Consider the following 72,089-nt stretch of genomic DNA (forward strand, 5'->3'; position numbering starts at 1 on the left):
TTTGTTGTGTCCCAATTCTGCCATTTACCACTTCCAAACATGCCATTTTCCGTCGTCCGTTGTGCGTCGTCCGTCGTGCGTCGCCCGTCAATTAGAACAGGTTGTCCAGCATATCAGCATTATTTATGGAGCTAACAAGTAACATTACTGTTTAAAAGACTTCTGTGAGCCTACTTGCAACTAATTTGGAGTATACAGCAGATTTCATCATAGGTATACCCGCCCTCAAAAGAATGTTGAATCAGTTCGTCTCTTATGAAAACTATTAAGGAATCAAACATTGTAAATAATCCATTATTTACATTCCGTTCTGTGGGATATCGTGCAGGGACTGACAGAAATATTACATAGGCTATAGACCTAAAGTCAGGCTGTTAACGAGTAAAGTTACGTCTAGAATAACTAAGTTATCGAGAAAAACAATCTACCCTAACAAAAGTCTAATTTATTTATGTAACCAAAAATGGTATTATTTCATACACAGGTTACTTAACCGATGTCAGGATGTTATTTCTTCTTTCAATTGGAGTTTGGCGCAACTGCAAAAACGAATACATGCACATCTTCTAGTTCTATTGCTAAAATGAGAGTCAGGCTTAGTGGATCGATCAAACAAGGACATGTACAAGTGAAACGATCAAGGGTCAAAGTTAAAAATACCACTGCGCAATCGTGACAAAAAAACCACGGGCGACGCACGACGGGCGACGCGCGACGGACGGAGGGTCGGGGCAAACAAATCTCTTTACATATTCTAAATCTTAATATTTGACCAAGAGACTGGTAAAAGGCCTTTGTCCATCTTTCTTTAAGGATGGATTTGCAGTGGGCAGATGTTAATAAATTTTAGATTTTTGCCCGACGTGTATTATATCACTGTATACTCAGTGTTTACCCCCCAGGCTTGTGAAAAAACAACAAGCATACTTGGGTGGGACTGGAACCCACGACTTCCTGCTTACTACGTCTTAAAAAGGCTTGCTGATGTCGGCTGGCTTGTTCGAGTCAGATGGCGAAAGTCCTAGCCCAGTTCTTCTGGCAGACACATACGGGTCTCTTTCTGGCAACTCACGGCCAGCCCCGATGTTCGCATCTGATCTTGCCGTTCTTCGTTGGCCTGAGCGATCCTTCTTGAGATTCAAGCTTGTCCCCTCCCTTTGGTACTTTGGATGTTTTTCTAAATTGTCGACGGTCGGCACGGTCAGGAAAACGCTGACCCAAATGCATCTGCTACTTTCTGGAGGCTTCCAGTCCTCAACCACTCTCTTACCACAAACACACGCTGCTCAGTTGCAAGCTGCATTTTGCTGGTCTGAGAAAATGAACAATCTTTCCAACTTTTAAGGAGTGTACAATGAAAGAACATGCTGAGGACTGCATAATTTGGAGGCCCTACAAAAGCCCTATAGTGAGCAGACAAGGTTCTTTACCAAAACATCAATCTTGTGACAAGATCAGTTCCGACATGGTTGGCTGAACTGCTTCGTGCTCAGTCATCTGTGACAGTACATTAGATTTGGTGGTGTCATAAGAAAGAGGGCATCAGAACTTAATAAAAAATGGTGGTTTGCAATTTCAAAAATATTTAATCATGTCCAAGATATTAACAAATTATCTCGGTTCCTTATTTTTAATACTGTATATCTTAAATATTCAAAAGGACTGTACACATTCAGTTTAATGATCATTTGCATAATAGTATTAATGACCGACTGTCACATGTACAATCTGGATTTAGACCTGAGCATTCTATTTCACCACCAACATTGATGCCAGTGATTTCATTGTATCTCAATAGACAAGGGTTACTCAGTTGGTGAAGACCTTACTAAGGTCGATAGCCTTCTGTTGATAACCACATTTTAATTACCAAGTTATCTATGTATGGCATTCCGGGGAACGAACTTGCAAGGTTTGAAACTTATCTGACCGTGTTGAACACCTTCTGGTTGTTGACACAGTGTGCAACCTAATGCTAATAAGATAACCAGTGGAGCCCCCCACGGTTCGAGTTTAGGCGCTTTGTTGTTCATTATTTTATTATCAATGATTTTCCAGAGGCTGTATCCCAATGCAACATTGTTTTATATGCTGACGCAAGGTCATTCGTTTTGGTTCTGAACACATTTGGGACAATTTTGAGACTGTACGAACATCTTTAACTTGGGAATCACCCGCAGACGACATGGCAAGGACACACATCCCGATTCTGGGAAACCTAGCATTCCGGGAAAGCCTCATGCAAGTGTGTACAAACCCTACTTCGAGAAGTCAAAACTCACTACTCGGACAAGCTCCGTGTGACTTTCTCATTTGAAGCAAGATATGGGACGAAGAGAACCCCTCCCCCCGCTTTTGTGTTGGTCATTGTTTGATCGGAATCTCAGGAATTCTTTGCAGACTTCTAGGGAGGTTGTGTTAGGTAACAATAGTCTAGCGTGTGTATAGGGATTGGACAGGTAAGGCGGGTACCCCTCCGTCCCGTATCTTGCCTGGTATAGGCTTCCTGCCATTACAGTTTACATGGTGTAGTAACGCTATGGTTTTTGAAATCGAACTTTATAGGTGAATGATTCACAGGTGGAACAAAGCTATTAAATCAAATTTCCCCTGACAGCAAACCTGAATAATCTATAGCTCTTAAAAAGAGGGGGGGCTCAAGCTTTCAGAGCATGAGACGGAATATTTCTTTTTAAATGAGATTTTTGCTCACCAATCTCTCGCTTCCATCCGCTGACAGTCGCTCCATTCATGTCGTTGTGTTTATCAGATTGCGCATGCGTTGAGCCCACCAATGAGCCTGCTTGCTCCGCATAATTGTTATAGCTCCTCCGTAATTTATTATTGGGGAGCTGGTGTAGAGACGATTATGAGAGGAGAAGCGATTTTCTAGAAATTTCCATTCTCGAGGTCGGAGGTTGTTCCATTTATTGCACTCACGTCTGGGCAAAGGGGCAACTCTCCATTCAATTTGTACAGGGATTTGCATGTTTTCCTCTTGTTTGGCAGCAACGTGATAGAAATAACTAAAACCTTTTCAGTATGCAGTGCAGTAAGTATTCATAGCGCATAAATTGTGAAGTTAAGAGCTTAAGTCAATAATTCAGATTTCCCCATAGACCGCCACACTATTTTGTCCCTTTGCTTTTTGAGAGTGAAAGATCGAATAGCCATCAATTGACCAGCCAGAGAGAACCAAGAATCAGTGACGTCATCCCGACCTCAAGAATTGTTAATTGTCACGTTGATTTCGGAGTTTTGCCAAGGAATCTTCTTAAATGATCTACAAGTCTTATCCACTTAATTACCAGTGTTTCAAGAAGCAACCCAAGTGTGCGGAATAACCATCATTTCCCAGCGTAGTAAGTACTGAATAGATGATTTTAGCATCGTTTTTGTAGAGCCATGTTAGGGGATGCAGGCCTAACCAGGCCAACGGTCACTGTTTTTCTCGTCACGGTTGTTTCATGCTCATTCATGGCTTATGTCAAGTAGTTCGCATGTAATCTCAAGTTGGATTACTTCTGAAATTTGTAATTACAGTGTCATATTTTGTTCTTTGATGTACATAGTGTTTGTTCCCATAACTGAGTGTTAGGTGATTCAATTATTCTGTCAATTCCTGTGTCTGATTTTACACCAACATAGCTACATGTATTATTTAGAGGTTTATAGTACTTTACTCCAGCAAAATCTTCCAAAACACAACAAAATCTTGTGTCTTTCGAGACATTGACTTTTGAGTCCTCAAAAAGACATCTTTATTGCAAGCATTCAAGTTCAACTCCCATGTTTTAAGGGAGAGCATTATCTCAAGCAAATGTAATGTCGTTTAAAGGCCTACTTACCAGATCGGCTTGAGCTTTCAATAGTAAGGAAACTTCAAATTAATGCTAAATCCTCCGATTTTAATATGACACTTTTCACACACTGTGGGAATAAGGCTTCAAACATGAAAATAGAGCAGCTTCTAGGTGAGGCTGCATGTGGAAATTGCAACCTGAAGGCGTTGTACGTAATAATAACAGAGAGTGGGGCAGGTGTATATATCTGCTCACATCTTAATTTCCATATCCTCTTTTAAACTTAACATCGCAACAGTCTACAATTACATCAGATGCGATGGAGTGTAATTTGACACAGTTACGTGTTTGTCCAAGATGTGAATTCAAGAGAATGTGACTTTGAGAATTGGGATGGAATTTCGAATGTCTGCTGTTAAAAAAGATCTAAAACATAATGACGTCATGCTTTGTTTGCATGCTGTTTCCCTTGGGGACTCAAAGGATCGCGTCCCATCCCCTTACTGCCAGAGGAAAGCGTCATTATTTTACATGTCTGTTCAAATCTTGATTTCAACTTCCTGTGGGCTTAACAGATCTAATTGCAACAACTGGGTGTTCTAATATCAAGATATTAATTTTTTTCTGAAATAGTATAAGGTTGTTTGTCTACCTCCACAGTATTGTACACGGTAAAATATTTCCGTTAAATGCATTGTGCAGTATTGTACTGTAAACCAATATTGTAGAAAACTAAAATGTTTGTTAAGCGTAAGCCTATTTTGTGAAATACAGTGCAAAACTACATATTTAACGGTAATATTTTACCGTGATCTCGATTTGCATGTTGACCCGAATGGGCGTCGCTTACTTTCGTCAAGTAGTGTTGCCATTTTCATTCTTCACACAAGCGTCTAATGTTACGTGCGTGCGTTTTGTTGACGTAGTTTAATAAATGCCAACCACTGTCTGAAGGGATAAACTTTACAAGAAAACAAAAAGGCCGATTTTTATATGCCAATCATAATTGCATTTAAGTGCACAGTGCTTTCATAGTAAGAACAGAAGTGAAGTGTAACCATGATCAGGATTTTTGGACAAGAGATAAAAGAATTATGACCAGGGTGAATGCATTACACATGTAGAGTCCATCATATTGATTACTGCTTCCTTTGCATATGGGGACCGTCAAAAAATCATGATGCCCGTAATCAATGAAAACAGTCATTTACTACATGTACTATAACGCTTTAGAGTAGGCTTACATTAACATAAATTATTTGCGATGAATTGCTGTCCCTGTCACAGAACATTACTGCCAAATAAACTACAGTTACGTATCGTCAGAAAAGTACAGTAATTTATTTGCAGTATATTAATGGCGGCCGTGCTGCCAATAAGGTGCTGTAAAAAATTTACAGCGATATGTCACTTATTTTTCCGCGGGAATTTAAACAAAAACTTTTGCTTAGTAGTGCTGAGTGGTGCATGCCAGAAAATATAAATTTACGATAGTAGTGGTGGAATGCGGTGGAAAGCATACGTGGGACCTGACCTGTGAAAATGTTTGTCAATGCACTATTTAAAATTTAATATTTAATGTCAACACTCTAATATGCCTGTATTATGCCACTGATAGAACAGCGAGTTGTGGGCAGGCCTGCCAATTTGCCCCCTCTAAAAAAAATGGCGCAGATGTTCCCCGTATTTGCATTACAATCATGTCCAATATATTGTCTCGGTCTTGGGATGTAAAGCCAGTTAAATCTCCCCAACAAAGAGTGTTTCCGGCCCGTTATCGTGACAATGCAAAAGAAGTGAAAAATGTTTTACTTAACAGAGAATTTCAAAGAAACACAGTGATTCAGCACAACTACCATGTTTACTTTGTTCTTGCAAAAGCTTATTAAAACAGATCCCCTTTACGAGTTCGCGTCCTGTCAAATATCCAAACGAGCAAGCAGGTAAAAGCCCGTGTTCTCAATCAGTATCTAATCAGGTGTAACGAGCGCCATGATTCGGCGTTATTCAGGTTCAATCATTAGGGGAAGACAGGCTTACGTCACACGTCATCCACAATTTGTCGTCAGTTCATCAATTAATTAAGGCCGCCATTTAATGGACACTGGTAGAGTGAAACCAAACTCCTGCTAGCTACTTAGTGAGTCCGTGCCGCTAAACAAACACTTTCGCCAGTACCGCCCAAAACCACAACCTGGATTGCGATTCTCCTTGAGAATACCGACATAAAAAATAATGTTTTGCTGGTATTGTGCGTTCACATGATTGAAGATCGTATTTTGATGTCAGAGGAAATTTGTTGATTCGATCATTTAAACGGTCTGGGCTTTGTAAATCAGAACAGCATAGTTCCATGTTTTACCTACATAATTATCTATACAAGAAAACTATAGCTCTGTTGATAACATCCTGGGCCTATTCTTACCAGGTAAAATAAAAGAAAGATGGTACGTATATCAAATCATTTTGTAAAATAGCATACGTAGGCTAATTATATAGCCATAAGTTATTTACTCCAAAAAGGTTACCTTCTCCGGTAAAACAAGTTTTTGTCATCAAACAAACGGAACAGAAACTTAACTGTATTTCTAAGTTGACCATACATTGTTACTTTAGGTTGAACAAGATCTCCTTTGAAATACACTTAAGCAGTAACAACTTTCTGAAATGCCGTGGCCACATTCGCAGCACACGCTATTCGTGATTTTATTAACAAAACACCCTCTATATAACAGAGCAACCAAGTCGGTTCTGTATTTAATTGTCACCAGCTCATCCCACGGGCTAGTTTGAGGAAAACTGAGAATTGGGACTCTGCTTTAGTCGTGCTGCTGATGCACAGATAGAAGCTTCTGCCACATCCTAGACTTCTGTAACTCCGAACGCCCAACTCGCTGAAACATTTTCGTAATCACTGCGTCCAATCCAGCAAAGTGGACGGACGCGGATCGGTGAACGTGAAGACGATGAGGGGCACACGAAAATTCACGGAGCGCTGGATCAGGGTGGCCAACATCAGCAAGGAACGTGAGCAAATCTCCCTGGAGGGCAGGGGCTCCTCGGCGGGCTCCACACGGTCGGCCGTGACACTGAATACGATGGTCGATGGAAGCACTCAAGGTGGACGATGTGAGCATGGCAGTAAATTTGGCTGGTGTAGCCCGGGAGGATCGTCATCCCCTGCAGTAAGTTGGCTCTTTGTAACAACTTCTGGTCATTCTTTTCCTTGAAGATCTATGCAAAATTTCCCTGGAATATACAGGTTCCAACCGTTTAAATATCATTTAGGTGGCCGATAATGGCACGTTGCTCTCTAATACAGACGAGAGACAAAACTTAAGTGTTAAATTGAAGTTAAAGTTGAATGTAGAGTTCTAAAATGTTGATTTTAAGTACCGGTACATTTTAGTGGAATTAGACTTGTAGGCTTGTATGACAGACGTGAGTAAAGTATGGAAGGTTTGCAGTACTACAACGGACGCTAATTTCTTTTACGAGTTGGTCCTGCAAAGAACCAGTTGCTTTAAGTCGACCTTTCGATCAACCTGCCCTATTAGTCATCACGAGTCTTATCAGGTAAGTAGCATCTGATTAAAAAAAAATGCCCCAATTTTTTTTGTTTTGAAAAGGAACAGCGGCGTATCCAGGTTTTGTTGTGGGTGGGGGAAGGGCAAATTCAAAGCGAATGCTGCCTCGGGCTTATTCAACATAACGTTGGAGGAGAAAAATATCAAAAGCCTTATTCGCGGTCACGACGTCCTTGCTTTTATTCATGGTGTTGTTTTCTTAAGGTTTTGGTGCTAAGATTTGATAAACAAATATACCGATTACTTTATTATCCATGAAATTTTCTTGGAAAAATAAATACATAAATAAATGTAAAAATCCGTGTGGGGGACAAGTTGCCCCCTGCCTGCCCCCCCCATACGCCACCGAAAAGGAATAAACTTAGAACTGATTTGCTACACTTTTCAAGATCAACTTGACCTAAAAAGCTGCTCTAAATCATTTCCCCAAAGGGCGTATGTTGAAAGGGATACTTGCGACAGCAAGGACTGAACCTGTAAAAGTTTTACTTTTTTATCGACTCTAATTCTAATTCTAAGTGTTTAAAAAAGCGATGATAATGCATTGAAATGCTACTGAAAAGATTTAAAGAATTCTTCCGGAGGGAATGTTATCAACCTTAGATATATAAAAATGGATTTTTCCAAATGTCATGATAGGCCCTAAATGCAATTGATGACGGATGCTGTATTGGCCAAAAGAAAAGAACACTCTCAGAATTATTTTCGGTATATTTAACCCACTCATTTAATTGTTGAGGCATTTATAAAATATTATACATTTATATTTAAGGACTTAACAATTGCCTTTTTCCTATGGCAGGAAATGGCCAAGCTACCTTTGGAAGATTTCATAGATACTGTACGGGAAAATTCGGCTTTCATCCATGAAACGGACCTAAAAGGTGCCACGGTCTTGCACTACGCGGCTCAGATGGGCCGTAAGGACTTGGTCGAACACATCACTCTCTGCAGTGGAGGTAGGTCTAAGGTCTAATTTCTTGTAATTTTATCTTGTTTCGGGTGTGTGGAGCTTTCAATCTGGGTCCCTGACTCCTTGTCCCTTTATTTGTTTGCACTGTGTACGTTTCTGTCCGTCTTACAGCCACAGATAATGTTCCTATGTTGGAAATATCATTGTCCCAAATTCCAAGCTCGATGAAAATACTTTTTGTTCATGAAGTAAACAAGCATTTTCTTTTGACAAACAACATATTTTTCAGCCCCTTTCGTCGGAAATCGGGCATTCCATAAGAACGGTACGCCCCAATGATGTCACAGCAACATGAATATGTTTTATTTACAGTAATCTTCCTTCCATAACTTTTCTGCACGTGGAAAAAGGCAACACGATTATACAAGTAAAGTAACAATGAAGCATGTCGGGATCCCCGTGGACAGGTGCTTTGCGAGAACGTATTTGGTGGAACAAAAACTTTTACTCGAGTGAAATTTAAATCTATTTTGATTGTTCCTTCACGGGGCCATTGTTGATTCACCTATTTATTGTCGAAGCGATAGCGTCCATCCATTTAAAAATGTGTATCGTAAAAATATTTAGACCACTTTACTTACATCATTTCTTCTCATTTCAAGTCACTACCAGTGCCGGATTAGAGTTTACATGAACTGTGCTAAAGGCCTACGAAAAATGCAAGCTGTATAAATTAAAATATTCACTCACACAAGCAACGGCCGATGAACAAACAAGAAACCTTTTGGGAGTTCCAGTTGTCTTTTTGAATGTTTTATTCTGGGAAATCTTCGAACTATAGCAGACGAAGAACATAACCTCCAGTCTCTAAGTTTCCAGTGCTTACAAGCTCATTGAATAATGCAGTAGGTTTCCCCAAAATGTTTATCTGGAGTTTTCAATTCACGTAAATTTCTTCACTTTCTTCTTCCTAGGGCCTCTTAGGAGAACAATTCTTTGAAACAGAGAGGGCTAAGGCGGATTGAGTAAAACTGATTAACAAAGCAAATTGTGTTATTGTTTTTCCCTTGTTACACGGATTGCTTTGATCCTTCAAACCAGTCGTCTCTTTCTTAAGTCAGACCAAGTCTAAATCTGATGCTTTGTGTCTATGTAGCAATTCCAGTGAGAAGTAACAGGGTGAACAAATGACAAAAGAATGTTTTTGTTACAGGTCATCTGAAGAGCTTGTGAATTGGCGTGAGACCGAATGACTTGTGATGGACTTACAGAGACTTGTGATACACTCGAATACATGCAACGCTGCTATGGAACAATTAGAAGACATGACGTTTTGCAAAGAATAAAGCAGCCCCGCTTCAGATTCTTACAAAACAAATAACAGTAGATCAAAGAAATTCGTGTGTAATGTGCGACTTGGTGCAAACGGTTGACACTCGTGGCCCGCCCGTGACTTTGGTGACTTTGGATTTGCCTCAATGATCGATAAGATGTCAGCGGTTGCTCGAACGCAATTAATGCGGGGTTTTTTGTTTGGATTTTAGGATCCAAACGTGACCATTGAATTAAAAAAGACACAGGAACAAATATTAGCAAGGTTTATACTCCAAAAGCCCTAAATGCCTCTCGATTTTGCGTCTCATTTTATTTAGCAAAAATAGTCTCAACAGCGTTCTTCATGTGGAAGTAATAACAGTTCAAGTTTAATTGATTATTGCGCGCTTTATTGACAAAGCTATCCAAGCGACGGTTTGCAGAATGAACACCCTGAATGTAGGACATCCTTCACTGGCGATGCAATGCTTCCTCGCTGTTAATATTAATCCTTAGATTTGCAATACGGAGGGCTTTTACTCTTGCCGTATTCGTGATTGCCAGGAAGCCACAACAACGATAAACACAGCATTTCATCCCAAATAGATTTTGCCCTTCGCTGGAAGGTATATTTAGTTGTTTTAAAGATGGATGCCCTGGAAATTTAGTACGTATTCAGCATTGACAATACATTGAGTATGTTTACAAGCACCACGAATGTTAGTAATGTATTCTAAAAGAGTGCCGTTAATCATGCTGTGTTGTTATTTAAAAATACTACATAAAAATAGCGGCACCATAATAGCTTACATGAGTTGGCGCTTTAATGCAATCTTTGGGTTCCGGTATGTTATGGCAACATTCCCTCGTAGCAATACTCCGATGTTTGTGTCACCAATTTGATGATAAGGAAATTAGCACTTGTACTCCTGGGCGTTAATAAAATGTTCTGAGTCATTCGATGTTAAATTTTGAGGGATTATTACTTGCAATAATTCTATGCTTGTCTTACACGAAATGGCCGAATCTTATTGGCATATGCACATCAATCCATTGTCTCAAAGCAATGGATTTCAAATGATAATATTTACCAAAAATGACAATATTTACCAAAACACAGCCCAAACCACTAAGAAAGTCGAAATATATGTTGACTATTAAATCGTCATCTTGCTTAACATATATGGCTGATTCATTGAGGACTGCGATAATATGCATCATTTCACTGCAAATTAATTGTGAAGTCTCGGAAGATCTGAAATCGGAGGAAAATGACACTCTCATACAATCAAAACAATGCAGAATCATAACGTTTGATGAATAGAATAAGCAGTTACTTCCAAAGACATCTGAATCAGCATAACTCGTTCTTTGAAAAGTTCTCGATTGGAGTTTGCCCACATACCGCCTTGCTATTACTGGACAAAGTGTCCATTACGTTGAAAACTAGGTGTATTGGCCATGATTACAATTATGCTCGGCATGCAAAATTGGGATTTTCAAACAATAAATCACATAGGACACTTAAACTAAACTGCTTATTCAGATCTACAGCACAATATGCACTGTTATGAATGTGTACATGCATTTCTTGTCACCGTACGCTCCTGCATGTTACATCCCTGCTGAGGGGGTTTCTTATCTGAACCATGCACTGATGCAGATCCACTCTAGAATAAGTTTACCCCGCAAGTACCATTTGCAGCTTTCCAAATGAACCATATTGAATCAGATGCACTGAGTGTTGGGGTTTGTTGGTTTTAAAGTTTGGACAAACAACAAAAACTCTTAACACTAACAACTCGGCTGACAATAGAGTTTTTTCTCAGCGTTGGGTAACTTTAAAAATATGCATGATCTGCACCCGCGTCACTCCTCAAACAGGTAGGATTCAGTTTGTTGTCCCGAAAGAACGCACGAGACTGGCCGCGGGGTACGTACCCGACCCGCAGAAAAGGGGGAAAGATTTGTTGCCTCCAAGCTTGATAGCAACACTTAGCAATCTCCTACCTCCCATTGTGCTAGTAATTTTCTAGCAAGTATAAAGAAAGTCAAAGGGGTCTTTAGGGTCCGTATGTTTTCATCCCTCTAGTTTGGTCCCCTCTTTAGATTTTTTTCCTCTTGGTTCCCCCAGCATATCAGCCTTCTCGGTAATGTAACAGTCGAGTTGGTGATCCGGAAGGTACACAAACTTCCCCCACATCCTTCCCGATCTCCATTGTCCCATCGATACATTTTCTTTTGGTTGATAGTTTGCAGTGGTCACGTCTGAAAGTGTTTTTCCCCCACCTTAATTTTGGCACGAGGTAAACCCTGGGTGTAAACAAAGTATGGGGCCCAAGTGAAACGACTGGAGCTCCCTTGGTATTTTCTTAGACGCATAATATTCTCCCAATCTCTCGGGGTTCAGTTGGAAATTGTGTTACTGGTTCTTAACACTCTGACTACTAATAGCTGGGGTTGGCAAAACGAGTAGAAATTCTGGTACAGAAACGTTGGGTGTGAGTTTGAAATTTCTAGTGGCAGATTAAGTAACCTTGAAAATAATTACTGGTGGGTTCCGTTGCGATCTTCATAATACCATTAAGCGACGAGAGCCTGTAATCAGAATCTTTTCATGAGCTGGAGCATATCGATCGTTCATAAGAAAGAATTTAGCTTTATGGAATAACAATTAACTTGAAGGACTGAACAATGCTGCGTCATTTCGTCTCACAGCAAGACATGAATGGAGCATATCGAAATTTGAGTAAAACATTTGTGTCTGAGCGTAATTACTTACAATCGATCGTGGACAACAGCAATCGCGACAGTGAAAGGTGCAAGTGCTCAGAGGAGGGGTTTTATTTACGACGGTTGTGGCGGTCAGTAAAATAGGGTTTTCGAACCTCCAACAACAAGGGAAAAACATGAAATGAAAGATAAGAATATAGGGTGTAGTGAATTTCAAGAAAGATTGAAGTTTAAGTTCTTAATAGGCTAAAGTGATGTTCCGGCAATATTTAAGACCTACCTATCTTGAAAAAAAAATTTTAACATATGTTTGGCCAACCTAAGAATGGATTGAAGTTTCTCCTAAAAAGTACTGAATCTTGTTGAAACAGCAGTTTCCGGTTATTTAGGTTTTCCAGTCCGGTTTCCTTTCCTGTGAAGTTTTCTCAGTTTTTTGACTTAAAGTGGAAATAGTTGATATTCTAAACTAAATTTTAACATTTTAAAGACCCTGAAGAAAACCACATTTCATCGAAAATCAGCAGAACAGACATTGTTGCACAGTGTGCCCTGCATAAACTCGTACATGTAATCCCCAAAATTGGGTTTGAGAAAAATGTTTTATCCATGATCTTGACGCAAGTGTCTCTATCTACGAAATCTATCCCATTATGCTCCCATTGATCCACCCTATTACACAGTAAAACAGGGACACTGTAAAAAGCCATGTTCCAACGCAAAGAGAACCAAGCTTCTTTTGGGGGCCCCAAATTTGGAACTTTTTAATGTAGATTTGTATGGACTTTCTAAGGGGCGGGGCTATATTTTAAGGCTCTCTACACTTTGATGTTATGTTAAGAGGAATAGAATGTACCTCATGTTTAAATGAGATGTACATTCTGCATCATGAACAGCTCCCCAGTGTCATATGGTGTCAACCCCCCCCCCCCGCTTTTCGAATTTCTACTACTGGGCAATTTTTGATGTAGGTCATCCCCGGTATAGATTACACCACTACCGATGACGATGTCGCTACTATGGAGTGGCGGCAGACTCTTTTTTTGACATAGTCAGCGATTGCCCTCTCCCTGTGATTACCCATCAGGTGACATATGAAACTAGAATCACTTCCTTTTTACCTCGATAGAAAGTGACCTCACTTCTCATTCCCCCCCAACGGCCCCTCTAAAAGGCATTTTTGAAGACTGCCGTAATATCATAGTAGGAGGGTAGGTGGGTGCCATCAATCACAATTATGTTCCCATGAAGATTACTGCAACGGTAAATACATCGCACCTGTGTGTGGAAGCAATAAAATACGGTTCTCAGCACTTTGGCCTTTGTGGTCATGCTATCTATTCAAAGTCATTCAGGACAGGTTTTAATATTAAATTGAAACTACAGTAGCTCCTTTGAGAAGCAGTTAATCTTACGTCAATGTCACCTTCTTTTCGACATGCGTGCCTTCCTGACTTCCCGATGAGGCAGTTTGTGGATCAATAGCTACTGTACAAAGTTCATTAGTCAGCACCGGTGACGTTGAAGATGATCTTGTACTCTCGGTACAATTTTCTGATAGAATTCAGATTGGGGGATGCTTGCTGCTTCCCAACACCGCTTTCATATTTATCAACCGATTTTCGAAGCTTATTGCCCATCAAAATTTGACTCAATTTGTATGTACAGGAAAAAAAAAATCACCGGCAGTGCTATTCCGACAACATCTCACCGACATCGAAAAGCAATCCGAAAGGAAGGCCACCCGGCACAATCGCCTTTTAAAGTGTATGTTTATCTGGCAAACTGACTAGGCCTAATGTCTGCTTTATCCTAACCTGTCATTGAGCAGTAGCCATAAACCATGCCATGGGGATGACTAAGCAAATCGATTTAGAGTCAACAAGTTGCACCGGCACAGGACACATGAAGGTTGTGGGGATCGTCGAATACAATTATAAAGATACATGTGTAAGTGGGAAAAATATAATTTATGTACACGTAGTTAAGAAGAAGCATTAATATGCATGAGCATTAAATTCCACTCAGTCTTCTACGGTCAGAACCATTACCAATCAAGCAATAAACATTATAATGACGAAGGAAGGACTCTTGTAGAGCCAGCCTGTCCATGGCACTCCCAGTCAGTGAAAAAAAGGGGTTGGTCTGTCAGGCGGTGCACAAAGTGTATCAGTGGGATAGATGTATTCGGGAAAAATAAAAGGAAATCCAGAGATTATCCGAAGGAATACACGAGAAAGAAAACTGGAGGTGAAAACCAGTGTAACCAGAAAGTGCCGATTTAGCATGACTCAGCACTTTTTATGGGACTTCAATGGGGAAACAGTCCTGGATAATTCCGAAAGTGAAACTGAAATATTGCCAGAGCGTCACAGTTAAGCCTCTTCAAATTTTAAAATTCTTAAATTTTTGAACTTCAGGTAGAGTATTATGTGACCAAACGAAACTCCATAGAAACCCAGTGGTGATACTCGGTCAGTATCTTTCGTATGTATAAATAAATATCTAACATGCGCACCCAGGGGCAATGCATGTCACCTGAAATCTGAATCCGCGCAGCACGGGCGACTCTTATGTGGAAAATCTTGTTCGCGTTATTGCTCCCTACAGACAAGGATTTTACCTCAAAATGAATCATTATAGAAAATTTATTGTTGATAGTATTTATTATTTATATAATTTGGTATTATAATTTAGCGTTAAGTAACTTAACCTGGAGGAATCTACGCTAATAATTTCACCAGCTTCAATCTGTTATAGTTTAACCATATGCGTGTCGCATTTAAATTTTATGTGTGGACTCAGGAAACTTGATTTCGCTCTGTGATTGGAGTCGCAGTGAGAACTAACCTAAAGGTAAAATATCGAAGGAAAAGCACACAAATTGAACGAAATGGAAAATAATTAAGGTTTCGTTTCAACTTATTGTGTGTGTGTCAGCACCAGTTGGAAATGTCGGCCGAAATTCCTCACGCAAAGACGTTCGTGAGGTAGGCCACCACCCGTTTGAACGGTCTATACGTAGCTGGGGGTGTATCTGCAACTGAAAATCGCAATACGGAGCAACCGCTATACCAAACAATTTGTATCGACCACGTCGTGTTTGTTATGAAATCTTATCGGAATCGTTTTCCCTCAGTCATACAGTATAACCCTTAAATTTGTCTCGCAGTGAACACCCTAAGGTCTCATTCATTACAATTGTCTGTTAAAATTAGGACTGTGATAAAAAATACGTTGACGGAGATTTGTTTTATACCTAATCTTGTCAATAGACGTAAAGGCCCAAGACGCTAAGGGGGAAACACCTTTGCATTGGGCTGTGAGAGGCAACTCCCCGGACACCGTTCACAGTCTCATGTTCGCTGGGGCAGATCCTGCTATACTCAACAACATCAAAATGGCACCACTTCACCTGGCCAGTGACTTGGACATGCCAGACATGATTGAAGTAAGGCAAAAACGAAATGTGATGCTGGAATCTTGTGAGTGTGGCACCCTGATAAATAAAATGATCAAATTCTGCATAGGATCTTTGTTTATGAGATATATGATAAACCGAAATTTTCGACTTGATAATTGATCATTTTACACTGACATCTAAGACGTGAGAGGCGCTGTGTTTGTGGCAAGAAGTCTTCGTTGGATACTACAGAATTAATTTTTTTGAATGTTTCAACCTGAGATGGTTGGATATTAAGATAAGAATAATGTTACGTTGTGTTACTTTATTGTAATTCCACAATAAAGGGATCAAACCCCTTAACCGAGGGGAGGGTTACACTATACCATTTTAAAACAGTATGATTGTATATGGCAGACGGTTTTCCAAGAGCATTGACATGATACTAACTTCTTTAGGGCTGCCTCATTATTTTTTGTCGCTTGATAAATATATTTTGGAACATAAGTCATTCGATGACAATAAGAGACTAAACTAATCATTTTTTGTCAGATTACTCAAAACCTGCTATCTAATCGCAAATACCTGTGAATAAATTCTGTCGCAGTTCATTATATAGTGGAATTTTATAGAAGAAAACGCATTTCAGTTTGAATAGCAAGTAAACAGTGTGAATATAACATCGTGTAAAGCTAAACCGTTATACTAATATTATACCAATAATTCTTCTTGTACACAGGCCCTGTGTTATCACAAAGATATGGACGTCAACATGCCGGGGGAATATGGGCAGACACCATTGCATTACTGCGCCATCAAAAACGCTTTTGAAGCGGCCAAGAAACTCGTACGTAAACAACAACTCTTCAGATTAAAAAATAAAAAATCGATACTTCTTTTTTTCCCTGGCATGAGGGAGTGGGGGGGGGTGAGCAACACAGTTCATGTTGTAATTGGTTTGTTCATGTTCAGATGGTTTACAAGCCACGCTACTGTAAACGAGACGATAACGGCGTCTATGTCATCCACTGTGCCGCTACCCACGCCTCCAGAGACGTGCTGAATATGCTTCTCGAAAAAGGTAAGGTTATTAAGGAAAAGGCATAGACAATCGGGCAGAAAAGGGCTAACTAGCGAAACCCGATTTGTTGCGTACCTTTAATTAAATTTCATGAGAATGTTAGATCTTTGCAATTAAGGAAATCGATGAATCATGTCCATGAAGTGGGAGTTTTCCAAAGTGGGAAATTTTCACTGGGTGTATTGAACTAATCCCGATTTCAAAATTGCCGATTTTTGAAGAAAACGAGGGATGGGCTGCACATTAACACCAAGTGGTGCTGACTATGATAAATTATGTATGCCTCATCGACATGCACGTACATGAACATAATTTCTGCTTTATATTCTTTACAAAATGTGTACTTTTACATTATTTTGCTGCTAACGCATCTGTGTCGGTTTTGTACAGGCCAGACTGTTATAATTGCTAATGATTTGGATACCTTAACCAGAATTTTGTCGAAATATAGTACAAAGTTTGTACTCGCCTTATTTGAAATTTTGCTTGAAGCAATCATTTTGGATGAACTGCCGGTATTTTACGTTGCAGAGTTACTTGTTTGAAGACTACCAACAAAAATATGTCCCAATACAAAATGAAGCGCCAACATGAAAAGTTGGTTGGGGGAATGTCACTGCGTCCGTCTTAATCTTATTAGGGAAAAGTGGACTACAGTTCCCAACTCTTGTAATCCTAAACAGAGTAATTTATCCTGTAACATAGAACTGTATACTCTAATTGAAATCCCGCTAACCTGTCACTTGAAACCTGACCATTTTGTGCAGTCATGAACGTTATGAGTTATCGTCCCACCAAGGTTTCGCGTAGAAGTAAATTGATCGCTTTTTGTTTCTTTTCGGTTACAAATGGCCAATTAAGCCTTTAAGTGAACAGGGATTTGCTCAGGTCAGAGCGTAAAAAGTCGAAGCACCAACCGCTTGCAACCACTATGCTTGAAGCACACTAGACTTCAATTTGGGTTTTTTTTTTAGGGAAACTGGCCATTAATGAGTGAAACGAAACGGTTTTTATGGAATGGTTCATTAATGAACTCTGTTTTTTTTGTTAATATCTTGCCGGCGGAAGAGAAGTTACCTTTACATACGAAATAGTCGATTCCTATTCTTAATTCAAAATTTGAATAATGTCCTCTCAGTTAACTTTTTTGAAGTGTCAGCGTTTGATAGATGAATACATGTTATTACTACACCCCTCTTACATATATTCAAAACCTGTTTGCTTGTATGATTAAGTCAATATCTGAAGTCAGTTACTGTCATAATATCTCACAGCGTAGCGGCAATGAATTTTTCTTTGACAAAATTTTTATCCAATTATACATTCTTCAATGTATAAAAACTATCTTACATCTCTCTTGAGTTAATGATATTGAAAAGTGCACTTTGGGGATGTCATCCAGGAAGACGTTTCCCAGTGCCTAGGTGTTTCTGTCCGAACTGTGAACCTAACATTTCCTCACTGAAATCATTTCTGAGAAAGGATTGCTTGCATGCTTATAGGATCACCAAAGAAGAGAACATTTAGGCCAGCAAAATCAAATGAAAAAATGCAGGAGCTCTTTTGTGCAGAGTTCTGCGTAACAATGAGGTTTTCTTCCTGGTTGACATCACAGATTGGTTTATTAATATGGAAATGACATTTGCATAAAAAATGCAGCAAAACACCCTTTGAAATTATGAAAAAGAATTGCAAATGAGGTTAACTAAGACACAACGGACACTGTTTTGAGGTTTGTATTTTTAAAATGTTCCATTGCAGCTACCCGTTAATTGCCAGACCGATGTCCTCTCTATGTAAAAACACAGAAATTTGATTTATGATAAACAAAACATACATAGGGGTTTCATTGTATGATCAAAATTATTTTGATCACATTTTTCTTCAAGCACTGAGCCAGATTGATCCAGCATTTCATGCATTCAATTCACGGCTCGCAGGTCTTTATAAGCACCATTTTGAGATCGATGACAGTTTCCTTTGTGTTTTTCATATACTTGTACTGTAGCCTTTATTCACCATAATGTGATTATATACAAAGCCCTTTTTCGTCATAATAGACGTAGCATGCTGTTTTAACTGGGTTGCTTAAAAGCATAATCTCTCGAATCAATACCCCGTCCTGAGTGAATAAGGGGTGTAAAGTAAAACGTTGGATTTTGGGGATTCTGAGAACTGTCTCAACGTTAATGACCAAACGTATTGGCTCACGTAATCAAATAAGCGCTGTCTTCGGCGGGTGGTATTATACTTTAGTTACAAAAAAGCAGTTTTCTGATGCTGTAATCATCTCATGCTAGCAAAGTCAGAGCAGGTATCTGATTTTAAAACTTCACAGAAGATTATTTCCACATCAGTATCAAGACCTACAGTGTTCTTATTTCGTACACGCGTGTAGGAAAATGCACAGTGTTAAAGATTTTCCGTCGCTTAACCAGAGCATCTCGTGTTCATTGGAGCTGCGGGGTTGTGCGGGCGCGGTTCCAATGAACAGGGATAGGGCTTCTGCTCCATACGTTGCTCTTCCTAACAGCCTATGTCTAAAGGTTGTAAACTCTCCGAAAATCATAAGCCCTGAAAGCTGTTTGGACTCATAATGTACTTTTGGAGTCGTTAAGGACAAACGAAGAGATTAAATGGTTTTAACAACAGAGCGAACGAATGTCGAAACCCTCAGCAAGATATCCTAAATCTGCCCCTGCTAGGCTCAGAGAGCATCAAAAGACCGTTCTGTTTGTCAACGGCACGAATTTCTTTTAACATGACGTGCAAAGTTAACATTTCCGCGTTTGAAGATGTCTCTATTCCTTATAGAAATATCCCCACACCAGTTACGCCACAGTGCAATGACCTATGCTGCTATGCTACCAGCTTGAAAACCACCACCGAGTGTGAGTTTTAGCGCTGGGAAGAAAACAATCAGTGCTTTTTCAAACGTTAGAAAATAATTTATTCTCCCGTATGGAATGAAATTCAACGAATCATTCTGCATGTCTCTATAAAGAATATGTTAATTACCAGCACGGTTTAAAGGTGATATGAGTCAGTGTACCGACTCGTGTAATGTCGGCTGAATAGCAAAGCGCGCAAACTACGGCTACAAAATTTGTCATGATCTTGGCTCATTTATAGTGCAATCAATCACTGATCTTGAATCAGTTGCGTTTCGGGTGACAACACGAAATGAACATTCTAGTTGGATGATGACACTGAGTGCCAGCTCTTCCGGTAAACGTTAACTGGGAAAAATGAGCGAGAGCTGAACGTTTAGTCTAATGTGACCATGGAAATGTTCGGAGTCAATTATCGTCGTCTCACAACCATCTCTATAAAGTTGGGAAAGATTGATGGTTGATTTCACCCTCATCAGTTTTATTTTAGCGTTATTGGAACTGGAGTCAGACAATGGAAAGACACCAGGCGAAGTTGACAGTAGAGATGTGTGCTAATTAAGGTGAAAACACAGTCAAACTCTGTTTAAAACTCCAACATCTAACCTGTAAATAGTAGAACCTAGGAAGTCTAGGAAAAAGAAAGAAAATAGCGCAAAGCAAAAAAGTAAAGTATACAGGGGGAAGCAAAATTCTTTGCTGTAGTCGTGTAGCTCGTGGGGTGGGTATACCCCCATAAATTTTCAACTAATTTTTTTACGAGTGCCCGTTGCTAACGTTGTCAATTGACCGTGCACTCTAAAAAAAGTGCTTAGAGTTTCCAAACACTTTTGTACCCACTGTTTCGACATGTTTAACCCACGACATGTGTTTAAGAATGTATTTAAATGGAAAGCGGATTTCAAAAAGCTGAACATGTTCCACAGAAAAGCGTTTAGTGCTGAAACGCGTTCCTAAACACATTTCACTAAACAAATCATGGTTTCAACGTGTTAAAAAAGAAAAAACAAAAATGTTTTAAAGCTCCCCTCAGCATTTTCGTTTTCTGATGGTCAGGCCAATAGAAAAAAAAATAAATGAATAAAAATAAAAACAATAAAAGACCCGCCCAAACAAACAGAAAAAAAAGCCCATCGGTATCTCTCAGCTCGGATGCCGAGCATCGAGGATTTTCCCAAAGGGGTTAAGGGGGGGGGGAGGTGTGAACTAAAGCAGCAGTGGGCTCCCCCGACTGTCCTTTCTCATATCTACATCCCCATCAAAATCACCTTGATAAGCCACCACGGCTTTATCACGTGAGTATATTTTCTCTGTATACAAATTTGATGAAATGGAAAAAAGCGCAATGGAATTAACCCTAATTTCTGTAACAATTTCAAATTAACTTTCCCCGCCATAATAACAAGAACAAAGAGTCAACTGATTTTCAGATAAATATGATTCTTTACAACAACGATATTCTTTGATACTTGGAAAAGGGCTGTGGAAATGAAGATTTCATCATTTTCTGAGAAGACTTGATATATCTAAGTTTCTTGCTTTTCAGTACTATTACTGCCCTTATCTGTTTGTAAAAGGGGAGAGTGTGACTTTTCAAAGCCATGAAATACGGCAAAAACTTTTATATTAATTTACTACTGATGTCTATACAGTGGTCAGATGTAAATACACAGGGGTTAAAGTAAACACTCGTTGTTTTTAATAACTCCGTAGTCATCTGCTCTGAGCCATTTGCGTTGTTTTTCTTGCCAATTTCTCCATAACTGTGATGTTTGTTGGCCAATACATCTCGCTAGAGTGATGCAGTAGCAGTATCTCGTAAATCACTCGTCTCGGACATGTCCAATCGCGTACCTGTGTTGAGTACATCATCGGAGAACGGCACTATGTCAACCACTGTTATAAAAAATGTCCGCAAGCGATGTTGCCTAAAAGGAAGTCGTTGTTATGTAACAGAGCTATCCCCAAGTTCACGCATGGCTGTTGTAATTGACAGTAACGCCTCTTTCCATTGCCGAAATCTCTACCTTGATTCTGTAGAATAACACGACACAACGGTGTCGGTCTTTGTGCTGAAAAGCCAATTGATCGATCGTCCCGAGTCAAATGGCAATTACTTCAGATTACTCGGCAGCCTGAGCGCGGGAAAGGTGTAGCTAAACGATTTGCTGTCTCAGTCTGACAGGTTGTTGACCAAATCGAAATAATTAAAGTATTAATGTGTTTGCTTTGTCCAGGCCAAAACTGGCTGGCCGGATGCCCTGTAATGGGAGAAATAATGGATGGAGATAGATGAAGAAGGCCTTACAGGAAAACAAACACGACACGCACGCGATCAAAAAACACTGTTATTCAGTGATACCGAAGCGCGATTTCCAATACGACATAATTGATTCCCCGTGAACATGCCAAGGGAACATAATCAAAGAATTACTAAGAGATTTAACTGTTCATTAAAATTAATATTCGGTTGTTCAACCCTCTACCTCTGGATAATATGGTGCACGGGCCGATACTAAGTGAGCTGACTGGTTGACCCTTAAGGAGCCAGGATTTTTCGGACCATCTCACGGCCGGGGGTGGCTTCCGCATCTCTAAAAACTTGCCTATCCCGTGGCCTATCCTGTATCCTTGCCTTTGTCAAACAAACACCTCTCCTGAGCACAGGTATGAAGTTTTAATTCAACCCAACATTTGCTGTAATTGCTATGGTCATTAGAAGTTCATGGCTTTCCACGTATTGGCTCTCGTGCATTGAGCACGCCAATGACATGAGTCCTGGCACCCTGGAAACAAAATAGCCGTTTCTCAAGAACGATACGTCCAATTGTCAAAAATTCGGTTGGTTTCAAAATGACCGCAGGCTATTACCACGAAATTTTGAAAGCTCGGCATGATAAGAAAATACACTGCGACGGTGTTGGAGAAAATTTCGAGGCGGAATTGGCCTCCCGGCTCTTTAAGGAAAGATGCACGATTATGTACATGATGATGGGTAAAAACAAGAACGCTTTAAAATTTATTTTCTTCATTTTGTGTCTTATTCCAAACAAGAGTCAAGCATTCTCTTGTATAATACTTCATAACAGGTCTAGTTGAACTCCAGAAAAAGAAAAAAAAAGAAAAAACTTCAAGTACCGGTTTGTACACATGTATGCATGTTTCCCGAATCATGCTTCTTACAGCTGTTGAGTGTGTGAGGGGAACCGCTTCTCATTGCCTGCCAGTGAGATCTCTCCATGGAAAAACAGCTCATAGCAAAGCGAATGCGCTCAAGGCCGAAGTTTTTACAAGAGAGAACATGACCTGCAGCCAGTTTTAGAGCGAAACGCGAAGCGATCGGTTGTAATGGCACAGTCATAATAGCTTGCTAGTCTGAGCAGTTTGTTCTGCCTCTTGCTTGGTGGGATTTTAATTACGCTTTTAGTAATGTTTTTACTTGGTCCTGTAGCTGAAGAGGCTGGATACCCAAGAGACTACGTGCTGAGGCAGAAGGACAAGGAGAACAACACGGCGCTCCACTCTGCCGTCAATAGCGGCAGCGAGGAAGCGGTCCGGGTCTGCATTGAATTCGGCTCACCCTTGGACGTGTTGCAGGTACCGTATTGGATTACGGGAAATAAAGCTAGATGGTAATTAGGTCATGACGTTATCATTTAGGAAAGAGGCGGGGAATGGTTCAAATTCTGGGTAGGTTTTTCGGAATGTTGGGAAAGTTGACCCTATGGTCATCATCTTCCCGGAAATAAAAAAGAACGTAACATCACGTCAAATTAACACGTGAAGTTAAAATAACAAACGCCAACATTGTTCATACTGTGACTCCCTCGCCTAGGAGGATGATTCCACGCCCCTTCATCTGGCGGCTTCACAGGGTTCCTTGCCCATCATCAAGCTGCTACTGAGCCCTCCAGGAAGCGAGGCCACGCTGAGCATGTGCGATGTAGAGAAGATGACCCCACTGCATAGGTAGGCTCATCCATTACCAGCGTAGCTCTGAGATGCAGTGATATGACTGTAGACTGTAATTTCTAAGACTGTTCCCAGGATGTGTACTCAGTGTCAAGGGTTGCAATGAAATATACCGTCTTGCAAATACATAGTCTACACCGTGTACATTTCAAAATTTTAAAAGGGGGAGGAAACTGTGGGGCGGAGTATGAACTTCCGATATCGGGGGATGCACGTTAGTAGTCTTAAAGGAATGGCCATTGCCCAAGGGATTTATCGAGCATGCTGGCAATGGTTACGTTACAGTCGCATGCACGTCTCCGTCCGGCAAATAAAAGTAAAGTGTTATTACAACCAGTTGAGCTCTCAGCAATATTCCATAAAACAATCATCAGAAAGCTAAAAACCTTTTCTGACATGCGACGATCTATCAAATACTCTAAGTTTCAGGCTCCAACTCATTTTTTTTTGTGGTTTAGGGCGGCGATGTTTGATCACGTTGATGTAGTGGAGTTCTTGATAGCGCAGGTGGGTACAATATCATATTATTTTGCCGTTCTAAGATCAAAGTAAATTTGTTTTGTATATTTGCCATTATGGTAAGAAGTTTTCAAAATCCTTCCTCTTGATTAAAAACAGAACGTTAATCAGACCAAGCTGGTTCCTCTGCTGAATCAATAATATACACGGCGCCGCGTTTTTTTCGTCACACAACTGTCTGGGGACACACTAATGTTGTGCAAAACCGACCCGAAACCGACCTGACCGACTTCGGGTCGGATCGGTTTTCCACCATTTCAGTCGGATCGGGTCTGTTTCGGTTTTGTGTTTGTGGGGCGCGTTGGTTCAGCTATATTGTGAAAAACCGAAATTATCTGAAAATGACCAACAAACTGAAACGGGAAATTCTGGTGATGAATTTTCTTTCAAGAGCTGCAGATTATATAGCCAAATTTACTGTACGACTACTTTGAGTAGTATCCCATTTTCCAAAATGTTGAAAAAATATAAATACTTCATCATGCAATTCCAGTTCGGCCAACTTCGCATATTTCGCAAGATTGGACGGTTTTTCTTTCAGGAAAAACGAGGAAGATAAAATTGACTAAGTTATGTACGGGAATGTATAGTTAATCGATTTCGCATACTGTGCATAAATTTTGTTTCGGGCAATCGAAAAGACGATCAAAAATCTTGTTTAAACAAAGGATTGAATACAAAAAACATCTGAAAATACTTTACTGTCCAAACTTTTTGAAACAGTTATTTCACAACACGGCGATCTCTTTAAATTTCCTGGTACCCGCGATGCTCTTGCACGCATACGATGTGGAATCGTGAAAAGAAAACAAGACCAAACTATAAGACGATATAGTGGCGCTGGACTCTACAATATAGGGGGAAGTAGGGACGACAATATGTTGAGGGGGGCAATCCAAGTAATATCTGAGTTTCAAAAGCTAACACGACCGTGTGGAGAGTGTTTTGTCCAGCCAAGTTAATGCTATGAGAAACTGTGTGTACAGTGTCAAAATTACACCCTCCATTTCAAATTATAGTTCTGATTCTGAACAGCGGAGGAAATAACTGTAAACAGAAATAATCTCCATGTACAACGAACAATAAAGATGTACTTAGCAAATGAGCATTGCAAGAAACCCTTAGGGAAGACTGGAAAACAGGTCGTACACGATGCATGGTTGATCAACACTTCTCCCCCACCCAGGGTGCCGATATGGACGCTGTCGACAAGAATGGCTACAGTCCAGTACTCCGTGCCGTCTCTCGGGGCAGCTTTCGTTCAGCATTGCTGCTTAACAAGAACGGGGCGGACTGCCGCCTCCGGGACTGCCAAAACAGGAACATTCTTCACCTGGCCGTGTTAAGTGGGAAAGATCTCATGAAGTGCGGGCTGACGGCTTTGAAGGTAGGTTTAAAAGCAAGGGATAGCCAAGTACAATTTGCAGAGTAGACAATCCTATCTGTGTACTTTCTATTTATGATTGATTGATTACTGTTGTACTTATATTTGTGATCAAAAAGTGAAAAGCATTTACCTCGTGTTAACGCAAATCGTGGGAATTTCTGCATTTGGGTTAAATTCGACAAACTTGCTCGTATTTATGAATTCATGTAATGCGCTATAATATTGGAGCGCCTCTTGGAAAGTTAACTCCCTAATTTTGCCTCAGTTTGTATTCGCAACTGAGATATCCCCAGTTGTCATATCAAATTTTGATGATACGAAGTCCCATTTGTTTCGACCTCAACTCTTAATGTGGCATTCACCTGAGCTGTTTAATATTGTAGTGCCCATGATGTTTACGTGCCCATCATTTTGAGCAGTGAGGTCAAAGGGTCCTTTGCAAGTTTAAAATTACAACCAATCTGCCTGCAAAAACTACAGTTCCTTTTTGACAGTGCCTAGAGTGGCCCACATATTTGATCGTTTCAGTCGGATATACCAGTTCTCTTGAATGACGTTGATAACCGGGGTTGTACGCCGATCCACTATGCCACGCGAGACGGTAACATCAAATCTGTGAAGAGCTTGATCGAACTCGGGGCCACGGTCAACCTGAAAGACTTCAAGAAACAGTCACCGCTACACTTTGCCGCCAAGTAAGTTGTGGCACTGCTGTTACTGCCAATGTGTCCTCCAGTAAGGCATTTTGCGATGATGGCTTCTCCCATCCTTAAAATATAGTCACAAAGCAAGGAATGCCATTCTTGAAATCTCTCCACAATTTAGCCTACTGACGTCTTCCGCTCTTTACAGCCCTTAAATTAAACTCATGCACTTTCATGATTCCCTTCTCCTAATAACTGTTCCTTTTCCCGCCAAGGTACGGGCGTTTTAACTCCTGCAAGCGTTTGTTAGACAGCTCCATAGGTCCCAATATCATCAACGACATTGACGGAGAGGGAATGACCGCCTTGCATATCGCCGCACTGAACGGCCATGCCAAAGTTATCCAACTGCTGTTACTTCGCGGGGCGTTGTTACACAGGTAAAAAAGAGTCTCGTGAGCTGAAGGGGCTTAGGGGCTCTAAAGGAATGAACACACGGAAGTTTTCAACAAGTCACGTTTTACTCTATTCCTGCAGAGGACGAGGCATTGTGTTTCATATAATATTCCCATGGCAGTCCCCTGGAGACTTACCACAGACACCACGCAGGACAAGAAATGCCAAATGTGGACTTAAAAGGACGGAAAACTCTGTTATTCAAATTGTCTGTTATCTTGAATGAAACATATACAGTTTTTTGTATTCTGCACAAGTATAGCCTGACATGTTGCATGCCGTTAAAGTTAGATTTCTCATTCTAGCGATGACGGTAGATTTCAGCGTAAAACAGAGTGTTTAAAACTCCAGGGTGGTCTTTTTAGGGGAAGGTGAATGCCATATGCTTTTCTGTCACAGACTTCATATTTTTTTCTCTTTGCTTCCTTTTTTCTTTTCACTTGAACCATTTCACTTTGCGGATGTGCTTCCCCAAATAACCGTAAACTAATATTGACAGGAAAAGTTTTGAACAGTGTGTCGGATGACCTTTTTAAACATATGCTGTAATACGAACTATTTTGTGATGACATTCTGAGAGTATTTCCATTTATCGAATCTGCGATACTCTAGCTCCTTAACATCACTAATTGGTGTGGACAATGTGAAGTGACATACAGCTCAAATGCCTACTCGTCGAGTTATTTTTTTCGGCTTCCGTCTCGGAAAAGCCTTTACGTCGGGGCACCTTTTAAATTATGAGTTTCAATTGAATTCCAGAGATTACAAAGGACGTACGCCTCTTCATCTAGCTGCAATGGCGGGGTATCAGGAATGTATGAAGATACTTCTTACCACGCATAATTATCTCCTTGACCAAGCCGATGATAATGGGGTACGTGTACCTCGGATAAAGAACATTTGAAATTGTACTGCAAGGGTCCTGACTGAGTAAACTATCAAGGTTTAAACAACCTTACGTGGGCCTATACTGATAGGGTAAACCGACGGGACTGATTAGAAAAATGGTAAACCGAAACGGGAGCTTGTACCTGAGTTATTACAATGCCTTCATTGGCTACTCAAGTTTTATGCGTCAATAATTTTCCCACAATCTGCTTAAACGACTACGAGGTTGTTAACGGCATATCCATCGGGGAAGGAGGCACGTTCTCCCCATGGGATATGTTGCCTGTGTAGCAGGTGAAAGCAACAACACTTAGACAAAGTTGGTTTCCTTTTTAGAGAAAAAAAATCGATTATGCCACCGGACCAAAGACCCAGATACTTCACTGAAAGTCTACCACTGTGGCATTCCTAAATGAAATAGCCCTGGAGTGTTTGCTTTGCACTCAGCGTTCTCGTCTACCTTTATTACGGAGACGTTCAGTATTATTTCATATTCTAACATCATTATTTCGCTGTGATTCACAGGATACGGCAGTAATTCTCGCTGCCAAAGAGGACCAGCCAGCCTCGGTGGATTTCCTGCTGACTTACAACGCATCCCTGGCCGTTAAAAAGGACAAAAAAGGCCTAATGGCAGCGGCCGTGGCGGCCAACAACGTGGAAGTGGCCCAGGCTACTGTGGCTCACGAGAGGTATAATTATTTCTCATCGATAAAATTAATGTGTGTGCACGCACAGGAAAAGACAGACTCTCTCCTTTTTTTCACAAATGGCTTTTAATTCCGCCATCAGATGGACGGAGGTTCTTCGCTCGTACCTGATCGAAGAGCCTGAGGCTACTCGAAACCTCATCAGTAAAATGCCGGAAGTGTACAAGGTGAGTGCTTCTTGCGTACCTGCACACTCGGAGGAGTTGTTCTGTAGAGTATTGCTTTTTACAATGACAAGTCTGAACCAATAGTGCGAGCAGTTTATCCCAACTGAACTCTCAGAAATGTAAAATCATTGCTTCTCAATAGGGAAATTCAGACTGCTCGGTATTGTGCTGCTGCTACAAATTTTGGCGTTTTAAAACTGCTCAAACTGAAAATCAAAAGGCAGTACAGAAGTTGTAGCCGCTAAAGATAAGTCATTAATGTGTATCCGTTGCCAATGTCAATCATCCTTCGTCCTGGCTCCCTGCAGCATTTGTCTTTTGTATCCTCTGGATGACAGCATTTTGACAACGACTGTTTCTCTTAATGTCATTTGATTTGACAGAGAATTTTGGATCGATGCCTGACGAGATCAGCACAACCACCAGTCAGCGCCGACTTCTGGGTAAATTGTTTGATTTTTTCCTCTTTTCTTCAGTCTCTGTAATGACCAACTAAAGCTCGAAAACACGGTTCACGCACGTTTTCAGGGCCAAAACTGTCCATGTAGTGTAGTTTTGAAAATGATATCTTTGAAAATGCAACTTTGTTTTGTTTCAGTTTGTTTGGCCACTGAAGAAGTATTTTGGCTGATTTTTTTGTGCTAATACAAATCACATTCTAGTGAGTAAAAGCGTGATATCAAACCGAGAAACCTCATATTTCGTTGTACTAAAATTGCCCGAATTTCTGGATATTTGATCTCGTGTATCGCCTTGTCTTCGACGTTATTTCAATTCATAACAGTACACCTGTCCAGTAAACAAAGTTTTAAATAAGTTTTAAGTTCTCAAAAACATTTTCATCAAGCAACCTTTGGTCTTATAATTTTAACCCGTTTCCATAGAATGGAATGACGTCAGGGCAATGGCGCCTTATTTAGCGCATGGAAAATCTGAAATGGTCAAAAGAATGCAATGTTTTCGATACAATTATCCAAAGCGAGGTGTCAATAATCTCCTTGCATTTCAGACAAATAGAAAGTTACACAAATTGGATCTAACAAAAAAATTAGCCTGTAACTTTTAACTTTTCCCGTTCTTAAGTTAGCTCGGACCCAACCAGTAAGGTCTAAAGACCCACAATTTTCTCAAATGAATATTTTCTTCCGTCAGGCGAAATATGACTTCACTTGCCTGCAACCACCTCTGGAAGAACGCATTCGAAGTAGGAATGAAGGATCGTCCATCCCACCTCTGCACTCACTTAACGTGAGTTCTATAATGTAGTTCCCATATAGAAAAGACCCAACTCCAGATTTTCCTTTCTCTGATAACATTTTATTTCTCTTGCGTTCATGTTTTACATGTCATTTTATCAAATGAGTTAGTAGGCATCAAGCGCAGTGAAATAGGACTGACAATCTTATCAGCGATAAAGGTAAACTGATCATAAACATTAAGGTCATCGTCGGTTTGTCTCCTTGCATAGATTTTAATTACCTGCCATGATTTCTTTGTCATCCTGTGTTTGATGTTATGATCTACAGCTCATGGTAGAGAACAATCATATGGATTTGCTGTCGCATCCGATCTGCGTCGAGTACCTAAATATGAAATGGTAAGCAATTGGCAGCATGTTCTTTGCTTTCATTGCTCTGGATAATCTACTTGAATACTATAATTTCTCGGGAAGATTTCAGAAACAAAAGTACAAGACTCCGGGTTCTGTCTGTCTTGGAGGATGCGGGCGATTAACCAGACACTTAGCGCCACCGTCCCCTCATTAACCGGAGGTTAGCAGACCTGTGAGGATATCGGCAGGGCCCCGGCCCTTAAATTGCTGAAACAGCCGGTCTTTGCGGGGCCTTTTTTAAACTAGGTGGTCTGTGTCTGAGGGATCCCCACATACCCGGCCGCTTTCTTTCTGATATACTGTTTCAGTGAAACAGCTTTGTTAAGCTCTTAGATGGTACAAACTCTACGAACGCATGTTACTATTCATATTGAACATAGTGTATTATTCTTTTTTAATTTTAATGTATCTGTGTCTTCTTGGTATTAACTGTAAATCGCCCTTGGGTTAATTTAACGTACGGTGTTTGCGAAATCCATTTTGTTATTAAGACTAATTATAGTATTCCAATGCACGAAGCAGCGTAAAGCACCTGACGAAATGTTTCACCTAATCCTCATTTACTGTGTGATACAAATGAAGGAGATCTTACGGTGTTTGGATCCACACTGCTGCGATGGCGTTCCACGTTATCTTCGTTGCTTGCATGACGCTTTTCATAGTCGGCTCGTCAAAGTACTACGATAAGAATGCCAACCAAACCCTCGTCAATACCGGTCTTAACGCTACCCCCGTTGCCACTTCTACGGACATGCAGGACTCAGATGAAAACGCTTTATCTGATGTATGTATAGAAAACCAGATTTGTACTTTTTTTATTTGGTTCTTTTGTTTTTTTTGTTTTATGTTCCTGCACCAGACAGGAAATTTAAAAATACAAAATGAAGTTACGTGTTTTTTTTCTGGTACTTTCCCGTATAATCGTTCCGAACCTTGATGAAAGTCAGTAGCAGATTATTATGTGCACTAAGGCAAAATAAATGCATTGCAATATGAGCAGCAAAGCATATATGCATAGTCAGAGTAGAAGCAACTTTAATATAAGTTAATTTTAGACTGATCATGAGATATCTGAGCAGTGCATGGCGGTTTTGCTGTGTCACCGTCAGTGATTTTTAACGATGAGAGCAAGCCTTGGTACAACTATGCCTTAAGTACCGGTAACCTTTTACCTTGATTCAACCGGTTTCTGGCCAATACAGGCGTACACCCACCCCTTAGTGCAAGTTCATGCCCCCCTTGCCCGGTTCCCTATTTGAACTTTTGAAATGTACATAACCTTACTACTGACGTTAACAATAACTTGAAAATGTTTTGACCTTTTGATGCTTATTTTCGTGCAGTGGATGCTTGCCTCCGCATACGTCATGGTCATATTTTCTATAATTAACATCGTGAAGGAATGCGGACAGATATATAAGGAGGTAACTGCTTAGCTTAACGTCGCTTACGAAGATCGTAACAGTATTGACATTTGCCCTTTTTAAACATTTGCATATTCTCTACATTTTCTATATTACGTAGCCTACAGTAACAGAAAATACAACTCCCTTTCCATAGTGAGTCTATGTCCCAGTATTTGCATGGAGAGATCATTTCTGGGGTCGGGGTATTGTCAGTTTTTTCAAAGCGCGTATAACCCACTCTGTTTGGTTTATATACATCTTACCATGGAGCTTACTAAGAAGCAAGTGAATTAGGACAGCTATTTTAATTAGGACACGAATTAATGCATAAGCTTCCTGGCATACTTTTAACCCAAGCCCAGAAAGTATTTCAGAGACTTCATCAACTTGTTGGAGTGGGGTCTGTACGGATGCACGCTGGTATTCGCAGGTCCGTTCGTCCTTGGTTACGAAAAATGCAAATACAACGATATTTGCGATTCCCAGTGGCAGTGTGGAGCAGTGGCCGCCTTCCTTGCTTGGTTCCTCATGCTCTTGTACCAACAGAGGTAGGCCCTGTTTACCGTATCTTTCTGTTAGTTTCTGTAAGGCATGAAGTGTGGAATTTTCTCCCCATACGAAAACATTAAAGCGAACGTACAGTGAGAAAACCTAAATGCAGTACTTGGGAATACAACTTTATGTCGTATGCTTAAGTTCATTTGCATTTTTTGTTTGTTGTTTCAAAAGGAATTCTGTTACCTTGTTGGTGACACGATATTCGTGATCAAATGTATGTTGCCCGTGGCGAAACCTCAATAATAACTCATTTCTGTTCAACACCCACTACGGTTTATTAAACTACTTAGTTGTTGCACATTTGCCGTTGGTAGGTGACCTTTGTTCGGTAATTGATTGCTTGCTTACATTACAGTAAGCCCCTTGTAATATGACTTAGCCATTTAGCGGTCTTATCTTATAAGATATTGATCACACTTTGGATTCACAATTCAAACAGTAAACCCCTCAATTGAGAATTTTGGCAAATCTTTGTAACACGAGCGTTCTTTGTTACGGTTCTGTTTTCGTTACAGGATAAATGCGGTTGGTATCTATGTAGTGATGTTTCAGGTGATTCTGAAGACACTTGTTCGCGTGTTGGTTGTTTTCGTCACCCTTATCGTTGCTTTCAGCATGTCTTTGCACATGCTAATGCAATATGAGGTAAGTGTAGTTATCTTGTACTAAAGGATGTCTGAGTACCCATCACCACCAATAAACGACGTTCTTAAAGCAAATTGCTGCAATGCAAAGGGTCCGGATAGTGCCTTAGATACCAACTTAAACCAAAGAAGGACGAAAATAAAGATCGGTTGAGTTAGCTTCCATTGCATAGCAGTAATGGCTTCGTAATGAGGAGGTCTACTGCGTGATTCCTTTTTATACGCCTTCTTACCCAAAACAATCAAGCTAGTTGTCATCCAAGGTAAACAAGCTCACTTCGTTGCATGTTGCCGACGTATCTAATTCTCGCGTGTACATGTAATAATTCGCGAGATTTCGTTTCGTGGCGTTTTGTTGTAAAAGCCTATAGTTCATTATTGACAGTGGTGAAGAGCCAGAGTTGATGAATTTTCTGGAAGCGGTTGGTCGATCTTTTCTATTGCACCATTCTTTAATTAAAGGGTACTTGTATAACCCTCAGTGGTGAGTTATGAATTCTAGCTTCAATCAGGATGCGTGTTGGGTGCAGTCATGTCCCATCTTTTAGACGCACCGACTTATACTGAATGAATGGATGAATGCATTTTAAAGGAAATATGGAGTTGGATTTTTTGTTGCATGATAACGAGGATCTGAAGAATGATAGTTTGTGTGATGCGATGACTGTTTTCCGGGAAATCCACTGCATCCACGGAATAGAACCATTATTAACATAAAACTTCGCAAGGGGCATGCCGTGAATGATAAGGCACTGGCTTGCTGTGGAACGGTGCCGGATGTATTTATCAGTGCACCTGTTCTTTGTTCGCGCAGGAAAACCATGCTTTCCAGACCATACCGTTGGCAATTTTCCGTGTGTATACCATGATGATGGCAGAGATAGACTTCATCAACTCCTTCGTTGGTCCCACGACGGATAACGACGAGACGACGATGACTTTCGAGCACCTGACGTTCGCATTCCTCACGCTGCTCATTTTATTCTTACCCATCATTCTCATGAATCTGTTGGTGAGTATATACCGCTGCATTGCAGTGTAGTTTATAAGTGGGTACCAATAATTGGACGAAAGTGGACAGATCTAAAAACAGAGAGCGATGTGGCAATAAGTAGCTGTCTGCACTGAATTGAATTAGTCTCATGCGACTGTTGTTGCTTGGTAACCGACTCATTTTGGGGTATTTTCTGCCCGAATGGTACGTAGCAGTATACCGGTACTGTTGAATAGCAGTATACCGGTACTGTTGAATAGCAGTATACCGGTACTGTTGAATAGCAGTATACCGGTACTGTTGAATAGCAGTATACCGGTACTGTTGAATGGCAGTATACCGGTACTGTTGAATAGCAGTATACCGGTACTGTTGAATAGCAGTATACCGGTACTGTTGAATATCCTAGAAATGACTGTATTGTAAATATAATATTAGAGAAATAACCACAGTGCCACACCAACTGGTGTTCGTCTCTTCTAGTTAAGGTCAGACCATCCTGCCTCCATAGCAGAAAAGCGCTCCTCTGAGCCCTGCTTGCGATGTTCTGATCAATCACAGCTGCGATCACTATCGACTGTGCGTGCGCAGAAAGTCCAACATGCGTCGAAGAACGTGATGTGCGCAGTTGGAGTGAGTCGGTAGATGAGAGTGTTATTTGACACGATAGGATCAGTCACTAAATTTAAATTACGAGTGATTATCAGACCCTGCTGCCGACAGAGACAGCTGCCCTACATATAAAACGTGGTAGCTCTGCGGATAGCTTACTAGTTATACAGCATTCTAACCACGAACACTAGCGTGTCATCACAGGATCATTTGTTAAAAGTGTAATACCCATATTGTAAATATATTTTTTAATAATTTCCTCAATCCATTATTATACACATATGGACTGGCAATGAGGTCACTAGTGCACGTCTATGTCCCCCAAGGACTGTGAGCAACCAGCAAAGGGTCTGATTTCCGAAGGCCCCTCTGCTGGTCATTCAGGCGCGAGGGGTATGGGCATGCATTACTGACCGAATTTGGCCAGTCCATATGCGTTTTATAACACACTTCAAAGTCGAAAAATATTCTTCAGGTTTTAACAGTTTTAAGTCAACTTTTAATAGCATTTCGAAAATTGCAATAAAGTTGAAGATTCATTTTAGTGCCCTTTGACGCAATGTAATTTTGAGTTGCTATCCCGTTCGTAAGTGACTTCGTCACAAAGGCGGACGCACCACGATTTGCAGGCTCGCATTGGACGGTCGCTGAAGTTGCCCGTTAACTTTCGGTTCCATGGTTCAATATAAACGGCTATTAATGCATTAACTCTGTGTGATGTGCAGTGCATGTGCAGTGGGCGTGGTTTAAACTGAAGTGACTTGACACGAACCGGATACTCAACAAGGAAAATAATTTTTTCAGGGTTTCAACTGTTTCAATTCAACTTTTCACTCGATACCAACTCAAAAATTGCCCAAACTGAAGGTTCATTTTAGTGTTCATAGAGGCCGTCAAATTTTGAGTCGCTGTATACAACTAGGAAAAGAAATGTTCCTGGGTTTTAACTGTTTGAAAACGGTCGATTCACATTAATACGCCTTCAAGAGTTTGCAACCTGATGACCAATTCCAGTGCGCGAAATCTGTCGACTGTTTCCGAATGCGTATTAGGTCGACAGATTTTACGCACTGTTATAGGTCAACGCGTTGCAAACTCTTGGAGGCTCACTATTGTGAATCGCCCATACTCAACAACTTTTAAAATGAGCCATAGCAACCTCCAGAGGGCGCAATAACCAGTCAAAATTTTTCAAGACTAGTTCCTGACCGGATCCTGACCGGATCCTGACCCGATTCCTGGTTTGGAATTGATACGCGCGCGTGTGGAGTCAAGCTGACGCCTAATTCGTGTACTAACCCATATTAGTGAACCACACGTGACTTTAATTCGGCCAACCAGGATAAAGAACAAGGAAGAGGTGTGTTATAAATATCCACTTTTCTATTAAGTACATTTTTATACGACTCTCCTTAGATTGGTCTCGCCGTGGGTGATATTGCCAAGGTGCAACAGGACGCCAAACTCCAGCGGCTGGCCATGCAGGTTGAGATGTACACCGACATGGAACAGAAGATTCCTGCCAAACTGCTGGACTGGGTGGACATGGACTACGTCTTGATTTTCCCCAACAAGAAAACGGCTTGCCAACGTGAACACTATGTACGTCCTACCGAGGTTGAAAGGGGGGGTATTTTTCCGATCTTTGCGTTCCTTTGCTGATAGTGGCAGTTAATAGGCACATTGCTCAGCGCAAAAACTGTGTTTACAAAGACGCACATAAAATTCACCAAAGAAATGTTAAAATCAGTCAAACTAAGATAAGAATACTTATCTAATAAAAACTAGGAGAGTGGGTGATTTTTCTGTGGAGGTTAGGAAGGGATATTCTCAGACGGCATAATTCGCCAGTTAGTCAGTGTATTGTTCATTCCTTTCATGTTGGGACTGATGTTGATGACCCATTTTTTCGTATTTATTCTCTTCAAATGATGTAACAGTCCGCAGAAAGGGTTGTTTTTCAGCTTCAGGCCGGAAAGAATAGCTCCAGAGAATTTGGAATGGACATTCCAGCCATGAAAAAGAAAAGCCCCATGGCAATCAATGAAACGTCTTTTATACTATTTGCCCACGACTTAACAGTTCGGCCAGCCTAATTGATCCCACTGAATCATCTACAGGGGAACAAGATGTGGAGGAAAATGAAACACGTCTTCTTTGGGAAGGACAGCAACTTGGAGCAGGTGGAGTCGGCAATGAGGAGTGCTGGCCTCTCGAAAGGTTTCCAGGAGAACGGGCAGACCTGTAATTCAGAGATGGACGTCTTGAAAAACAAGTAGGATAAATTGATATCCCTCGTTTTTTTTTAACTCTTATGAGGGTCAGTCTGCTCCGGGAACGTGACAACTGCACGATTAAAAGAAGTTTAACGAAACGAAATATACTATCACACAAACCAAACATAATTAACCTTGCGCAGATCAGAATGGCTACTATCATGATCCCCTCTTTTAAATTCAACAAAACTTATTCCACATATCATGACGAGACGTGCCTCGAGGACAGGTTGACGACCACTGCCCTTGGCGGCCACGCCTGTTTGCCTTTTATAAGCCAGGAACCTTAACCTATGCTAAATCAAATTCCTCACTGGCATAGGCTAAATAGTTTACATAGCAAAACTTTAAGAGAATGATAACTCGTTCAGACTGACTGATGGCCAAGTTGTACACACTGCGTAACCCAAGAACGTTTGATGCGTATATAAAACACATTAACATTTGAACACGCGGTGCGTTTAAACATGAAGGTGTTTAACACATAAAGTGCTTATCACTGGGACATTAAATGCCTTTTGTCAGAAGGGGGTGGCTTGAATTGGAGTATGAAAATAAAATGGAAACGGGTTAACGTTTTGCTGGTACACTACTCCCATAGGGTGCATGAAATACATTGCATGTATGTCATCCAAACCCACAATGCATTGCGAACGTCGAAAAGGTATATGCAAATCTCATGTTGTAAGTGGTAAATTTACTACTGATATAACGTATAGGTCCGAATATATGGAACATAGTGGATTATCACTTGATTATTGCAACCAAAATAAACACCGTGTTTCAGTTGTACCGCCTAGTGCTTAAGACTCGACTAGGCCTATATAGGCACATGCGCTGTATGTACACGCACGTGCATGCGCAGTTCGTTCTCTGTCGGCGTCCATCCCCTGCGCGTCTCCTCGCTGTTGTTAGTTGCAAATGTAGAGAAATCGGACTGTTCAGAGTTGCATTTGTTTCTTACCCAAGTTCGTGCGTTTAATGTGCATGGGTATTTCACCGAGGATCTCGGATGGGTAACAATTTTCTGAAAAAAAAAGGTCTGTCAACAGTATTTCGACCATTTTAGTTCCCGTGTTAAGTCGCAGCAGTTGGCTTGCCACTCTTCACGTCACAGCATATGATTTCTGTGAGTGTATGCCACAGCTACCCAGTAATGTGCAGTGAATAAACACTGCACCCTTCATAAAGGGTCAAAGTGTTTAAAAAGTGCTTCAGCCTGTACACTTGTTTAGGCGTTTAAGTTTCTTAAAGTAATAAACACACTAATGTGTTTATGATTACAAAGTGTTTAAAATCATAATTTTGCTAAACAAATCCACGTATTAATCATAAAATACGTTGCGTTTATTAAACAAACAGTGTGTTCAGCATATAAACATGATGGTGGGTATATTTATAAACTATCAAAATGTTTAAAAAGTGTTACAGATTTCCGTTTAATTTGCGTTAAGAAGTTAAACGCTTGCGTTTTACGGTGCATTTATGTCAAGTTACCGTCCCCACAGACATGTTTTAAATTTGATAGAACTTGAAAGCGCCAACACTTTAGAAGGAGCACTGGCATGCAAAGGGGAAGTTGTCCCAAAAAAGGACAATTATTTCAGAAAACTAATCCCTAATTTACCTCTCCTTCACCTGCAAAATCTGGATGCGCCACTGGTTCGAACACCCTGTGTGTAATACGCCAGTGGGACTAATTACGGTCCTATGACCATCGAGCTGGACCAAGAGGAGCGCAATTTTCCCAGCAATGGAGTCGCCCTTTGTCGGAACTGCACCTCGTTGGTACAAGAACGACTGTGAAGTCCACCTGTTAAAAAATGAAATAAACACTTCGGGCAGAATGGCTCTTTTCAAATGATGAGGGTTCTTCTGCTAAAGGCCGATTCATTTCATAACAGAACTCCAAAGATGCCTAACCTCTTTGCACTCCATTCATTAGTACAGTCCTTTCGTCCTCTTCATCACAGGATAAAGTCACTGTCCTTCCAGATGGATAAGCAGTACGACCTCCTGCGTCTCATTGTTCAGAAGATGGAAATTACCACCGAGGCCGATGACCAAGATGAAGGCACAGCACCCCCTACGGAACATGGTTCGCGACTCAGGTCAGTTTCTATGGTGTAGATAATCTAGCCGTTGCCAAATAAAGTGACATCACAACAGTACTGTTCTGTCTTTAAATTTTGGGATCCAAACAGGGCAATCCTTGATATCAAATTTCCTATCTGGGCTATCCTGAATGTTTGAGAAAATCTCTATTTCAGATATGCAACGAAGCCAAAGTGCTCCGGAGACAACGAGAGTAAAATTCTCCTCGATTGTTGGAAACAGCGCAACGACTTTGATGATATTCCAGCATCTGAGCATTTTTCTTTAGGATACCCTGTAGAAACAGCGCGATCCGGCCAGTTCGCGCTTTTTTTAATAGATATTACGTCACAGGAATGACAGGCACAGGTGAGTGCTTTCGTGTGGCGCCTTATGTTCAAGTATTCCCTCATATTGTTTTTTTTTCAGAATTGATATGGGTCAAGTGGTGACGGCAGCCGCCATGATGCGAGACGGGGACAGGGAGAGGCGTCTCCAGTTGTACCGTTCGCACCGCAAAGAATCATCTGGAATTAAACCTCCAGAACCGTCTGTGTAATAAGCTGGTAAAGTGTGCGCTCCTTTCTCTTTGTGAATTGTTAATCAGAGTGATTGGGAAAGCATGTGAAAGAATCAGGTTTAACAAATTTTTATTATAGAAATGTGCAATATCCATTTTTTTTAATTACGCACGTTGTCGACCTTATGCTTAGATTTATGTAGGCCTACTTGCATACTATTTCAATCATGTGAACTACACACTACGTGTTAATTTACTATTTTTGTGAACTTGTTCTCCAATAGGGCTAGGTTAGGAGCAGTTGTGAGCAGTGTTTAGCACATAATAATCATGAGAAACAAACAAAACGTATTTGTAGGTTATTTTTGAATATTTATTTCAAATAGCCGAAATGTTTTCATTAGTATTGGAAAATTGGGAACTAAAATTTTAAGGCATAACATTTCAAAGGCAAATAAGTGAGCAAGCATTCAAATGCACGTACGTCTGCATCATGAAAAGTTGATCCCCCACCTGCGCACTTTTGGAAGTTTCTCCGCCAAGCAATTGTACAATTTTAGGAGTCCCACACCTACTCGTTGTCATCAATTTACACCACAAGAGAAAGGCAGCTCTACCAAATTTTTGTAGCACTTCCTACTGGTTATACGCCAAACGTTCCGCTTAACTTGACATGGGGAGCAGCTGTCGTTCATGACTTCGGCAAGAGAATGCACGGGTAAGCAGAACACGACGTCATTACGTCCCCATGGCTATATTCCACTAATTGTTATGCGCTGCTGTTTTTATCATGTTGAGACGCTAGGAGTTGTGCGCATTCTGTGGAATATAAGTCATTCGTTGAAGGGAGTGGCACCCACGCGAATAAAATATATTTAAAATTGCCTTCCTTGGCTCCAGTGAGAAGCTCGCGCTGAATAATGTACAATATTTGCGTTGAGTCTTTCGGAATACTCAGTCGAAACAATATCTAAAGAAACCTTTCAATCTTTCAAATAATATCATTATGTCATCTGTAAAGCAAACGTGATATTCTGCGAAACAATTGGTCAAACAGAGTTTCTTAAACCTCGTGTGAAAACTTTGACTGTGTTAAATAAAACATTTTGATGGTTTTAATTATCGCGGCGCAATTTTAAAGTTTTTACCAGATAATATAGCATCCCACCAGCGGTTATTACTTTCCTTTAGTACATGTATAGCTAACTACTATGTAAGCTATCAGACAATAAATGCTACTGGGGGTATAAGTTCATGTTATAGTTTTACAGTTAAAATCGTAGTACGAGAAATTCGCCAACCTTTTTCTTAATTTGCCATTTAATTCTAGTAATTATCTGTAAAATAAATGTCTATTTAAAGAATTTTATTTTCATGACATAGTAGGTTTCTTGAAAACAACAAACAGCAAAACATCAAACCAGTATTGCATTAATAACGTCCATAATAATTGTATACTAACTTTATGACACATGGTGATAATGGGAAAGAGACACAATTGTTGTGGAATTAGCGCATTATAGCTGAGTGTCTTAGGTGTTGCAAGTAAATATTTTGGGTTACATGCAAGTACGTGCATTAAAGAAGACATTCTGCCCTTATACTGTGACACGGTTATCGACAAAGCTTAGACATAAGACCAATTAAATTATGACCATCTAGTTTCTTTGCTTTCCTGTTATCTTCGTAGTGAAGATTAAGGTTAGACTTTTTGTAATCTCTCACTGCTGAAGCGACAATTCTCAGGGCGAGCTTGTTAACAGTGACACGTCAGGGTAACATCCCATGTGATAGTAAGTGCTCGTGTCATTGCTGATTTATATTTTTTTCAGCTGACTACGAGCGAAGTTGTTTCAAGAGAACTCTCTACTTCACCACGCTCTAAAAAGGGTTGCCATTTTTAACTAACGATTTCTGACATCTTGTTTTCATGAATCCAGAGTCCCTAAACTTTGACGGAAATTTGGGAGCATTTTCCTTAATTTGCAATAGCTTAAAATGAAACCCAAGTCTTTGAAACTTAAACATGTCCAACCTGTTAACACCCACTCAGTCTTGGAGCTCTTATGTTAATATTTACTTCTTTTATCACTACACCTTTAGTACATCTTTTGTGTGTCACACAGTGCTTGGAGGTTATAACGTCATTTGATATATACGACATAATCAAGAACCACACTTGTATATAAGTGTTATCTCCGTATTACCAAGTTTCAAAATATGAGTACAGGTCTCCTCACTGAAATTTGCCGGGGTAAAACACTTCACAAAGTGAGGTTGAAAATTGCAACGGCTGTGATTACCCAACCTTGGGATTTTGGGTAAAATGTTTTGTGTTTACTCCAACTTTACTGACTTCAGATAGCGCCTTCAAATTGTTTCCGCCATATTTCAAAACGGGTAATTGGTTTTTGGCAGCGTTGTTCGTTTCCTTTTGAGAATTTTCTTTCTGAGTATAATGCATTTTGTAAATGACAGCCTTAAACATGTACAGTATTATAGTGTGCAGAATCAAATTGTGCTGAAGTTGTTCATTCGCTGTTAATACATTCCGGACCCTTGGGCGTTAAGTGGGTTATATTTTGCTTGACACAGTTTCACACCGTAAATTACTTACAAAATTACAACCAAAGGATACTGGTAAAGTATGATACGTTTGGAGTAGTGTACGGGAATGGATTCACGGTATACGGTAATGGTTCATGGTAGCACCTCCATTGCAGACAGCTCCACGCGCCGTGCAAACTGATAGTTAGACGAGTTGTGCATAGCGTCAGCTTCAAACATCAGAACCAAAGTGGCTGTGCTATCGGGTACTATTAATGTGCACCGATGCACTCATGTCGCAACCCTATACAAACAGCTTTGAAGTCATACTAGTCCTACATAGCGCCCTCATGGGGAAGAAACGGGGAGAAGGGGGTTGGAAGCAGTGGATCACCGCACCCTTCCTGGCATCGACGCGAAAAAAGTCACGTAGGCCTATTAATATGCAGTCATTGCGTTAGGTTTGTGCACCTGATATCCCAGTTGAAATGTTTTGTGTATGTAGCGAATCTCCTCTGATCTGATACGGTACGGAGATTTACCAGCAGAACAAGGAAATCTCAGAGACAGCCTTTGGCTGATTAATTAAACAAAGAAAAAAGACTTCTTTTCGGCACGCATGGATGTCTATTAAATGTGTATTTTAAAAAACGTTTTTTGTTTCATTGTCATGTTGTCGCTGACGCTGCGTTACACCTGTAGTGTGTTATGTATCTTAACTGGGTAGTTCCAGAATAGGTTTCACATAAAATTGACAAGTAAAACTGTCGGAAAGAGGGCTCAAACATGGCTATATGTCCATACGTCATGACCCATGACCAACGCGTAACGCATTAGAAACAGAGCTCCACCTCCATCCAATTTTAGAGTGGGCACACCGCTACGTATGTTCGGTCCCCATGGTCTCCATGAATTTAGTTTGTGCATTCGCGCATGCGCAATAGTGACATAATAGTCGTCGGCCTGAAAAAAATTATTCTAGCAGACGACGTATATCAGTGGTGACCCATGTGGGGGATTGTACTGCCATTTCCCTTTGTCACAGGTTTACCTCAAGTATTGTCTGAGGGCCTATGCCGGTTCGATAAAAAGTCGGAAATTTGCTCACAAGGAAAAAAATCACGCGGATAGCAGGAGTTCAGTTGGTCCTCATTCTGGGCACAAGTATTGTTATTTGCACACCTTATGTGATTCATATGCAAGGATATCAAGCAAAACAGTTACAGAATTCATGTCAACATTCAATGCGTAATACTCCAGTGAAAAGAGATATGAAGAACGGGCAATTTTGGACCAGCACACACAAGAGAAACGGCGCCGAAAAAAGAGTCTCAACTGAGAGGAAAAAATAAGTGAACAAAGGGATCTGCAACAATTGCTGGCAAACTTGGGAAAGAGTCTGAAAGATTTCTGGTGGAAAGACTATACGGCGGAACTCACTGGAGTATGTACACAAGGAACAAAAAAAAATATCAAGTACAGTCATGTGTGATTTACAAGGTATAATAAATTATACAATGTCAAACAAAAGGAAGGGCTTAGCTGGTTCTTCTTTCCAGGACTTGATCTTGCTTGGGTGGCAAATGTCCGCAGTGCCGGGGCGAGTCTCCGCGAGTCCGGGTAGGTGACGTGGCGTTCCCAAGGGCGTTCCCAAACAGGAAAAGGGGGTGAAAAGCGGGCCGGGAGGAGAGGCGAACCGGGTCGGCTCTCCGAAGCGTGACCTGGGGACTTCGTACTCTGTATCGACAGAGCACGCGGCAAAATGAGGCGAGAACGTTAGGAACGTGACAGAAAGTCGCTTTTGGGGAGTCGGCTCTCCTTCCTAACTGGACGGCAAAAGTGCAGGGGGCACTTTCGGATAGAACTCGCACCTAGGTCTTAGTACGCTCTCAAATATTTGTAGGACCAACTGACATATGTATCTTATTAAATCTAAACACAATCAGACATAGCATCTAAACTAACTGGGTTCGCATAAAAAATATCAACAACAATGGCGATAAGACGTTTTGGATGTCCACCCAGAACATTTTACACTTGAAATATCGGAATGGGGAAACTAAACGGTGCAAAGGTCATATACATGCACAAACTCATGTTTATCTGCAGAACACGAAACGTGATCTGGGCCAAACAGTAAAAGTGTACACTTGCTAACTCATTCGAATGGCATGTGGAAGCAGTAGGGCAAGTGGTCATGATTTTCAGTTACATGTAAATGCATGTGGAAACGTCCAGTAACACTTATCCATACAGCCTACATGAACTATACGACTATCTACAGAGCAAGTTAAACATTGGATTAAAAGATTATTATCTACATCGTGTGGCTACTGTGTCGTGCGGACATGCACTGGGTATTTTAGACACGCTGGCAGTGTACATGTGTGTGCAGATTGCTCAAGGTCATCTACGGACAGAATTTTGATCCATGTTCGTGGGGTGTGGGAAGTATAACATTATCATCAGTGGGCAAGACAAATCTCAATGCCGTCACACAATCATATCATATAAAAAGAGAGCTACATGGTTCATACAAAAATAAGAAAGTATCGGCTTACCTGTATCGACAGAGCACGCGGCAAAATGATGCGAGAACGTTAGGAACGTGACAGAAAGTCGCTTTTGGGGAGTCGGCTCTCCTTCCTAACTGGACGGCAAAAGTGCAGGGGGCACTTTCGGATAGAACTCGCACCTAGGTCTTAGTACGCTCTGAAGACACAGCCACGAGAGGGGGGTTAAATAGTCCTACCGAATCACGCGTTCGCACAGGTGCTAGTAGCTCTTGCGATTGGCCCAAAAATTAAGACAAATGAGGTAATTTGGAACTAGCCAATTAAAAAGTGCCATGGTGGACGACATTCCACGGGGAGACGTGGACACCTAGGAGTTGACCAATCTGGTCCCCTCCTTGGGCCACGTTGACCAGCGTGATCGCGGTTTCCGGGAGAGAAACCCGACACCCGGACATCCTACGGCTTGTATCCGGGCAAGACTTTGCCGCCGGAAGGAAGTGTGCTTCAAGCTGCCGTGGGAAAGTCCAAACCTAGCATCCTCTGTCAAACCTAAAAAACAACATTTTTTGTCGGACCTAAAAAGACAGTAATTTTCCCAAATTATACAGGGTCCGACATTCTCCCCTTCTAAAACCATGGCGTCCACGACATAAAAATTAAAGACAGGAAGTTTACCGTTGACACATGACATTGACAAGGTTATTGGTGACTTCCAAAGCTCGCTGCTGCGTCTTGAGATGTTGCTCAAGGAGTCTGGCCTCCATCCCTTCAAAACCGTAGTATTTGGGGGGCCTCCTATTTCGCAGAGGTCGAGAGGCGATGTTTGGTACACCGGCATCCTGGTCAGTGGATGCCTCGCTGGTAATCTCCGGAATGGCGGGACCCGACTCGTCCTCATCTTTGGCTTCAGCTTGTTCATCTGCGGCAATTGAGTCTAAGGTGGAACTAGAGTCAGCGCTATGCAAACTGGCAGGGGTTTGAGCACCGGAGTTCCTTTCCCCTTCACCACTGGGCTCATCCGAAGTGGAAAGGCCTGAAGGAGAACTTCCACCGATGCTGCTGGCGGTCAACATAGTCTCGTCTGAGTTGGGATGATGCGATTTTGGGGTAGGGTCGCTGTCAACCATAACATCATTCTCATGCAATCGAGAGTCGTCATCGTTGGGCGTTGGCACTGGGGGGTTGACTTCAGGATGGAAAACTGGAGCATTCGGGTTGAGACAGGTGGTACGCCTGGGCGCCGGCGTCGGGCGAAGTGCGTAGAATTGGTCGTCCGACAGGTCAGAGTCCAGTGCATCATCCATATCGTCCATGTGCTCAGGTAGCTGTCGCCTAATGGCACGTCTGCGACGAGGCTTGGGCTTAGGCCGCTCGGGTTCATCAGGTACGCTGCCGTTGGGAGGGAGGAAGCCACAGGGGAGGAGCATATTCCGATGTAGTGTCTTATCGGGACCCTCGCCACCAATTGGGCTCACGATGTACACCGGCATGTCGGGGCTAATCTTCCGGTGCACCTTGTAAACAGTCTTGCTCCAGCGGTCGGCAAGTTTGTTTGGCCCCTTTAGACCGACATTTCGGACAAGGACTCTGTCACCCTCCTCCAGCACATTCTCCCGTACTTTCTCGTCGTAACGAGATTTGTTTCTCTGGGCTGTCCGCTCCATCGTGGCGGATGCCAGCTCGTGAGCTCGCTTCAGCCGCTCTTGCAGGTTGGCCGCGTATTGACCCTGTCCTTTAGCACCTGATTGCGATGGTAACCCAAACAAGACATCAATGGGTAGTCGGGGCTCTCGGCCGAACATCAAAAAATAAGGAGACATCCCGGTTGATGCGTGCTTCGTACAGTTGTACGCGTGAACAAGAGGGCCCACATGCATCCTCCATTTCTTCTTCTGCTCTTCGTCCAGTGTGCCAAGCATGTTGAGGAGTGTTTGATTAAACCTCTCACACTGGCCGTTCCCTTGGGGGTGGTAGGGTGTGGTCCGGCTCTTCTTAATCCCTGACATGTCGCATAACTCCTTAATAAGTTGTGCCTCGAAATCTCTACCCTGGTCGGAATGAAGCCGTTCAGGGAACCCATAGTGTATGAAATACGACTCCCACAGTACTTTAGCCACGGTGCGTGCCTTTTGGTCCTTAGTTGGGAAGGCTTGTGCGTACCGGGTGTAGTGGTCGGTGACGACTAAGATGTTCTTGGTTTTACTGTCGTCCGGCTCCAAACAAAGGAAATCGATGCAGACTAACTCCATTGGAGTTGAGGTTTTGATGGAGACCAAGGGCGCTGACTTCTGGGGCCGTTTCTTGCGTCTCACTCATCGTTGGCACATCTGACATTTTCCCTCTACATCAGCCGCCATCTTTGGCCAGTAGAAGCGGGAACGGACAAGATCAAGGGTCCTCTCGTACCCAAGATGGCCGACATCGTCATGCAGGGCTTGTAGGGCCTTGGATCGGTGGCCCTTGGGGAGGACTAATTGCAAAATATTTGACTTGTCATTGGCAGTAGACTTCCGATACAAGATGCCGTCTACAAGGGACAGTTTGTCCCACTGACGAAGAAGTATCCGAGCCTCTTCAGACAGAGACGATCGCTGCTCTGCAGTTGGGCACTGTCCACTCTTCACATGCCGTGTCACCTCGCCGATGGCATCATCATCTTGCTGGAGTCGGCGCCAATCACTGACATCCATGGCTGGGAGGGGCGTCTGACCAGTCGCTCTGTTGAACTCCCCTGGCACAGCGTGCTCAGAATCAGCGATGCTCTCTACCAGAGTCTGCTCATCATCAACGGTCCCGCCGACGTTATGGCGTTGACAAACAGCCCTGAATACCTCCTTTGAGCATACGGCATCCTGGCCATCTTCAATTCGTCGCCGGAGTCGACGCAGTTTCTCTTCATTGGTGAGGGACTCGTCATCTGCCTGTGGGACCGGCTGGGGCCTCCTGGACAAACCGTCAGCATCTGCGTTGCTGCTACCAGGGCGGTATTTTATGACGAAGTTGTAATTCGCCAAGGCGGCGAGCCAGCGGTGTCCTGTAGCGTCTAGTTTTGCCGTGGTTAAGACGTACGTCAGCGGGTTATTGTCGGTGAGGACAGTAAACTGTCCCCCGTACAAGTAGTCATGAAATTTCTCGGTGACTGCCCACTTTAATGACAGAAACTCCCACTTGTAGGCGGGGTAGTTCAATTCGGACTTGGAAAGTCCGCGACTCGCATAGGCAATCACATGTGATCGGCCATTGTCATCTTCCTGATAAAGTGCGGCGCCAAGACCAGTCCCGCTTGCGTCAGTATGGAGTATAAATGGCCGGCTGTAATTAACATAGCCCAATACGGGGGCCGAGGTCAGCCTTTGTATGATTGTGTCAAATGCGCTCTGACACGCTGGGCTCCATTGCTCACCAAAAGGCTCGGACGGGCTGCGAAGTTTTGACGGTCGCCTCTTCTGCTTTTGCTTGCCGAAATGCCGTTTCGTTAGGTCATAACAAGCAGCTAACTCGTTCAGGGGTTTTGCTATCGAAGAGTACCCCTCGACAAAGCGCCTATAGTACCCGGTAAATCCCAGAAATGATTTCAACTCCCGTGCTGTCTTCGGGACGGGCCAGGACTTGACCGCCTCAATCTTGCTGGGGTCGGTGCTCACTCCATCAGCCGAAATGACATGCCCAAGGCATTTAACCGACGACTGAAAGAATCTGCACTTAGCAGGGCTAAGCTTCAGCCCGAACTGATGTAGGCGGTCCAGAACCTGGAGCAACTTGGCCTCGTGCTCTTCGGCCGTCTTGGCATAAACTATGATGTCATCCAGGTAAACAAACACGCCATCATGCAGGAGTTCGCCCATACACTTCTCCATCAAGCGCTGAAAGGTCGCAGGGGCGTTGGTTATGCCCTGAGGCATGCGATTAAATTCGTAGAACCCCAGAGGGCACCAGAAAGCGGTCTTGTGTTTGTCCCTCTCCGCCATCTCAATCTGGTAGTAGCCCGACTTCAAGTCCAGACACGAAAACCACTGGGCACCATTCATGGCGTGTAGAGTATCTTCAATTCTTGGTATGGAATACTGGTCTCGTATGGTACGGCTATTCAGCTTTCTATAGTCGATACAGAGGAGGAGGTCTCCATTCTTTTTTCTAACCAATACTATGGGCGAGGCAAACTGACTTGCGGATTCGCGAATGACACCTTTCTCCTGGAGTTCCTGGATATGCTTGCGAGCATCTGCGTAATCTGCAGGGGGTATGCGCCGACAACCTTCGCGAAATGGCGTTTCGTCGGACAAGTTAATGGTATGTCTCACGGCAGTGGTGCAGCCAATGTCTAAGTCATCTCTGGAAAATACATCAGCACGGCTTCGCAGCATCCCAACAACTCGCGTCACGTCATCTGTAGGAAGAGGAGAACCCTCAAAATCAAAATCACCGTCCTCATCCTTGGAGGGAGATGGAGACATCATACAGGCGTCTTGAGGGTGGTGAGGCAACTTCTCTTCAATTGCAAACGCTGAGGCAAGGAAACATCGTGCAGGGACCACCACACTTCTACAGGATTTGTTGGCGATGACAACTTTCGTCTTTGCCACTCTGTGGGCGGGTAATTCCACCAGGCAATTCTTTAGCTCAACGCCTTCGGGGAGCTGGGATGTGTTCTCCTTTTCAACAAGAACTTCAATCTTGGCACGGGAGGGATTGTTAATCCGCGTTGTCACTTCCACCTGTTGCCCGGGTCTAAGTGTTGTGGCCTTCAAGGACTTCACTGGCCCAAGCCGGCTGGTAGGCCGTACGTCATGTGACAGTTGGTAAGCTTGTGCCCATGCACTATCAACTTGAAGTTTTCGGAGGAAATCCTTGCCACCTTTCTGCTCACAGGCTCGCACCATTTCACGGACTACACTAGTGTTAGTTCCGACGAGAAGAGGAACATCGTCAGCCCTCTGGCGGTCGGGGCAGACAAGTGCAAGGGTCGTGACCTCCTTCTGCATTCCAGCAGAGTTGGCGGGAAACTTCAAATTTAACTCAATGTATCCCTCGTAAGGGACAGGCTGTCCAGCGGCGCCTATCACCGCAAGATGTGAAAGGGGCTGTAGCGGTCGATGCGGGAGATAACGGGTGTGGTATCTGGCAGTTATACACGTGACTTGTGATCCGGTGTCAAGGAGACAGTGGGTTGGTTGTCCATCGATGAAGACAGGGGTGACAGCCTGATCACCAACAACACCTGGGGGAACATCTGAAGCAGAATCTCCTTGACACCGCATCGACGAAGGTGAACGACTCATTGGGCCCTTGGTCTGGTTCGGGGCGGCTGTTCGGGCATTCACAGCTGCCCGCTGTCGTTTCCCGAACTCTGGTCATCCCTGGGTTTGCTCAGACGAAGCATCATCTTCTCCTGCACAAGGGCAGCATTCTTCGGCTTGGAGCATGCATTCATACGGTGGCCGTCCTCACCGCAATTGTAACAGAAAATGGCTCTGGGTGCGCGGCCAGAGGCAGGGGTCGAAGGAGACGGCCGCCGGGGCGTAGTAGTTTGGCTCTTGAAAAACCCATCCAGCCGGCGGTGCAAACGGTCCACAGTCTGCCGCAATTCTGCCACTTCTCCGTCGCTATCTCGGGCTGGGCTAGGGGTCGCCTTGGCATCTCGACTGTCAGCTGAGACGGTATGGACCATGGTAGCAACTTTCTTTGTTAGCCTGCTGTCATTCTTTCTGCGATCTGCTTTCTCTTCCAGCAAGGCCTCGGCTGCTCGCACTTCTCGAAGAAGAGTAAGCATGTTAGGAGGGTTGTCCTTCTTAGCTCGGAGCTGGAGCACATTCAACAGTGGCTCGTTATACAGGCACCCTCGCTGAAACTGACTGGACAACGTCTTGTCGGCATCCTGGGAATCGATACCATCCATCTCGACGACTTGGGTGAGGAGCGTGTGAAGACGGAGAAGATAATCAGAAGCCTTCTCTTCCTCCTTCTGGTAGGAGCACCGAAAATTTGTCAACAACTCGTCGCCATCTGATGTAGAGCCGTATGCCCGGGACAGGCACGTCAGGTATTCTTGCGCTGGGCTCCCGTCACTCACAGCCCACACGACATTCAGAGCCGGAGGAACTAATGACTCAGTTATTCTGCTCCTTTTTTCAGAGTCGGGGATGCTTTGGTCTTTCAAGAGTTGGCGTGCCAAGCGTCGCCAGTTCTCAAAGTCAAGCTCGCCAGAAGGAACTGGCGTCTTGCCGGAAAACAACCTCAGACGGCGATACGACCTACTGGCAACCTTGTCAATGACATGGACAACTTGGCTAGCTTTAGGAGAAACATTTTCTTCCTTAGTATCTGACTCCTCAGAGCCCAGCGTGAGAGATTTGAGATCTTCCATGGTCTTCCCATGGCCAGACAAAAATTCCTTAAGGGCCTCGGAAAACTCCATCGTGCTCTGTCGATACGGTGTTACAATAAATTACGGTACAAAAAATGCAACCTCTAGAAAGTATCCACGAGAAAAAGTGGTGGGGAAAATACACAAGTGGCAAAAAAGAAGCGGTGTGGTTCAACCAAAATTATCACCAGTGAACAATTCTGAGAAGTTGAGTCAATAGAAAATCAAGGTGCAGACATAGGAGGAACAATTATTCACCGGCTATCAGCAATGAATCATCAATAATAATAAACACGAAAACAACTTGAATACAGGAACACAGTGAATGGCACATTGAAATCAAAGGCGAAAAAAATGTGGATACGTCAACAAGGTTGTCATCATACAATAATCATTCAGCAATGAACCACCAACAAGAAAGAATTAAATAGGATCAACTGAAGGAAATGCTTCTGCGAAAGATTTTTTGTTCTGCTCCCCTTTCAAGAAAAAAATCAAAATTGCCCAAAACAAACATGTGAGCGTACAACAAACAGGTAACCAATGGCAGGGGAGATAGCGCTGAAAAGAGCAAATCCGGGCGGTGCCTCCAATTTTGTCACAGGTTTACCTCAAGTATTGTCTGAGGGCCTATGCCGGTTCGATAAAAAGTCGGAAATTTGCTCACAAGGAAAAAAATCACGCGGATAGCAGGAGTTCAGTTGGTCCTCATTCTGGGCACAAGTATTGTTATTTGCACACCTTATGTGATTCATATGCAAGGATATCAAGCAAAACAGTTACAGAATTCATGTCAACATTCAATGCGTAATACTCCAGTGAAAAGAGATATGAAGAACGGGCAATTTTGGACCAGCACACACAAGAGAAACGGCGCCGAAAAAAGAGTCTCAACTGAGAGGAAAAAATAAGTGAACAAAGGGATCTGCAACAATTGCTGGCAAACTTGGGAAAGAGTCTGAAAGATTTCTGGTGGAAAGACTATACGGCGGAACTCACTGGAGTATGTACACAAGGAACAAAAAAAAATATCAAGTACAGTCATGTGTGATTTACAAGGTATAATAAATTATACAATGTCAAACAAAAGGAAGGGCTTAGCTGGTTCTTCTTTCCAGGACTTGATCTTGCTTGGGTGGCAAATGTCCGCAGTGCCGGGGCGAGTCTCCGCGAGTCCGGGTAGGTGACGTGGCGTTCCCAAGGGCGTTCCCAAACAGGAAAAGGGGGTGAAAAGCGGGCCGGGAGGAGAGGCGAACCGGGTCGGCTCTCCGAAGCGTGACCTGGGGACTTCGTACTCTGTATCGACAGAGCACGCGGCAAAATGAGGCGAGAACGTTAGGAACGTGACAGAAAGTCGCTTTTGGGGAGTCGGCTCTCCTTCCTAACTGGACGGCAAAAGTGCAGGGGGCACTTTCGGATAGAACTCGCACCTAGGTCTTAGTACGCTCTCAAATATTTGTAGGACCAACTGACATATGTATCTTATTAGATCTAAACACAATCAGACATAGCATCTAAACTAACTGGGTTCGCATAAAAAATATCAACAACAATGGCGATAAGAATTTTGGATGTCCACCCAGAACATTTTACACTTGAAATATCGGAATGGGGAAACTAAACGGTGCAAGGGTCATATACATGCATAAACTCATGTTTATCTGCAGAACACGAAACGTGATCTGGGCCAAACAGTAAAAGTGTACACTTGCTAATTCATTCGAATGGCATGTGGAAGCAGTACGGCAAGTGGTCATGATTTTCAGTTACATGTAAATGCATGTGGGAACGTCCAGTAACACTTATCCATACAGCCTACGTGAACTATACGACTATCTACAGAGCAAGTTAAACGTTGGATTAAAAGATTATTATCTTCATCGTGTGGCTACTGTGTCGTGCGGACATGCACTGGGTATTTTAGACACGCTGGCAGTGTACATGTGTGTGCAGATTGCTCAAGGTCATCTACGGACAGAATTTTGATCCATGTTCGTGGAGTGTGGGAAGTATAACATTATCATCAGTGGGCAAGACAAATCTCAATGCCGTCACACAATCATATCATATAAAAAGAGAGCTACATGGTTCATACAAAAATAAGAAAGTATCGGCTTACCTGTATCGACAGAGCACGCGGCAAAATGATGCGAGAACGTTAGGAACGTGACAGAAAGTCGCTTTTGGGGAGTCGGCTCTCCTTCCTAACTGGACGGCAAAAGTGCAGGGGGCACTTTCGGATAGAACTCGCACCTAGGTCTTAGTACGCTCTGAAGACACAGCCACGAGAGGGGGGTTAAATAGTCCTACCGAATCACGCGTTCGCACAGGTGCTAGTAGCTCTTGCGATTGGCCCAAAAATTAAGACAAATGAGGTAATTTGGAACTAGCCAATTAAAAAGTGCCATGGTGGACGACATTCCACGGGGAGACGTGGACACCTAGGAGTTGACCAATCTGGTCCCCTCCTTGGGCCACGTTGACCAGCGTGATCGCGGTTTCCGGGAGAGAAACCCGACACCCGGACATCCTACGGCTTGTATCCGGGCAAGACTTTGCCGCCGGAAGGAAGTGTGCTTCAAGCTGCCGTGGGAAAGTCCAAACCTAGCATCCTCTGTCAAACCTAAAAAACAACATTTTTTGTCGGACCTAAAAAGACAGTAATTTTCCCAAATTATACAGGGTCCGACACCTTGAAGACCTTGCGTGTGAATAAATTGCCAAGAATCTATCAAATGGTGATATTTAATAGCTTCTGGGGAAAAAGATCGCCGGAAAAAATCAAAGAAAGTGGAAAATACCAATTTTTCGACAAAGTATAATTAAGAAATATTTTCGTTTTTTTACCTAGCTTTGTGTCAAATTTTCTCGATTTTGCCGAGTTTACCTTAAAATAACTTTGATGCCACATGAAAGACTAGTAACTCTTGTGTACATAAAAGGTTATTACTGCTAGAGAGAAAATCCTTTTTTGAAATTCACTTCGTTTTTCATTGGGACCCATTTTCGTCATTTTCCTTGTTTTTCACCTTACTCATTTTCACATTTTTGTCAAATTCCCCTCAGATCATCGGTGATACTGTCTGGAAGACTGATATTTTTTGTACCTCTCAGTTAATTTTTTTCAAGATAGAGAACCATTTGTCTGAAATGCAGTTCGTTTTTCATGCGGATTCAAATGTACGCACTGAGTTTGGCAGCAGTCCAAAATCGGAGATATCCGGACTTGGGGCATGTTGCACACGTACGTACAACCTCCCGGATACGAGTGCGTTTGGGTACGAGTTGGCCTACTACATTGTACGAATACGTACAGTCGCGTCAAATTGGCCGACTAAAAGGCACAAACAAAAACTTTCCGTTTTCATCCACACGGTTTCCTTCTTGCATGATACTTTCTCATTAGAGCGTTCATGATATTCCTCACCATTCACAAGTAGAGAAATGACAGGGAAAACTGAAAAAAAATCCCCTCTAAAATGTTGGCTTCACTTCCAACTTCCGACTCTGTTACTTTGGAGGTACATAAGAAAAACGGGCAAAAATTTGAAAGAAAAAGGATTTTCATCGTGTGCAAGTTATCAAAAGGGACTTTGAGTGTTGAAATACTAATCGGTATGGAAATAAAGGGCAAACAACTTTTCCTAAGCTTGATATTGATCGATTACTTTTGGGGGTCCACCTGTCCGAGTCAAGAGCGATTTTACTGGCTGCTGGCTATAGTGGGATTCAGTACGCATGCGTACAGACTAAGTGAGGGGCATGAACATACGCGCTAACCGTATCTATAATAGTTTCAGACGACGGTGAGTAGATTCATCTTGTCTTTCGAATCGGCCCTTAACTTAACCAGAGAGGCGTTGTATTGTTAAAGTAATGACTCTAGAAGGAAAATATTGTGGGAACAAAACGCAGAACTTGTCCGAGGGGTAGCCTCGTGGTCAGTGTTGAGACTTTGCAGAACCCAGGCGCTGGCACCATTGACTGTTTGGCGTCTGTTTGAACCCTCCAAGAGTAACAAACTCTCGGTCGTTAACCCCCACACCCACGATCTATTCAGTGAGCAAATATTGGTTTTTGTAACAATAATTCTCGGGAGGGTATTCTTGGAGACAAGTTGAGTTTGCATGCGTAGTTGTTTAAAATGACGAAAATAAACAGCAAAGGTCAGTGACCACATCTCTTATTCCGTTTCTCAGATCCGTATAGTTTGAAGAATTTTTGCAGCTATGGTCATTTTGGAGTAAGAGCTTTTGGCTGCTGGCTAAATTTGGTGAAAATCTGCAATGGAATACACCCATGTGTGTCAATTATAACTTGGAATGAAGGAAAATGTGCAAGAGATGACATACAGTTTTTTCTTAGTATTTGACAGCACATTTCAGCGTTTGATTCAGCACAATGTGTGTATATTATGAAATTTTCCAATGCTGCATTACTTGCAGCCAATGAAGAAAATTTGCTTAGAAATATATTTGGCAATAATCCCAATCTCAATAATAATAAACTTGAAACCCACAGTAAAAGTCGTAGTCATATATCGGCCCTTTTGTAAACACACCAATTCGTACACGCTTTGAATCTGCAGTACGTGAACATCATGTGAACTCGCCATAAGGGCTTCTTCACGCTTATGCACACTGGTGGTACTCAAAACAACAATTTCGCTGCGTGAATTGTCACTGTGTAAATACACGGTGGACTCACCCTGATTTGTAATATTAGGATTGAAGGAGTATACGCAAATTCATGTTGAAAACGGGGGGGGGGGTCCAACGTTTTCGGAAATGGACTATACGTTTCAGTTGACTTCCAGATACTGTCATTAATGCTGGCAAATTATAGACTTGCAAAATCATATCTCCTCTAATTTCGCACCATACGACGCAGGTGTCAGAAAGTTCCACGGATGTTTCTCTCTTTTGGTCTTGTATTATGTTGTGCTTTATTTTGGGAAAGGATATTTTTGTTTTGTTTAACATTTTGATTTCAAGTACACGTGTTTTCCCAGCATCTCGTCCAACTAGGTTGCCGTATCCAGAAGTACACGTATCTCTGTAAACGACGCACAGCATACTTCAAGCGCCTTTACATCTGTACGTTTTTTCGATGCGTTGCGTACACGATGCGTTCATGGACAAGAAAATCGACTTCATTAACATAACACACGTATGCGTTGCGTTCGGCCGTAAAGAAATGGCCTCGAGAGCGATTTTGACGGATATGCAACGCTAGGCGCAAGTGCAGACGCGCATATGAAAAGGCGCCTTTACTGGTATATGTGCGGGATTGTACTTCAGGCTGTTGGCATTGTGCCAGATAATGTACATGGAAGGAGAACAAAAATGCTCACTCATGCACTCTGGAGATCTTCGGAGACTTATTTGGTTTATTTCTTGAACATGTAAACAAAGTTGTCTTGTATTATCTTGAACATGTAAACAAAGTTATATCGAGAGGGATGTAATGCAAGAGATACAGTTTCTTGTCCAAACCATTTGGCCACGTTTAGCCTGTCAATGCCTAATTCCAGCGGCAGGTTTCACTTACCAATGTCTGAAAGAGAGGGAAAGCGAGAGATCATTGCTGTATCTAGAAAATGAGGGGATAAGTACCAATATTTTGTAGAAATGGTATTACAAATGATGCTTTAACATAAAAAAATTGAAAAATCTTTCAGAAAAGATATATATTTTTGCCATCCTCTGACCAAGACGTGGATAGGCTACGCCACTGGGTGAGAAATCACTTCATCTTTTTTAATGTAATGCACTGTTGTCAAGTGATGACTTGATAGTGAGCCGAAGCTTTTAATAGCTCGTTCTTTGCTTAGTCGTATGTCCCAATTACTCTCAACTAATAATTTCGTCAACCAGTTTTTATTATCACCAAAAGTGATTTCTTGCATGAAACTACCGACATCTTATAACAATACTGTATACATCACTGGCTTAGTGGCATATAAAACGAGAATCCAGCTAATCAAAACAGACGAAATTGGAACAAATTGACCTTGAGTATTTTCTAGTCACAGGATTACATTCAGTTGTATTCAGAGTTGGTAAATTACAAACGCGTCGCAGGGTTGACCCTTTTATACAAGTGATTCATGCAAATATACATATAAAACTAAACTCTATATTTAATATACTTTCTAGATACAATGCACACACCAACCAAGGTAGATTTTGTAAGACATATTTTACATCAAAGGCAAGATATGGGCAATCTTATTCAGTTGTCGTGTGAACACCAAGTGCAACACACACCCTGAATTTAAGGTGTCAGGGGTATGATCAGCCACCATTGTTTTTGTAATGTTTCAAACATAAAAAAAACCAAAAACAAAAACAAAAGTAGGCAGTTTCAAAACCGAACAGCTCGTGGATTCGAAGCACAACACTAAAAAAATAAAATGAAGAAAAAAAAACCGGGGATGTTGACCCGACCCTCTCCACATTACACCATTTCACTTTATCATTCAAATGATTGCACGCGCTAGGCCCCCTTTGTCAACACAGAATTTACAATTATATGCTGCATTGTGCTCTTCCATTTTGTATCAAAACAACTTTTTACAAGGTCACAGTGTCTCCATCATTGTTACTGTCTGCAGGGTGTACATGGAGACTGACAGCTTGATGCCACAGGAAAAAATACGCTTTATCCGTAACTAGTGCATGAGGCGGTACATTATAATCTCACTGCCTTTAGGGAGAGAGTACATTTATCCACAAGGAATATTCAAGAGGTAAATTTTGATACTGAGGTCCCCTTTGAAAACGTATAAAAACTCAAGTCGTGATACGAACCCTTCACATGCACAACAGACATGTGACAATCAAGCGCTTTTTTTTAATACAATCCAAGGTGCTGCTAATGCATGCAGCCATCATCAACCTCAGATCTTTTTCAACCGATCTAGGAACAATTCATTCATTGTAGCAGATGAATGTTAACTCTTTACACTGCAAAAATAAGGATGTTTTCTCAATGTTCCCAAATTATAAGTAGTCATATTTTATCACATTGTAAGGAATTATTCAATCATCGCCAAAGCTCCATTCAATTTAAAAATACCTTTTGTTATACGAAGTACATTTTCTTTTAACATAAATCATCAATGACAAATATGTACACGTACACAAATGGAGGCTTTTCATTATAACGTACGGTACATCAGAGAATAAATCAGCGAAATTATAGATCAGAGTCCATATTTGTGTTGCGAATGTACAGGCACGCATCTGGCTCGGCAAGGCAATAAAATATTCGGTCATCACATTATGCGTAGATTTCAAGTACATGTACATTATATTTACTGGCTGAGGTACTTCCGTATATGATATGATAATGAAGGTATGGATGGATGATTAAACAGTTATATTTAGCTCAAACACCAAACATTTGCCACAATATAGCCTGATAAATATTTTAAAGCAGCATTGAATATTGAGTGCAGTTCAGCGCCATTAGGCAAATAATTATTACATGTTGTCATGAGAAAAATGACTCAGTGCATGTGTAATTTTGTTTTTAGGACCACCACTGTAACAAAATGCCCAATCCACTTGTCACAATACAATAATCGGGTCTTCGTTTACATGAATAGTATATGAGTAGATTTACAATGCCTTTTTGATATCTTAAGATGTCTCTGGAATTCACCAAATAAAACCATTGCCATTACTAATGGGTTGTAACAACCAAAATCAATGTAATAATATGCAATGGAATATTATCACGAAACGACAGTCATCAAATTAAACATACATCTAGTATAAGTCACGCAAATATCCAAAGTCTCTTAAAACAATGAGCAAAATAATTTCAAGGTCAGATTCTTTAAGTTATAATTGCGTGGCAAGTGAAGTGGCCACGTCTTTTGTTTGCCATGGTAATGGTAGATACTGTACTGCCTTCGTTATTTTCCTTCCCACACTTTAAATTTTGATTTCTTTAAAGACCCCTTTCGGTCCCATGTAACCTCACTTCGGATTTTTCTGCTTCCACCTTTGGCACCCTCCGTATCTAATTGGTTTTTTTTTAGTTATTTCCACTGTAATTATCATTGATTGAAGAATTTGGCTTCACACCAGGCTGGTTTTCTCGGGATACAGACGGTGGCACATCATTCAATACAACTTTTGTCGATCCTTCGGGTTCTTCGCAGCTGGAAAATTGTGTTCTCCTATAGGCTGCTGGCTCTATTAGCCCATCTTGTATTGTTAACTCTACTGCACCTTCTATCGAGTAAGACGCGTTCTTACTGGAAGATGTCTCTCTGTGTGCACTGTTTGGTTTATACGAGACAGATGACATCAATTTCTTGGCTGTTTTTTCCTCCCTTGTCCCGATGGTGCTGATCAGTATCGCAATAAAAGACAAACCAAAAACGTACCAGAAGACTACTGCAACGTCGTAAATGATGTACAATGCCCCGGGGGTATCATGCTTTGGATCCAGTGTTGCAACATAATCGCCAAATCCAATGGTTGTCAGAGTGATGAAACAGTAATAATGTGCAATCCTGTAACTCCAGTCCTCCAACACTGTAAATATCCCAGCTGGTGCCAACACTAGAAGGCCGTAAGTGAAAGATCCCACTCCCAACCACACAATGAAAAGTCGCACTTTTCTTTTGGTCACAGAGCAGTAATCGCACAGAATGCGATCAAGGTGACCTCTCATGCGCCCAAACGACTCCTGATAGAATTTTCCAACAATTGAGAGTAACAAACCCGTAAATGGTATGCCAAAGATGGCATAGACAATACAGAAGTCTTTCCCGCCCTCGGTAGTGGGTGAACGCCTGCCGTAGCCTAGAGTGTGGTTAGATAGATCAAGAGACAAGAGCAAAGGTAAAACAGCAAAAATAACAGTTAACAGGATTACAGCTATAGCAAACTGATCATTCTGGAACGTAAGCATACCTAACATTTGAGAAAGAGCACCGGAGATGAAATAGTCACATTCAGATTAAGATTATGCTTTGGGAAACACATGGTCTACGCAGAATCCCGTTTGACTTCCCAAGAGTGTGGACAGGTACATGTATAGTATGAAGTATGCAGCGGAAGGGAGAAGTAGATCTGTAATGTAATCCCCGCTTCAACGAGATAGGGCGCTCAAGTTGTATCGATGTCCTAATATTTAGCTGACATATTAAGATACCATGTAAACAGACTCATTTGTACGCATGCGCCTAAGAAGCACGACTGAAATACTCACCTATGGTAGTCACCACTGTACCAGAGAAGAAGAACGAACTGCTGAAATCCCAGTGAGCCCTACTGGAAACATTATGGAGAGGATTAATTCCGCGCTCTACGGCGTTCTTGATCCGTTTGACTAGCTTTTCCAAATCCTCCTCAGAGAGACATGTAAAATTTGACAGGATGGCCTCCTTGTACGCCCTCAATTCTGCCTTTGCCTCCTCTTCTTGAGGCGATTCCAAGGCTGAGAAGACCAGAGCTCCAATCGCCAGGTACAAAATAAAGGCAGCTACCAGGATAAGAAGGGTCTTCCAGTTCATCTTTGGGTACTGCTGTCTTGAATCCACAGTCTACAACGACACTACATACAGTACATGTATATTCTCTGCACGTTATGTCAGTGTTATGTTAGTCACTGCTCGTACGTACATGTACATACAGGGAGCACAGACATTTACACTGTCTTCTGAAGTGCACGTAATGTGTGAGTCCGAACTGCCAGTGGTGGTGCCGGAGTTCCGATGTACCCGTAGCTATCTCTGACATCAGGCGATGACGTGATACTCTGTCGGGTCAACAGGTGAATGCATTCACAAGGTTTGACTAACGCATTGCTTTTTCGTCTCTTCGACCCCGATTGAAAGATAATGAAGTGCAGATCTCTATTTTCATTTTCCCGGGAGAAGGCAAAACAAACAGATGCGTTTTTGTTTGGATCGCCCGAACAACCCAACTGTGCAGTGTTTCTAAGGCTGGGGTTTGCACAAGTCTTGAACAAGGGTTTCATTTTCATTAAAACGCAAATCAGAAAACAGAAAAGATAAACAAATGATCGAAGTTCATTCTTCTGTTGCGTACTGCCCCGCCACAAACATGAGACTTAGCATAAACAAGGCGGATATACAAACATGTAACATGTATACAGTTGGGGCAAAAAGTTTACATACACTTGGTAGACAAACATTTTTTCCTTAATTGTTCCGTTTGAAACAGTTTGCCAACTTTTTCTTTATGAGGTCAGACAGATGGTATCTCAACTTAATGTGCACCTCAATAAAAATACTTAGAAAGATTTTTTATGGTGCAAAATATTAGTACTACTGAAACATTATTTAGAGACAACTTACATTTACCCCTTAACTGAAAAATTGCCTGGGTTAATTTTAATCCCAGGAAGGGTGAAAGCTGCAACTGTCCAAATATGGGCTGTGTTAACCCAATTTCAATTATTTTCTGTTTCATTTTTCACTCACAAAATGAGTGGATATTAACTATTGTTAGGTAAAAAAAAGAAATTAATTTCAAACACCTAAATTGGGTTGAAACAACCTAAACTATTGTATAGTTGTAGTTTTCACCCTCCATCGGGTTAAAATTTAACCCAGGCAGTTTTTCAGGGTATTGTCGTTCAAAACACTCCAGAAATTGGTCCACTGCAACTATGAGATGTGACACAAAATACAGAATGTGGCACTTAATATTAGGGTTGACGTATGTAAAATTATGATTCTTTTGTGAATATTGATATGAATTATGTATGTCTCTGGGTGTTTTATTTGATGCATGCGCCATGTACATTAAGAAGAGGCCCATCTTGTCTGTCCTCATGAAAAGAAAAGTTGGTAGGAATGATTGAAGTTGTGAAATTTGAGGAAAACTGTTTTTGTTCTACCAGGTATATGTAAACTTTTTGCCCCAGTACACTCCAATGCCTGCACATTATGCATTATGCAATTATGTTTTCGAGTTCATGTATTGGCTTTGATGTCTAAAATGTAATTGGCAATGGAGTGCAAATGTTTAACAGCGACACGTGTATCTCTTATATTTGCGTTTACTCTTGTTTACTTTTTAGAGTTAATTTTTCACCTTTCGAGAAGAGGAGGCAGTGGTTTAAACAAATAAAATACATTTCAGAAAAGAAACAGAACACATAGCAGTTCATAGTTTGTTTGTTTCCAGTCTCTTCATTCACACCTTACCGCCTCCAGGCGACCATTTAAGCCCACTTCACAGTTGGAATCCCCGCCGTGTCTTAACGACGGGCAGAGTACACTGTCCGAAACGTCTGGTCCCCTCCTGTTCGGTTTAGAATCGTACATAGTCACATGGTGGTACCACAAACCTACTACTTACCAAAGAAAAGCATGGTTACCTTTTCCAGTGTGTACACATACATTTGTTACATACAGGAGTTTGTGACAGAAATGAGCTGTCCATAGGGGAAAAACCAGTTGGCAAGATCTTATTTTCTGAGGTTGAAGAGATTCAACTTGATGCTCATACTGCGTTCACAGAGAGGAGGGTAAAGTTGGGTGTGGTACTATGTAATGTGTACATGAATTCCAGGACTGACCAGTATGTCGTTCAAACTGATGTTTAGAAACACCATGTAAACACACGGGGTGCGTGGCCCATCAAACGGAGTCCTCGATGCCATCCAGTGTTCATCCAGTGGAAATCATGAGGTATGTGAAGGAGCTAGAAGAGAGGGCTCCTTGAGCGGATTGGAAGTCGATCGGTAGCAATTGGCTTAAGAAAAAAGATGGCACAAACAGGATGTGTTGATAATCAGGCACGAAATGCTGTTGCGATAATACACACTGATAAATGAGACACTGGATTTTGCACGTCCATCAGCAGTTGGCCCCTAATTAAGATGTTGCCAAAAGTCTGTTTTTGTCGTGTGTAATGGTTTATACAGGCAAAAATGCATGCCTTGCGCCCTATGCAATGCCCCCTGCCACCTTTGAGAGACTGATGGAGAAAGATCCTCTTACCACTGCAGTGACAAATCATGTTGATTTACGTGGACGATAATCATCTTTGGTAAACTGTTCCGGAGGAAAGTGAACTTCTTCGAATAGTCTTTTATAAGTCGTGGGAGGCTGGACTACTGTTAAAGCCGAGCAATGTCGGTTGTTTCAGCGGCTGTTGCGTATCTGGGACACATAGTGTTGGCTGATGGAGTAACATTGGATCCAAAAAGTATCAGCTGTGGTTAAATCATGATGGCTGGTATCACTGCGTTTTACACAAGTGAAAAGCTTCCTTGTGCTTGCTTCCTGTTGAAGGAAGTTCGTCCGTGGAATCTCAGAGCTGGTGAGTCTGTCGGATGAGTTGAAGGTCAAGCAACTGGAGTGATGCATGTCAACAGTCCTTACGTGAACTGAAGCATAGGCTTCATAGAGCACCGATCTTGGCATACACTATGCCGGATGCAGACTACATCCTAGATTTGGATGCAAGTGGTGATGCATTCGGTGCTGTGCTCTCCCAAGTTCGTCAAAGATTTTGTGTGCAAATTTGGGCTGCTGAAGGAACTGTATTCGATCAAGGCGCAAACTCTGAGTGTGTGTAGTGTAAGGCGAGATGTATAAGCCATTGGGAATTCGTAAGACAAGAACCACAGCATACAACACTAAGTAAAAGACATGTTGGAACGGTCTAATAAAACTCACATTGATAGTGTTATCATGCTGATCGACGATAAACGTAGACAAAGGGACATGAATGAATATCTATTCTGTACTACGTTTGTGCACTGATGCACGCCACAAGACTCAACGAGAAAGTCACATAACCTTGTGATGCTTGGTAGAAATTTATGTTACCAGTGGACTTGGTGACTAATAGTCCAGATCTGCAGGAGGGGCAATTTGTCTGGTTATATACAACCCAGTAACGAAGAGAAGATTTGAGTCTCAAGCTCCGATTACGTTGGGGGTCCATTTCTAATCTTCGACAAGCTGTTTGACGTAACCTTTGTAGACTCCAGCTGAAAAGAGGGCAGCAATCCACGTGTTGCCCATTCGGACCGGTTGATACCCTGCAAGGCTTAAGTTGTCGAGTCACAGAATCTACGGCCCATACCAGTTACAGCGACTGACCAAGAAGCCATGGAGATAAATCATAGCAAAATGCTGAGGAAGAAACTCAGAAATATATTCTGAATGAACCACTCCAGAAGGGGAACAAAGACGTTTACCCGAGAAGCAGCATCGTTTACCTGCCCAAAGTCGAAACTAATACGGGTCGATGTGTTCACAGTGTTTTGTGTATTGTGGACGTTCCTTGCAAAAAGACTAGTTCGTGGCCCGGAAGCCCACCTTTTCTGGAAAAGATGTCACTTCCAATCCAGCAGGAGGGATAATCTCTGTGGACACTACCAACAGTGTCACCCGGAGCATTCGGAAAGGTGGTGGATAAGAGGAATGCAGTGCTTCCAGTTGACTGGGAAGTGGGGTCGATCAAACTGTCAAGTGTTTTAATTGTGTGAGAGAGGCACTGACCTCTGGGGCGACAGCACTTGCACTGAGTGTGAAGCCAAAGCACTGCAGTGTGGTGTAACACCGCCGCGAGCAAACCTTAGTGGAGATGTGGCGATGATTTGCCTTTCGCCACTGCCAACCCCCTCCCCATTGCATCGAGGACACATACATTTCTCCGATCTTTCTCTGTTGGCTGACGCGAATTTTTCTACAAATGGTAAAACAAAAAGCCCCCAATCACCCATGCCACATTTGAGTCCACTGGAGACTGCTGCATGTCCAATGCAATCAGTCAAGCTGTCCCCAAAGAAGAAAAACATGCGTTTGACCTTCTACGACAGAAACGTCCGCCATGCGTATACGTTGAGAGTATCTGCAATGAGCAAGAAAACAGAGCGAGTAAACAGACTTTGGCAACATCTAAGTTTCGTGATAATTGGCCTCTCATGAGTTGTTGGACAATACGCTTGTGAGGGACCGCTAAGATGGATCAAAGAGTATGGTCTGGGAAATGAAACAGATTTTTTAAATTCCTGAAGCAAAGTGGTAAAATGTTTTGGTTTTAAATACAGCATTATCTTGTTGTTTTATTTGCTAGCACGGTTTTACCTTTGTTGATGGTGTATTCAACCACTAGCAGGCCCTATTAAAACAGCAACAATAAGGACCTCAAGCAGTTGCAGAGGACTTTTAAGGTTGAGAATAAAAGCAAAGTTAACCTCGGAGAGTGATACTCTTATTTTATTACTGGTTGGGGGTTCGTACCTCTATCCTTGGTTAGGAATATTTTGTGTAAAGGATTTCTTTGTTAAGCTTAATAAAATTAGGATGTTTGACGGAACAAGCCAGCAGTGTAACGCCTGGGTGCCCAGTCTATTTCTTTTCTTAGTAAAATGCCAAAGTGTGCCCTAAGGTGAGCAAGTGTGAATTCGGTTCAGGTAGAGGATTTTACACTTGAACGGTACATCTTCCATCCAGGACTGGTGGTCGGGAGCTCAGTTTAGTTGCTAGTTTTCTGACGGATCTGAAGTGCTTCTGTTCCACTGAGCAGGAGTGCTGTGTTGGCTCGTTTAGATAAAAAAAAACTGTAAGTGGGTAAGGGGCTTACTGAGCTGAATTTCTGGCACTGCTCTGATCTGAACCAGTTAAATGTGCAGGTGTTTTGGCAGAGCCGGTTTGAGTGATTCTCATGTATCTTGGGTTTGATTAGGCTAACAGGTCATTTGTCAGCTTTGCGATATCGTTTTTGTAATTTTGTAACAGTGTATTGACATTTAGTCTCTATGACATATTGCCTAGACATGACTCGGGAAGTTTACTGAGAGCTCTCCTACCCGTGCGATCCATTTCCATAAGCCAGGTTAGAGGATATGACTAACCTGTGATCCTATAATGTAGCGTGCATGAATTATTAAGTTTTGCGGCGTATAGGTTTGATACTGATAAGAACCGTTAGCTGTAAGGTGTAAATTTAGTTAGATTGATACTGGAAGAGGCTTTTTAGTAATCTGCATAAAGTTACCGAAGTAACCCTCCGTCCGCGAGTCAAAACCTCTTGTAAGTTTCGGGTCGCTTGATAGTGTGTATTAGTCTTCTTCAGTTTGTGGCATCCTTAAGCTGAGATGTAGAGGGGGGCATTAACCATTTGACAGTTTTACATAACTGTGTGTGTTTTCAGGGTTATTTTAATGTAGGGAAACGTGTTTTAGGGGTCACCGTAGTTTATTTGGTACGCAGCCAAACCCTTAGAAATGTGTAGCCAACACCCGCGAAGATAGTGCGTTGGGTGAGTGCATTCTTCCTTTCAGTGTGGCAGCAAGTGAGTATCTTGTAATCGAAATGTCGTTACAAAAATTAGCTTTTGACTTTGTAATAGCTGATTTGTAGTCTCTTTACCTGTTAAACTTAGGATTTCATAGTGTCTGACCCGATTTGATGAATACTGGGGTCACAGCAAATCGTAGAATGAGTGATGTTGAAGCGTTTAGTAACCACCTTTTGATTGTGAAAGTTCCACGTGAAGCGTACATATACATGTACATGTACGTGTGATTTTGTACATTATACATGTACAAGTACTTCAGCTGTTTCTTTGTGTAGCGACTCGTATGCTTTACAGCAGGGTTTCGATCTTTACTCCACACACTGTTCATTATTAGGTGCTGTCTGGAAGGCCAAGTCCACAGTTGCACACCGGCCTGGCATTCGGGGAAAATGGAATTACATGTAAAGAAAATAAAGGAATTGGCTGAATATAAGAGTATAGCAATGTAGGAATTACAAAGAATTTGAATCATTTAATTGTCATCAAACCTGGACATTTGAACCCCCAAAGTTGACGCGTAAATAAAACTGTATAATTCAGACAGTTACTTTTGGGCTCTATCTGCCTGTTTTCCTTTACCTTGGCATCCTTAAACTAATAATTTAAGCGAACCCCCTCAACAGATGGCCTGTCATTACATTAATAACGTTAATAGGAAGGGGGCTCTTCGATTCTTACTTGTCAGTGTACTGCAATGATAGAGGAAAGGGGGTCGATGGATATTGGCTCGTTTAAATACATCAGAAAGGAGCCTCGATATGCCTCTCGGAAGCATGGAAGGTCTGGACAAAGTCTGGACGTAATGGTACGTGGACGTAGCCTGGGGGCCAGTCTTCATCTCGTCGTCAAGACTCGAGGGTTTCCTCTGCCTCCCTGACCCAACACCCATCTGCAGCCCTAAAACTCCCCAGAACTCGGTCCCAACCTCCCTATTCTTAATGTGGATTTCTTTGGTTCGCCAGAGATGAACTTAAATCAGGGACTGCGAAAGTTTTTACCCATGTACATGGATACATGGGTGGAATCTGTTACAACGAAGATGCCAGTGTTCCCAGCTGAGGTCAGTTTTGTTGATTTCAATTCATTCCATGGGTACTCTCACCATGTACATAATTTGTATTACTAGAGGTGTGCTGTAGGGATGTTTTCCTTGAGCAATGTTGATGGCATTTGCAACACTACCATTTCCTTACTTCTTATCGACCGCTACACTTGCACAGCTCAAAGCCTTGCCAGTGCAACCAGCTTGGCTGCATATCCAAAGGTGTCCTTGCGAGTTCTTACTTTACCATTCTCCGCTGAACCGCACCATCTTCCGAGTTGGCAGTTCTTCTCAGGGATACGTAATCCCACTTTATTTTCAAAACTACCTATCTGGTTGAAGGGTGCACTACTTCACCTATCAAACTCCATGCTTCTCCTGAAGTCAGTATATCATTGTGTTTAGAGCAGATATCAACTTACTACATTTTCAAGAAACAGGAGTGTACTGAAATCCAAGCATGACGTTCGGTTGGAAATGATGGAGAGTGTTTACTGGCAAGATAACACCTTGCTCGATATAAAGCCCGACTGGCCTGCTGTGCTACCGAACGCACGGTCTCTATAAGACCTTCCCACAGTAAATAAATGAACAAGTATGACGTGCCCGACACTCTTGCACTTCAGGTTTTCACCTAACCAAAGATGTTATTCTCCTGTGGTCTATAACAAGCTGTCCCGGCGGAAAAAAACACCACCGCAGTCGCCTTTACCAACGGCTACGAATCCCCTCCCCCGCAGGCAATTTTTTCAAGTCGAGAGCTTAGTTCAAAGATATGAAACTGAAGAAATCGGTTTTGACCTTCAGGTTGAACTTCGCTGACTCACTCTTTGGAGGTCCTTGGCGTAAATTTGGGAAATTTAATTGAGTTGGAGACAAATGGTGAGAAGTCTCCCTCACACACCTTTTCCCGTCTTCAGTGGCTGGCGAAAACACAGGTTGTATACAACCATGACTAGCATCAATCGTTGCTCTAATTTACATCACCTATATTAGGTGGCACACCAGAGGTTTTAATAGTCATAGGGAGGGTGTCTTGTTGATTTGTTTTTTCAATCAGAGCGATGCGTAAAGATATTGAAAAAGATTTCAAACATTTCCCCCATATTTTGCACAGTGCGTACAGTACTCTTGTGGCATTTATTCCTAGATGACTCATCCAAGGCTCATCCGGGTGGAAAGGAAAAGACACAAAATGAACGTGACTTCTTAAAAGTAAAAAAGAGTTTCGGTGTGTACAAGGTAAAAAGCAATAAATGATAAGGCACCTAAGAAATAGAGTGCCATGATATTGTATCGTCCATTCGTTGACTCCTATAGCGGCATGAGCAATTGGACTTCCGAGTTAAAGTTTGCGTGTCGACAAGAGATAAGACCATTTTCCAGGTGCATAATGCGTCAAGCTATGAGATTGAATTTCCAGAAAGAGGCAGTTGAATCTTAGAAGTTACTTGACGACTTGGGCAGAAAACGATAAGCGACGAGTGGGAAAGTGGGTGGGGTGAGATATACCCAAGTGATTATGGCAATATTGATAATAAAACCTGAGGTTGACTGTACTTTAGCTTTTAGTGTATGCATGCCATTATAAATGGATGGGTAACGGTAGCTCGAACTGGTGAGCACCTCATCCGGCTGATCGTTTTTTTATTAAAAGACGTCAAGAATTTTTGTTTCCAATAATACCTTCAAACAGTGTAGCATTTTTCTCGTCCTTTGGTTTATTTATATTTTACCGTGCTGACTCCAACAATTCAACCATGCCTCTGGTTTAGATAATCATTACGATTTCAACACTTCTGGCACCAAATGTATACTGAAATATTTCCGTGAATTCTGAAAATCGTTGATTCAGCAAGTTTATTTTTGGTGGTAATGATTCCTTAAAATCAATTTTTACCAACTCTTGTTGACTCTTGATCACGGTATACGGCCTTTATCTGTGGTTTCAAATAGTCACATTTGATATTAAAACCAAAGCTATCAGGGTCACTTAAACTTAAAATAGGGGTGCCTCCTTGTTTTCAAAAAGTCACGGTGCTGCGTTAGAAATAGCCATTAATGATTCGAGATCACTTGACGCGGGTCATGATCGGATTATCCCAAGTTTCAGATCGTCATCACGCACCCTCTTTAGAAACAAAATACGGTTGGTTTGTGCGTCACGGTCGAAAAACTAAGACGCCACTAAAAAGGTTTAAAGTGTTGCTACAGCTGAGACCGAAGATTCCAGTAATCCTAGGCCTGCAACAGAGCCTGCCATACTGGTTGGAGATTGAAAAGATATCGGTGTCATTGCTTTTCCTCGTTTCACGGCATTGGCGGAACTTTTTGGGGGATGATTTCTGAAAGCTCGGCACAGCCTCCATCCCAGTTGAGATCGTGACGCCGTCAAGTACATAGTCGGTGGTGCAATCTGTAAGGGTGCGTATAGCAAGTATCTTGTAAAGTGTGTGTGTGTCTGGGGGGTGACTATACTGGTTATCCCCCGGGTCAAAAAGTGGGGGGGGGATCTATCCTCCATCCCCCAGGATCTCCGACCATGCTTCAGGGAACAGTCGATTCTCATTATGAGGACTTCTGTTATAACAAAACACTGATTTGACGAGTAAACTGTCATGGTCCCAATCTCTTGAATTCTTTAGCTTTTAACTGCATTTTCGAAGTGCATTTATCACAAGGTAATTCGGCAGGTCAACCTGTTTATGAGAGTTGACTGTTTTTCATACTAGAGTACAGCAGAGATCTCTCGCCATCTGCTCCATTCCGAAAGTACCCCCTCACTGGCAAAGAAGAGACAGTTTGTAGGGGAGAAGTTCAACATAGTGCACGGCGCACAAGCTGACACAACCATTCGCTCGTTGCCCAGCGCCGCATCAGGGCGCTGGGAAGGGCAGTTGGCTTTGCATAGATTTTTGTGAAGGATATACGTCACAGGGGGTGACAGCTAACAACGCGCAGAGCATTGTGGGTAAATTTCTGCCAGGCGCGCGAGCTCGCTCAATGCGTTACACGAGCGTTGGTGACTGTACCAAGGTCATGCTTTCATGACATAGAGTACCGAAGTATGATGTCACTGTCAATGGTGTGCTCGTGCATGTTGGTTCATGCGCTGGTTCTCGCCGTCATGCGTTTTACACACGTCAATGTGCGTGTGACGTAGGCCTATTCTCTTCGGCACTCTATACGCTTTGCCCGCGTACTAAAAGCACTGCCTTTGGCAAACCAAGAAACGCTTCTCCGACAGGAAGTGATAACCTCGTGGTCACAGGTCGTGCACAATGTAGCCAATCACAGTGCAAACCCATCAGCCCTTCCCAGAGCCCTATCCGCCCCAAGCTGAAGTGCACCTGCAATCGGCGGAAAAGAAAGACAGGTGGTTACAAGGGGGTTCTGGCACGCATTCTGCGTGTACGCAAAGAGCATACGTGCCGGAGTGAATTAGTTACGCAAAGGCCTACTCGGCATGTTCCGCGTCAAACACGCATAATACTTGCGCGCCTCATGGCGCACGTATGCGGTAAGTGCGTTTATATGACCGTGTCCGAAACGGGCTTCCAGAGCTACGGCTAGGTCTATTGTCTACACGTCTCCACGCATTTCCAATGGAGCAAATACCTAGACCTAGCTCTAGACAACATATTCGGAAGCAGCATATGTTTGTGGTGAGTACAGAACAATAAATAAATAAAAAACCACACGCCCTCTTTTGTTCCGCTCGGAGCGGATAGACCCTTTTCACTAATAAATTCAGAATTGTGCACGCATGCGCACAAATGGTCTTGAAGGGCCATTGAAAATGTACAGGGTGAGACTTTGATAATCATTTTCTTCCAGTTTTTCTGGCTTTGTTCCGTTTTTTTTTCTGTAGAAAATCCCATTAAATCTTTTTTGCTGTAAGTTTCGAATCAAAGCCGGAGTTTCAGTGCTCTGTACAAAGACTAATCGTGATTTTTCCTGTGTGCACAAGATCGCCGTTTCTTAGTATGCCCCCTTCCATTATAAGTAGCATAACTAACATCGTTAGTGTTCTTGGAGCCAACCTGTGCATTTATAAACTCGTAGCGTACTAATGTTCAATGTAGTATACATGTACTGTACTGTACATGTCCGCACATAGCTTACCATTGGCATTGAACCTGTCATAGCTGAAACCGAAAGAAATGGTAAACCAGTTGTTGTGTTTTGGGGTTGAACGACAAGACAAAGTGCAGATTTCAAAGAGAAAGGCATGTGGGGGATTGTGAACTTATGGACCCCAAGTTTATACGCTGATGGTGGAAGAAACGGTGGTCTCGTGCGCACAGGTAAAAAAATACGATTATAAAGTCTATGTACAGAGCACGACCTTCAAGTTGCTCAGCGCGCTTGGTTGGGTGCGCGCACGCGGTGTCGTGCGACAAAGGGACGTCGTTTGCATGTAAAAGCACGCAATCTCTTGTTTCCTTGCAAAAGGGATACTTCGGAGGATAGTGCCACCCACCATTACAGTCTAAGCTTAAAAGTTTTCTGCTCACCGTGTCTTTTGCTAACAGTGGCAAAAATGGCCCAAACTCCGCATTCATTCAACTGAAAGAGCATATTTCCATCAATGTAAGCACGAAGCAACATAAAAAAGTAGAAAATATAAATAACAGTGGTCACGTGATGTTTACTTCTTTGCTTCAGTTGCCATGGTGTTGACAGCTCATCGTTAGTGCGAATGACGAGCCATACAAAACCACGGAGAAATCACCAACATACTTTTCCACACTGAATGATTTATAGCATGCATGGTACCAGCATTCCTCCCATGAAGCGGTCAAGAATTGTGACTAAGGACACTGACCTTGGTTTTATTGCCAGGTCACGATCGGACGATTGCTTGAACTAAGAATTTTTCTGAGTATCAGGAGTATAGTAAGATTTTTTTCGGGGGCGGGGGAGCAGTCATCAGCAGCCAACTGACAAACTATCACTGGAAGGAAGGGGAGATCAGTTCACACGTCTTTTTTAATCAAATTGTTGAACTCCACCCCCTTTCCTTCTTTTTGTGTTGTTTTGTGGGTGTGTTTCTGTGTGTGTGTGTGGTTTTGTTTGGTTTGGGTTTAGTTGCTATTTTTGCCTTGACAAACTTGTTTCCAAGGGG

General features: G+C 42.1%; 3 protein-coding genes across 3 annotated transcripts; 1 reads left to right on the top strand and 2 right to left on the bottom strand.

Moving 5' to 3' along the window:
• Nucleotides 1-2,879: 2,879 nt before the first annotated feature.
• Nucleotides 2,880-40,829, top strand: LOC110982753 (transient receptor potential cation channel subfamily A member 1-like). The gene is made up of 27 exons (XM_087148605.1): nucleotides 2,880-3,362; nucleotides 6,733-6,988; nucleotides 8,193-8,349; nucleotides 15,623-15,798; nucleotides 16,490-16,597; nucleotides 16,723-16,831; nucleotides 23,174-23,319; nucleotides 23,558-23,691; nucleotides 24,153-24,201; nucleotides 25,400-25,600; nucleotides 26,129-26,295; nucleotides 26,520-26,684; nucleotides 27,460-27,574; nucleotides 28,114-28,280; nucleotides 28,381-28,465; nucleotides 28,849-28,908; nucleotides 29,618-29,713; nucleotides 29,992-30,062; nucleotides 30,660-30,861; nucleotides 31,421-31,501; nucleotides 31,841-32,031; nucleotides 32,557-32,686; nucleotides 33,500-33,697; nucleotides 35,708-35,893; nucleotides 36,412-36,566; nucleotides 38,541-38,678; nucleotides 39,091-40,829. The coding sequence occupies exons 2-27, from the start codon at nucleotides 6,770-6,772 to the stop codon at nucleotides 39,218-39,220; spliced, it is 3,636 nt and encodes a 1,211-aa protein (XP_087004731.1). The 5' UTR covers nucleotides 2,880-3,362; nucleotides 6,733-6,769; the 3' UTR covers nucleotides 39,221-40,829.
• Nucleotides 40,830-49,561: 8,732 nt separating this feature from the next.
• Nucleotides 49,562-50,659, bottom strand: LOC147796123 (modulator of apoptosis 1-like). Its single transcript, XM_087148944.1, has one exon. The coding sequence runs from the start codon at nucleotides 50,657-50,659 to the stop codon at nucleotides 49,562-49,564; it is 1,098 nt and encodes a 365-aa protein (XP_087005070.1).
• Nucleotides 50,660-55,977: 5,318 nt separating this feature from the next.
• LOC110982752 (potassium channel, subfamily K, member 16-like) lies at nucleotides 55,978-60,358 on the bottom strand. Its single transcript, XM_022241388.2, has 2 exons — nucleotides 59,840-60,358; nucleotides 55,978-59,430 (listed from the first exon to the last, which is right to left on the bottom strand). Exons 1-2 carry the CDS (start codon nucleotides 60,141-60,143, stop codon nucleotides 58,655-58,657), a joined length of 1,080 nt encoding a protein of 359 aa, XP_022097080.1. The 5' UTR covers nucleotides 60,144-60,358; the 3' UTR covers nucleotides 55,978-58,654.
• Nucleotides 60,359-72,089: the final 11,731 nt, after the last annotated feature.

This window comes from Acanthaster planci, linkage group LG18 (genome assembly GCF_054643075.1).
Source record: "Acanthaster planci isolate LZ-2023a linkage group LG18, COTS_SCS, whole genome shotgun sequence".
Lineage (NCBI taxonomy): Eukaryota > Metazoa > Echinodermata > Asteroidea > Valvatida > Acanthasteridae > Acanthaster > Acanthaster planci.

Excerpts from the sequence above, each read along its gene's own strand:
- LOC110982753 (XM_087148605.1), top strand. The coding sequence starts at position 6,770 with ATGAGGGGCACACGAAAATTCACGGAGCGCTGGATCAGGGTGGCCAAC. Across the intron at positions 8,350-15,622 it reads CATCACTCTCTGCAGTGGAG|ACGTAAAGGCCCAAGACGCT; the intron begins GTAGGTCTAAGG and ends TCTTGTCAATAG. Across the intron at positions 26,685-27,459 it reads CGCGGGGCGTTGTTACACAG|AGATTACAAAGGACGTACGC; the intron begins GTAAAAAAGAGT and ends ATTGAATTCCAG.
- LOC147796123 (XM_087148944.1), bottom strand. The coding sequence starts at position 50,659 with ATGGAGTTTTCCGAGGCCCTTAAGGAATTTTTGTCTGGCCATGGGAAG.
- LOC110982752 (XM_022241388.2), bottom strand. The coding sequence starts at position 60,143 with ATGAACTGGAAGACCCTTCTTATCCTGGTAGCTGCCTTTATTTTGTAC. Across the intron at positions 59,431-59,839 it reads TACAGTGGTGACTACCATAG|GCTACGGCAGGCGTTCACCC; the intron begins GTGAGTATTTCA and ends ACCACACTCTAG.